The following is a 72,089-nucleotide window of genomic DNA, read 5'->3' on the forward strand; positions in this document are numbered from 1 at the left end:
CCAGCCATCTCATCCTCTGTCCCCTTCTCCTCCTGCCCCCAATCCCTCCCAGCATCAGAGTCTTTTCCAAAGAGTCAACTCTTCGCATGAGGTGGCCAAAGTACTGGAGTAGTAGATCTTGTTAAAAAAAAAAAAAAGAGTGCTCCAGTGTTTTTCAAAATGGTTCCTTTTCCCCTCCCCGTTTTGGAAGCACAAGGGAATTTTTCTCGAATATTTACTGTGAGAACCTGGTCGAGTTCCTGGAGGTAAAACTCATAAAATGTGGACACTCACTGCTGACGAGGTCCCCTGCAGTATCTTGTCTCTCAGACTTGCCCATACTGACCCTTCAGCAATTGTTGATTACAGTTCAGGTTTTCCTGCCTGAGCACCACTTTCCTCAGTGGTTTCTGCTCCAGTAAATTGTGGTTCTCTGTATTCCTCTGTCAGTCTCTTCTATTTGGGGGCAGCAGTTTGCCCTGTGACCTCACTAGTCTTATGAATCTAAGAAGAGTTATTGATTTTTAAGTTTGTAGCTTTTTACTTATTGTTAGATTGCATTGGTGACTTTCAAGTTTCTAACAGGTCAGACCAGAACTGGAAGTCTTTTTTTTTAATGAGCACATACACACACACACACACACATAGTGTGTGTGACATTATGCAGATGGTATGCTGCAGAGAAATAGATGTGCAAGAGAGGAGGGGGTACTTACAGGTCGAAACACTTCAGTAGGATGTTTCAATTGGAGAGATGCAAGCAAGTTACCTGGGCAATTCAATTGCTCCATGCAAGTTATGGGGCAGATAACACATTTAGCCTTATGTTGTGACCAGCAGTTACCCACATCTAACTCCACCAGGCCAAAACACAGTTATACTTTTGCTCACTTGAGGAACTGAACTAGCTCTTAGGTGGATTGTGTAGAACTATCAGCTAAAAAGATGCCTGTTGAGCTTCGCTTGTGGCTCAGTGGTAAAGAATCTGCCTGCCAATGCAGGAGACATGAGTTCAATCTCTGATCCGGGAAGATCCCACATACTTCAGAGCAACTAAGCCCATGCATCACAACTACTGAGCCTGTGCTCTAGAATCTCTGAGCTGCAACTGCTGAGACCAGGTGCCACAACTACGGAAGCCTATGCGCCCTATAGCCGGTGCTCCACAACAAGAGAATCCCATGCAGCACAACTGGAGAGTAGCCCCCACTTACCGCAAGCCCACACAGCAACGAAGACCCAGCACAGCCAAAAATAAATAAACGAATTTATTTTTTCCAAAAAGTTCCTATTGAGCAGCAGTGAAGATCAGGCACAGCAGGGGTGAGCAGCCGTCCTGATCAACTCTGGCACATTTGGGAACACACCCTAGGGACTCCCAGAAATATTTGGGGGGAATGGGGGCAGACCTGGAAAGGATTTGAGAGTCCCGCAAATGTGGGTGGCCAAGGGAGCTAGTGTCATTTGGGCAGTGATGTCAGTGTGACTTCATTTGTACCCAGAGATTGATGAGGTTCTGGTCAAGTACCCCTAGGTCAGTGCTTCTTAAACTTTAATATGCAAAACCTGAAAAACTAGTCAAAACACTGGACCCCACCCCCAGAGAGTGTGATTCCCGAAGTCTGGAGTAGAGCCTGAGATTCTGCATTTCTAACAAGCTCCCGGTGCTGCTGCTGCAGCCAGTCTTAATACAAGGCTGGCCTGGAAGCAGTGGGGCCACAAAGAAACACTGATCCTGTCTCCATGGTCGGGGAGGGGGCAGGAGTCAGGAGAAGCTTCGTAAGGAAAGCATGTGAGCTGCAAAGATGCGTTAAGTCAGGCACACCAAGAATAGAAGGAGAGGGAGGGCACTTCTGGTGGTGGTGTCGGGAGAAACTAAATAGGTCACGTGGCGATCGACATTGATTGTTAACACACCTGTAATGAACATATCCACTGTGCTGCCAAGCATTACAATGAAACACTGATTTTAGATAATGCAGTCTTCATGAGGTGTTAGCTTTACTAAATAAATATGGTAGGAAACTACTTGAATAACACTTGACCATTTCTAAACTGTGTATTTAGATTATGGGAAGCAATTCACTTATAAAAGAGGAAAAGAGGGGCGACACAAATGTGTTTCATTTCCTACCATAAACTATAATAAATTTTTAAGAAATACTTTAGGTAAATATCCACTGTCTCCCCTCCCCCACACCCGCAGAATACCGTTGCTTATCTAATAGCTGCAGGCTCTACCCATCTGATAAAAAGGGAATTTTTACTGTACCTCTCTGTAGATTGACATTCTTTAGTTCGCTTTAGTTTTGTTTTGTTTTTAAATTAAGCAAAGACCAACGGTTATTATCAGTCTCTCCCGAGGTTTACACAGATGAACAGTGTTCGCGTTCAAACGATCACAGTTGACCTGTAGTTATCTTGTTATAAATCAGAACACTGTGTGAAATTCCAGTTGAGTTTTAAATGCCTTTTAGTATTTCTTTAAAATATATTTCGTAAAGGAGGGATGCTGCATCATAAATCATGTACATATTTAAAATTTTGCCAAATTGCTCTCCAAAAATGTTGAGCTCACACTACCACTCAGTACAATGGTGTGTGAAAGTGTGCGGTTTCCCCATATTTTTGTTAATTACTAAGTGTTGTTAATCTTTAAAATGTTTGCCAATCTGATAGTTGAAAGTGGGATCTCATTTTAATCTCTATTTCCCTAATTACTAGGGAACTGAAACATCTGTTCTCTTTTGTTGGCTCTTGATGTTTCTTCCTCTTGTATTTGCTTCTTCATATCCTTTGTCAAGTTTTCTATTGACTTACTTGGCTTTTCTCAAAGATTTGTAGTTCTTTTTCTATTCTAAATTGTAGCCATTTGTGATAAGTGCTGCAAGAAGTTTCTCTCTGTCCTTGGTCTTGTAACTCTATGTTGGTTTTAGGTATGCAGGAGTTTTCTGTGTGTCAATGGAAAAATCTTTCCCTTTATACCTCCTGAGCTTTGTGGCATGCTTGAAAGACCTCCCCCATCTCAAATGATACTTGCTGTAATATATTTCCCCTATATACGTTTCTACATATTCTTTTTGTAGTTTAATAGTTTAATTTTTATGTTTCTATCTTTAACTCTTCTAGTATTTACTTTTCATAAAACATAAGAAACATTTGGAGCACAAGGAAGCTCAGTTTTCAACATAATGATGTTTGAAGTGCTTATTAGAGGAGAGGTCTGGGCTAGGGATGTAAATTTGTGTCAGTTCAGTTCAGTTCAGCCGCTCAGTCATGTCCGACTCTGCGACCCCATGGACTGCAGCATGCCAGGCTTCCCTGTCCATCAACAACTCCTGGAATTTACTCAAACTCATGTCCATCGAGTCAGTGATGCCATCCAACCATCTCATCCTCTGTTGTCCCCTCTCCTCCCACCTTCAATCTTTCCCAGCATCAGGGTCTTTTCCAATGAGTCAGCTCTTCGCATCAGGTGGCCAAAGTATTGGAGTTTCAGCTTCAGCATCAGTCCTTCCAATGAATATTCAGGACTGATTTCCTTTAGGATGGACTGATTTGATCTCCTTACAGTCCAAGGGACTCTCAAGAGTCTTTTCCAACACCACACTTCAAAAGCATCAATTCTTCTGTGCTCAGCTTTCTTTGTAGTCCAATTCTCACATCCATACATGATCACTGGAAAAACCATAGCCTTGACTAGACAGACCTTTGTTGGCAAAGCAATGTAATGTCATTGTTACATAGAAGATATTTATGACTCTGGAGGTGGGATTATCAAACAAGAGATTATAGAATCAAAGGAGAGAGCCCCAAACTAAGCAATCCAGTTGAACAAAGGAGATTGGGAAAAAAGAGGCAGTGAAGTCAGAGGAAAACAAGAAAGAGTGGTGCCATGGAAACCCAGAGGAGGATGTTTGAAGAACGCAAGTGATCAACCCTGCTAAACCCCTGTAAGAGATCAAGTAGGACAAGGACAGAGAGATGTCTCTGAATTTAGTAATGTTGAGATGATTGGTGACCTCAACAAGAGCAGATATGTTGGAGCAGTAAGAATGGACACCCCCCTGGACTGAGTTTAGGAGGGAAAGGAAAGGTAAGAAGTAGAGATAGTGACTAATCATGGACCACAAGTCTAAGAAATGTTGCTTTGAAGGAGAACAAAAGAATGGAAATGGAGATGGGTGCGGTGTTAAAAATGGGAGATACATGGGCATATCTGAATAATGATGGAAATGATCCAATAGAGATTGAGAAACTCAAGTGGGAGAGAAAGGGGATAACTGAACTTTAAGATAGGCCTCTAAGTTAATTTGTTTCCAAATGAGTAACCCGTTGTCTTGATACCGTCAACTGATTCATCCATTTGTTCCCTGCTGATTTGGAACCTTAAAAAATATGAAGTACTCCTTTGTATTCCATAGTCTGTCCTACTGTTCTTCCATGATTTGGCTTCCATACTAAGACCATTTTCAAGTTATGCCCATTGTGATTGACCTGTTTTACCTCAGCAGTTGTTCTTAGCAGACTAATTTTGTTCTAGCAATGCAGTATTCTCTTGGACATCTCTCAGGATGCAAGGTAGAATTTTTAAAACATTTTCCACATGAACTTTCCCCTCAGAAGTCAATTATTTTCTTGTTCATTCTAGTGTTTCTCCATTGTGCTGTTGGTTTTCCTGAAACGTCTACTTACAGGCATTCGTATGAAGGACTGAGATGGCTGCATTTTGGTAAGCTGATTTGTAGTCTTCAGCAGTTGTGAATCACTCTTCACCGGACAGGTTTTCTCTGGAAATGTGACAGATCTGTGCAGGTGAACAGTTAGGATGTGCCGACAGGAGGATTCCTGTTTATGAGGCATGCGTGGGGAACAGGTGGCAGTCAGAGGTGGGGAAAGTGTCTCAGTGGATGTATCATGGTTTAGAGGATTTAACTGCTATTCCAACATGTCCTTTGTTCTCTATAGCCTTATGGTGGTCTACAAATTAGCTGGACAATCCCCACTTATCTCTCCAACCACAGAGTCAATGCTGGGCTCCCTTTCTGTGCACAAGAAGGGCTTTATTTAGAAAGCTGCTCTCACTGGACATGGCCAGGGCTAAACACTACAGCAAGACACTGTGCAGAGTTGGAGAATGGCCCAGCCACTTTGGCAGACCTTTACCTATCTTCTCTACTTTCTGTTTCATGATTCACTCTAGCTCCTAAGCCCTGCGAATTCGGAGCTTTTCAGGGGCTCTATTTGGAAGCTTCATAATCATTTCTCCAATATCCTTCTTCCATTCCTGTGTGAGCAGGATGTGGGTTCCAGAGTATAATTTCCAGAAATTTCCTATTGTTTCTGAAAGGTCAGATAACAGTGGTTTAGTGTACAGTCCTATAGAATCGGAAGGCCTGGCTCCAACAAGCTCTTAACCTCTCTGTGGCTCTGTTTACTCGTTTTTAAGTTGGATAATAATAGTGCCAACCTTGCAGAATTATTTAAGTGGTTTAATACACATGAATTGTTTAGTGCGGTAGCTGGCCCACTGGAAGTGCTGAATGTATGTGTGTGTGCTGTGCTCAGTCCTGTCTCTTTGTGACCCCATGGACTGTCACCTGCCAGGTTCCTCTGTCTGTCGGATTTCCTAGGGAAGAATACTGGAGTGGGTTGCCATTTCCTTCCCCAAGGGATCTTCCTGACCCCCATCTCTTGTGTCTCCTGCCTTAGCAGGTGGATTCTTTACCACTGTGCTATTTGAATTTCACATTCCCTTGATTTACTTAGAGTAAGTATAGTTGTAAGAAATCCTAGAGATCATCTAATAGAGTACTCTCCTTTTAAAAATGGGCAAAGAAATGAGAAAGAACTTCTCCAAGGCTATAAGTCTATTTAGGGGAAGAACTTGTACAAAAGTCAAGATCTCTCACATCTTAGTCCAATTCTTCTCTTACTGAAAATAAGTAGATAAATACTTACCATAGGTACCAAAGTTATAAACTATGTATGTCTGGGACCATGCTATGTCCCTTTTCTCCTCTGAAAACAGGACAGTCCTTCCTTGTATTTAAAGCCCATCTTTCCACCTGGATTTTGATCCCATTCTCTCCTCCTGCTTTCTCTAATATTTTCTTATTATTAACAATACCTTCTTTTGTGGTAGATTCAATCTCTTGCTCTGAACTGGATCCTTTCCACTGGTCTTTAATCATGTTGAAATCTATCCCAAGTTATCCAAGCCCTGATGCTCCCACTCCTGGATTCTGCTCTATCTTTCCACTCTCTTTCACCTCCAAACTCCTGCAAACTCCTCTTCACATTGTGGGTACTTTCTTCTTCTCCCATCCCACTGGAGCCTGCCTCTGGCCTTATCACTCCAGCAAGCATCTCTCACTAAAATCACTTGTGACTTCCATGCTACTAAATCCAATTTTCAGGCATCAGATTCTCCCACATCTCAGCAGATGGGACCCAGGTGATGGGTTCCACCATCTTGAAACATGGTCCTCTTTGGGCTGTAGGGTCCCGACACTCGTGATGTTTATCCTCTCTCCTTTGCCATTCTTTCTCTGTAATGTCTGTTGGCTCGTCACTTCCACCTGACTGGTAAAGGTTGCGGTTACATGAACATGTCTTGCTTCTTTTATTTTCCCTTATTTTTTTTAGAGTGCTTTAGTTCTTTTCTGTGTTTGAGTCTCTACTCTCCCTGGGTGAGTTAGAGTCTAAGGCTTTAATGACGGTTTATATAACATTAGCTTCCATGTTTCTGTCCCCAACTCAGACCTATCTGCCTATGGACTACTGTCATCCTTTCTTAGACAGCTCAAAAATTCCTCAAAATCAACATGTTCAAATAGAAATCTTTGATTTCCTCTCCTAAAGAAGACACATTAGCGATATTTCATAGCTCTGAAAGGCACACTAATCAATGAAGTTATGCACCCTCCAAACCTAGGAGTTATCATCGTTGAGACCCTGTATCCAATCCAGTATCAAATTTGTTTCTAAATACATCTTGAATCCATCCACTTCTCTCTGCTTTCACCTCAACTCCCACATGCAGCTACCATCCTCTCTACCCTAGACCACAAAGTGATCTCTTCACGGCCACGTGCTCCCTCCATTCTTTCTTGATATTGCAGTCAGACCAAGGTTTTCAAAATGCGTGTCTGGGGACGTCCCTGGCAGTCTAGTGGTTAGGACTCTGTGCTTTCACTATCAGGGGCATGGGTTTGATTCACTTCTGACTCCCTCCCCTTCCCGATTTTCAACACACATCTCCATAAAACCATTTAATAGCTTCTTCTTCTTCTTGGGAAAGAGATAGAGTTATTCCATAGGGCTCAAAAAGCCCTGCTGGCTCTGGCCTCTGCTTTTCCAGCTCACCTTGCAAGGCACTCCCTGCCACTGTCTCCCTACCTTTTTCCCTGTGACTCATATTTGCCAGGCCCCTCCCACCACAGGGCTGCTGAACATACTGTTTCCTCTGCATGGACCAGTCATCTCTCCCTCTTCACGTAGTTAACTCCTTCTCAGCCTCTGGGATCTCAGCTCGAGCCTTATTTGCACAGGGAAGACGACTTGGCCTTCGCTGATGAATTCAGGCATCCTTATCACAGCCTCACCTGGCACCAGATACTGATTCATTACCTTTGCGGTCATCTATTTATTTGTGTGAATACCTGAATAATTTCTCTCCTCCCTCACTACTCACTCATTCACTTAGCAAATATTTACTGAAATCCTAGTAATACATATACCAGGCATGATTTTAGAAGGGGCGACCAACTATAAACAAAGAGCTCTGCAATATGACATCCAGAGGTGAAAAGTACCCTGAAGAAATAGGAAGTAGAAGAGGACAGAGAGTATGAGAGGCTGCTGGCTTGGATAGGATGGTGAGGGAGGGCTTCTCGGAGGCAGTGACGGAGCCCAGGTTTCATTGAAGAGGAGGGCAAGTCAGGAGGTGGTCTGGAGGATAAGCATCCCGGGTCAAGGACCAGTCAGCAGTGAGTGGGGCTGGAGTGAAGCAAGGTTGGGGCAAGGTCAGGAAAAAACCACCAATAGAAGCTTTTCAACAAGGAATGACTGTTTAATGCACATCCTCAAATGATCACTGTGGCTGTCTTGGGGTGAAGAATTAGAAAGGTGAAAGCTGGAAGTACTGAGTTCTGAAGCTGTGGTCCTGCAGAGAAATGATGGGGGTTTGCAGGAGAGTGAGCAGGGCCCAGGTGGTGACAAAGGACGGAGGTGACCAAGAAAAGGACGGGATTGGAATGTGTTTTGATGCTCTGTGTGTCAAGATTTGTTGATGGTTTCCTCCAACCTCTTCAGCGGTTTCCTTCTCACTTACAGGAAGAGTCCGCAGCCTAAGTATGGCCAAGGAGGCTTTCTGTGCTATGGCCCCATCTCTCCTCTCCCCTCCTCTCCAGCCATGCTGGCCTCCTCACCCTTCTGTGAACAGGTTGGGTGTGATCCCATCTTTTGTATTAGATGTTCCCCCAGATATCAGGCAAGCAGGTATTGACATGCTTCCCCCCACTACCTGGGGTTCTGATCAAATGTCACCTCATCAGAAAATTTTTTCGTGAACATTCTAGATAAATGAGACACTTCTATTCCCTGGCTGATTAATTTCTCTTTATAGTACTTACTGACACCTGACAAGTCCATATACTATAGGCAAACATAAAACATGTTACGTATTTATTATTCCCCAAAGGCAGGGATTTGGTCTGTTTTGTTCACTATGGAACAAAACTCCCAGAATGGTGCCTGGCATATAGTAAGTGTATAATAAATATGTGTTAAATTAATATGGTTGAAACAGAGAATGGGAGAAGCAAAGAACGGCTCCAGGCTTTGGGGTCTGAATGATGGTGCTATTGAAGATTTTTCAGAATGTGGACTGGGACTCCTTTGCTATGAGCCTGAAGCTGGAGTCCTGAACGGCTTCATCTATTGCAGGTTTGGAGAAGTCCTCGATCCCTCTGGGCCCATGGAAGCCTGAGAAAGTCCAGAATCCTAGAGGGCTGGGTCCCTTTCTCTTCCCATGGGAAGAGAGGAAGAAACTAGTGACCAGCCAAGCTTTCTCTCGGTTCCGGAGACTGAAAGTCCCATCTGTTGGATCCCAGCCCCAGCACTGATGCTGGAGACGCTACTACTCTGTGTGTGGTTTCCGGGCAAACAATTGGCTGCCCACTTTAAGAGACAATATCGCTAAGCACTTTTTTTTTAATGCAAAAAGAAAGAAATAAAAAAAGAACTACCTATTTTCCTCATTCCTGCAGGTGCCCAACCCGATTGACTTGTTGGAGTACATTTTCTGCATTCTTAATAGATAGCTAGCAGGAAATGCTTCGTATAGGCTCAGCTAGAGGGGTAGAAAGTTAGCGAGGGGAGGGCACAAGATCGCCAGGCCCTGCTCGGACCAGTACTGAGCTGCTCTAAAGCAGGCCAGGCAGCTCCGGCCAGCAAAACACACCTTCGCCCGGCCATAGCATCTTGCTGTGTCTCTGCGGCCGATGGTTGAGAAATAAGGTGAGAGAAGGTAGGAACTCTGGGGGAGGCAGGAGGGATGGGAATTCAACTGAGAAGGAACTGGGGCTGGGGGGGAGGTGGTGGTGGTAGGGGGCATCACATGCTTTGCTTAAGGAGATGCCTTCCAGTGCCTTTGAGGCTTTGTTCCAAGTGATCACTGTGACAACCTCTTAGACTCCCCATCCCAAGCCCAGGGGTGCTGGGTACCATTTCTCAGAAGGGTGGTAAGCATGTGCAGGTAGGCATCCTGGTAGAATGGAGACCAAACTGTTGCTCTTGCATTCCTCTTGGCCCAAAATATTTGGGCCGAAAACCAGGCAGTATTTCGGTATGCCTACTTGGTGTCTTAAATTTCTGAGCACTGGAGAATATTGTAATTACACTATTTGAACTACACAGCTGGCAAAGCTTGGCCAAGGCCAAGGGTTTTGTCTGCAAGAGGCTTTCACTACAAAGCCAGGCGCCAATACAGCAGCATCTTGGCCAGGAAAGTCCCATCCATGGTTCCAGGTTTGCGGCACCTAAGCCAGACCCACCCCACCAATTCACTTCCCGAAGAAAGAGACCCCTCAAGGAGGGTTCGTGTGGGGATGAAACCGCTCAAGTCACTGCAGAGGTCCAGTGGGATGCGATTCTATAAAGAGTTAAACCAGGTAACAGCTCACAGATTTGAATAGCCCTTGAATACAGACCCTCATCCCCTGAGGTCTGACTACAGCCAGGGAACTGCTCGTGAGATGTGATCCAGAGATGTACTCCAGGGCTTTCCTTTAGAGTATGTGTCTATGTGTTTGGCAAGGAAAAGAGGGGCATGCGTAGGACTTTAAGATTTATTGAGGATCCGCAGTTGTGTGAGGTCTGAGCTCCCCAGGTGAGGGGGACCGAGACGGTGTTTGCAGATCTGCTCAATTTCTATGGAACTAGCCTGTGGTCTTTGCCCAGGGAGGCTAGGAGCATGCTTCACAGCATTGATGTCTCCGGGGTCCGGCCAGCTGCTTCTCATGGCTTCAGGGAGACTTAGCAAGGAGAGGTGGCAGGCTGGGTCATACCTGAGCTAGAGCACGGCCACTGGCAAGAGGGTAAGAGGGCAAGACCCACAAAGGTGCTAAGCTGCCCTTGTAGGTGAAGGCTTCCAGGAGACGCCATGAGAATGCGCGGACAGACCGTCTGCCGGCCTGACTGGGAGCCAGAGGACTGGATCAGGATGAGGGTCCCATGGAGGGGAAGGGACTGTTTGCCCCGACAGGTAGAAAGGGATGGTGCGAAAAGGCCAGACACCGAAGCCAGGGAGATTTTGGGTTCAAACCTCAGCTCAGCCACCACCTAGCTGCATGGCCTGGGCCCTTGATTTCCTCTTTCTCTAAGCCCAGATTTGCTCATCTTTAAAATGGGGATAATAGCACCTAATTTGAGGGTTGTAAAGATTGGAGAAAGTATATTTGGAGCCTCTGGGACAGAATAGGTCTTCCGTGAACTGCAGCTTTAGCAAAAAGGCTGCGTCCATGCTTATCATTACTTGGTCATTCATAATACCATCGCTTTATTATTCATTTGATTTGCTATTTTTTGGAAATATATTTGATAGATAACATTGTAGATTTAACATGTACAACATGTTAACGTGATACATTTATATATTGTCGTACAATTACCACCGTGGCCATAATTAACACCTCTATCATGATGCATCATTACCCTTTCTTTTTATTGGTTCAAATAATTAAATTCTAGTCTTTTAGCAAGTTTGATGATTAGAATGCAGTATTGTCTAGATTCACTGCACTGTGTGGTAGATTTCTAGGGCTTGTTCACTGCTTGTTGCACATTTATTCCCTTAAACAACATTGGTTCTGTCCCCCCAGCCCTGGAAATGACCATTTTATTCTGTAGTTTGGCTCTTGAAAATTCCACAGATAGGTGAGATTATACTTTGACTTATGCCATAACACGCTCAAGGATTACACCTTTGTTTTATTGCTCAAAGTCCCAAATATCTGAAGATATCATGTGCTTTTTCACTGAGGATTAATTTGCCTTCAGTGAAACTTGCAGATCTGAACTGCACAGCCTGATGAGTTTTGACACATCTGCATCCATATGTAACCCTCACCCACTTCAGGATGTAAGACATTTCCAGCACCCCCTGTGAGTCCACGCTCACCCTATTCCAAGCTCTACCTCAAGGCAACTGCTGTCCTGATTTTTATCACCATAGATTATTTGTGCCTGTTTCACGTAAGTGAAGTCATACAATATGCAGTCTTTCGTGTCTGGCTTTTGTCACTCAGGTTAATGTTTTTGTGATTCATGTATGCTGTTGGGTGGATGTAGTTTGTGCCTTTTTATGGCTGAAGAACATTCCATTGTATGAAAATGTCACAGTTCGTTTATTTGTTCTCCTGGTGATGGACATTTGGGCTGTTTTCACTTTTATAAACAAAGCCACTACGAACACTCATGTAGAAGTCTTTGTGCACACATCTGTTTTCGTTTCTCTTGGTTATATGTGCCTAGAAGCGGGATTGCTGGGTCTTATGGTAAGCGTACAGTAAACTTTAGAAGACACTGCTGGATGGTTTTTCAGCATGGTGGTTCCCATGTTTTTTGAAATAAGGATACAGTGGGTTCATTTTTTTTAGGATAGTGCCTGGTGATGCTTAACGTGTCTATCACCCAGGGGGAGACAGATTGACGTGCTCAGTCAAAGGCTTCTAGAGACAACAGAATCCAGCTGTGACTGGGGCTAAGATTCTGAAAGGAGAACTTTTAAATAAGGGTCCTCTGCTTACTCCCAGATTCCCTCCTAATGTTCCCATGATAATCGACTGACACTTCTGGCAGAAAAATAAAATAGGCTGCAGAATTCACGTACCCCAACCTCTTCATTTTACCCTAGAGGAATCTGAAGGCCAGAGAGGCCCTGTGCTTTCCCCAAAGGCACACACCCAGTCAAGGGCAAGCCCAGGTCCTCTGAGCCCTAATTGGTGTGATTTCCTTGCATTGTGCTTTCTCTGCACGAAATGGCATTTCATCACTCAGCCTTTGTTTACTTAGTGTTAGGTGCTAGAGATAGAGAAAGGAATAAGAAATGGCCCCCATCCTCCTCGATCTCAGAGACTAGACCCGGAGAAGGGCTATTCAACTCTAGTCATTTGCATTATATGCATCAGAATGACTAGATTCAAAATGTCTTTAGCCAGAACTCTGGGCAAGTTGCATTGGATGGCCAGAGGTGACGAAGCACCCAAAACTATTATTTCCCTGGTAAAGGAAGGCCGCGGCTTCTCTCTGCAGTGCCGTCTGCGTGCCTGGTCCCTGCCTGGGTGCAAAAAAGGACAGCCTCTGCCCTCAAGGAGTTCACAGGTAGGACCCATTGAGACCAAGTTGAAGGCAATTCAGCAAATGACTGTTGGGGCATTTGCTCAATATTGAGCTAGGTGGCAGGCACTGCTCTAGGCGCACAGGAAGCCTGGTGAACAGAGTGCTCTTTCCCAACAGAGTATCAGTGTGAAAAATGTTAGCTGCATTGGGTGCCCAGTATATCTGTCTGGGGATTCCCTGGTGGCCTGGTAATTAGGATTCCAGGCTTTCACTGCCGTGGTCCGGGTTCAGTCCCTCACTGGGGAACTGAGGTCCGGCAAGCCACACTGTGCAGCCGAAAAAAAAAAAAAAACACCAGAATATGGACCTGGATTTAAAGCTCTGACATTTTCTAAGTGATTCTGGGCAGAGTATGTCTGTCTGGAGGCCTTGATTGTAATTGCTAATTCTAAGATGGGGTGGGGGTGGGTGCAGGACCCCATCCCACACGAATCACCATGTCAGGGAGAGCAGGAGAATTTGGTGTGTTTGGTGCTCCTGCACAGAAGTGGGCAAGGTAGAAATCAAGGCTTGCTAGGGAAACAAATTGTCAGTATCCACTGATTGCTCAGTCAAGGTCTACTGGAGTACTCGTGCCCTTGTTCAGAGGAATCTAGTGGGAGGCAGGCACTTCCCCAGCTGGCAAATTACTGCAGTCTTTGGCTTCAGTGTCCTTTTTCTTTCCCTTTTTTTCTTCCATTTCCTGATGCTCTTCTAATCATGTTCCCAGGCACTCTTTCGCATTTATAAGAGACGACCCCTTCAGCACTCTATCTTATTTCCTGATGACTGCTCAGCAGCTGCGCAGCTCCTGGGAGCCCCAGTGAGAGAACCTGAACCTTAGGCACAAACTGCTTGTCCTCAAGGAAGCCACTTCTGCCAACTTAGCCAAACCGCTTGGGAAAAGGGTGCCAGTAACATTTTGCATTTTGCTCTGCAGCCCTCCCCTGAGTCACCATGGAAGACGTGACGAAGACCACCGTCCACACACAGAGCCCTATTAAAACTGAATGGAATTCCCGCTGTGTCCTTTTCACCTATTTCCAAGGGGACATTAGCAGTGTGGTGGATGAACACTTCTCCAGAGCTCTGGGCAATGTCAAGAGCCCCCAGGGACAGAACCCTTCCAGCCCGAGTGGAGATGTGCTGCTGAGGAATGGTGAGCATGTCGGGAGGGAGGGGCTGGAATTCCCTATCGGGCTATCATCAAAGGACAGTTCTGATGTTCTGAGATGTGTGTATATTTGCTAAAGGCACATCATTCTGTTTAGTGAGAAGCCACACCCATTTCTCAGAAGTTTCGCTTGAAAATGGACACTGTTTATGGAATTCCCTAGTGGGCTAGTGGTTAAGACTCCATGCTTCCACAGCAGGGGGCACGGGTTCCATTCCTGGTTGGGGAACTAAGATTCCACAAGCCACATGGCGTGGGCAAAAAAAGGAAAAAAAAGGACACTTTAATCAAATTAATATATGGATTTCATTGTGTCCTCAATTATGTTAAATTCTGGGTTCACACTCAGTATGCGATGAGAGCACCATTATTATTATTATTGCTACCTTGGCCTGACAGGGGAAGAACACCAAAGGACTTGGACATATGTGTTCCCTGTAGAAACATCCAGCCTTCTCTCAGGTTACAGTGGGTAGGGTGGGGCCAGAGGGAGGCGGATAAAATGATTGTTTCTCCATATCCCTCTTCCCACCCTTAACAGTACTGGGGGTGTCTATTGCACACACTATTGGGTGATTTTTTTTTTAAAGCATTGTCTCATCCCAAAACACTTAGCTATGCCAAAAGGTGCCGAGCTTATGCGTTGAATGCCCTGCTCCCGTTGGAGGATGGACATGCCTCCCAGGACGGGGCCTCTGCCTTGTGGGTGAAGCGCTCACCAGTTTTCCGAAGCCATCACTCTGACTGGCCAGACTCTGGGTCTGGATAGGGAATTGGTGTATTAGCCTCTTTAGCCTTTGAGAATTTTCTTCTCTCTTAGAAATAACTTTTCCAGTCAGGTGAGATGGTTTTCTCAGAGACTCTTTGGAGTTCAGGAAACATGTGGAAGGGGGGGAGCATACTAGGAGCAGGTACTAAAGCTAACACTGGGGATCAGGGGCTGGGTGGAGAGCACGGAGGTGCTGTCTAAGGGTATGCTGAGTACTTCAGAGCAGCTGCAGGAATGGCTGCTGTTGAGTCGTTTGGAGAATTGATGTGTGGGTAAAAGCCCATCCATGTGGGCAATGGGATTCAGAGGCTCTATCTGGCTCCTAGGAAAGGTCAAAACCCTAGGCTCTTCATGCATAGCTAAGTCTGTCCACTTTGGCTATTTGACTCTGAGTTAATTCTAAACACATTGCGTTGAATATATGACAGTCTTTTCTTTGTCAGCACCAGCAATTCGTCATCCCTCATTTTCTCTCTCCTGCTTGCCTGGTAAATCCAACCTGCTGCTGCTGCTGCTGCTGCTGCTAAATCGCTTCAGTCGTGTCCAACTCTGTGCGACCCCACAGACGGGATATAACCAATTCTTGGTTGCTTATTGTCCCATTTCTTGGTTTCATTTCGCAGCCAGACTCCTAAGAGGTGTCCATGCATGCTCTTTCCTCTTCCTCTCCTGCTCTCGGATCTGCTCCACTCAGGCTGTCATCCTCATCACTCTTTGAAACCAGTCTTAGCCAGGCTCGTGGGAGACTTCCACTTTCCAAAGCAAGTGATCTTTCTCTGTCCTCATCTTAGCTGACTCATCAGCAGCATTTGCTGCAGATGATTGCTCCCTCCTCTTGGAAGTAACCTCCTTCACTTGGATTCCATAATATCACGCTCTCATGGTTTTCCACCTGTCTACCTGGTTACCCCTCCTTCTCAGTCTCCTTTGCTGAATGTCCTCTTCTCTTCAAGGCTTCATCTCTTAAACATTTGAGGGCCCTAGGACTTTGATCTCAATTTCTCTCTCTACATTCACGCCCTAGGGGATCAATTCTAGTCTCTTTGTCTTAAATACCATCTACATAAACACCACCTATGTGCTGATGAAATATCATATCTTTACCCAGACTGGATTTCAGACTTATCTACGCAGCTGCCTAGTTGATATCTTCACTTCACATAGCTACTAGGAATCTAAACCAAACAGGTCCCAAGCTGAATTTTTAAGATTTTTTTTGATGTGGACCAAAAATCTATTGAATGTGTTACAGTATTGCTTCTGTTTATGTTTTGGTTTTTTGACTGAGAAGCATGTGGGATCTGAGCTCCCCTTCCAGGGATCAAACCTGCACTCCCTGCACTGGAAGGCTAAGTGTTAACCACCGGACCACCAGGGATGTCCCCCAAGCTGAACTCTTGATCTTCCCCTCACCCTGCTCCGTCCACAGTCTCAATAAATGGCAGCTGCATCCTTCCAATTAATTGCAGTCATCTTTAACTCCTCTCTTTATCTCATACCCCGCATCCAACCCTTTGAACAATTCTGTAAGTTCTACCTTCAAAGTTTGTCTGAGCTCTGAACATATCTCTCCACCTCCACTCCTGTCCCCTTAGTCTGAAAAGCCATCCTCTCCCCACTGGATTTTTGCCTCCTCATCAGTCTCTCTGCTTCTTCCATTGCTCCCCTTCAGTCTGTTCTCAAAGTAGCAGTCAGAAAGTTGTACCATGTTACTTTTCTGTTCGAAATCCTCCAGTAACTTCTCATCTTACTTGGAATCAAATCCAAGGTCTTCCGGGAGCCCTCACTTGCCTGAGCCCCTGTCATCTTTCTGATCTCATTATCCTCTCAGTCCAGCATAGCCTCCTTGCTCTTCGTAGCTGTGACAGGTACAGTACTGCCTCAGGCCTTTTGTACTTCCTCTCTCCCCTCTTCCTGAAACGCTCTTTCCCAGGTAACTGCAAGACTTCCCCTTCATTGAAATCTCTGTTAGAATGTCGTCTTTCAGACAGGCCTTCCTGAACAATCTATTTAAAACATAGACGTCCCCACCCTGTCACTGTCTTACCCTGTTTTATTTCTCTTAGCATGCGTCACCATGGGGCATATTGTGTATTTTATGGGTTTCTTATCTCTTCCTACCCTCTAGACGCTGTCGGTCTGTTAAGTGCTGTTTTCCAAGTACCCACCCTAATGTCCAACGCATGGAACGTACTCAATAAATATTTAGTGAATGAATGAAATTGTGATTTGGACCACAGGGTGCTGATGTCTGTCGTTGATGGGGGTTGATGGGGTTACTGGAGAGACAGTATCGCTTGGTATATGGCTTTAGACCCAGGCACCCTGGGGCCGGGTCAGCTTTACTGTTGTTTAACCATGGGACCTCAGGGCATATCACTTCATCTCTCTGGGCCCGTTTCCTCATCTGTAAAACTGAGTATCATTGAACTAAAGGAGGAATCAGTGAGATTACTCATGTCAAGTGGCACGTAGTAAGTGCCATGTAGGTGGTAGTTAATATTTGTGGTGTGTAAAGGCTCGAGGCAGGTTTTTTGAATGTCTACAGTGGATGTGAGGGCCCACCTTCAAACCATCAGGATTGCAAGACAGCAGGACCCTCCCCTCAGCCTCCAAGTTGTCCACTGGCTTCTGGGTGGCCGCTGCCCTGTTTCTTAACTCTCCTGACTTCACTTTGTATTCTATGAAGCCCCTGCCCACCAAGGGAGCTTGGACGTGGTCTTTTATCTGGCCCAAGACAGCCTTCTCTGGCCAAACAGAGGCGGCTTTCTTCTCTACCTACCTTCTGTGTTGTCACATTTCCGTGTGATAGTCTCACAGATCCCCTGACTGTGACGAGATCTCCCTTGCAGCACGTGTTGTGGGTTAGGCTTCTGTTTGTCCAGCTGACTGAACAAATGAAGGAGAAAGCCTCTTTTCTTCAAGGCTTCTCTTATCACAGTTAGGAGTCAAATTTCTCATAAGCTCTGTTGCCTCCAGGGAGGGTCCCCTGAAAGAAGACGTGTCCCCAGTGGTTCTCACTGGAGGTGTTCTATGAGCTGCACGCAGCTTAGCTCTTCATCACCGACACTTAGCATCCTCTAAGCCCCTGCAGGCCTGCCCCAGGCTGCCTGGCCTCAGCGAGGCCCCGGCTAAGCTGAGAACAGGCTCCCATTCATGGGCTCCCATGGCGGGCTCACCCAGGGTGCTCTGACAGGCCCATGTGCCTAGGAAATGCCATTGAATTTCCTGGCTGCTTTTTTCAAATCCAAGTTGTTTTTTTTTTTTACTTGGGTATAATTTATACTGGCCCTATTGGTAGGAAAGAAAACACATGCTGAAAGTAGCTGAATTATTTCCCTTTTAAAAGGACATGGGTGATTTCAGAGTAGGTAACCTGGAGAAGCTTCATAAATGTCCATTTCTGGGGGCTTGTCTTGGTGCACAACCCACCCTGTATTCTTCCTGTCCCAGCCACGAGCCCAGCCGCAGGGCTGGCTCCCTTCACTCAAGGGCTGCTGAGAGAAGGTATTCGTACAGCCTGAGCCCTCTGAGGTCTTTTATAGCCAGTCTCTCCTCTCCTCCAGAATCCAGTGGGGTTGGGGAAGAAATGCTGGGTTTCTTTCTTTTGTATTTATTTTTTCAATTTTAAAAATTGAAGTATAGTTGATTTACAGTGTTGAGTTAGTTTCAGGTGTACAGCAAAATGATTCAGTTATACGTAAATATATAATATGTATCTATTCTTTTTAGATTCTTTTCCCTTCCAGATTCTTCCAAGATACTGAATATAGTTCCCTGTGAGAGTGTATCTGTTAATCCCAAACTCATAATTTATATTCCCTCTTTCCCCTTTGGTAACTATAACTTTGTTTTCTGTGTCTGTGAGTCTGTGTTTTATAAATAAGTTCTTTTTAGTTTCCACATATAAGCAATATCATAATGATATTTGTCTTTCTCTGGCTTACTTCACTCAGTAAGACAATCTCTAGGTCATCCACACTGTTGCCCATTAGCACTCTCACTAATAATGTTTCTAATGGCCAACATTTATTGAGTGCTTCCTATGTTCCAGGCCCTTTCCCAGGGGCTGGCACATGAATTATCTTAGTGAATCTTCACAGTAACCTTTTGGTTAACTCTCACCATGCCCATTTCCTGATAAGAAAACTGAAGCTCAGAGAATCAAGTGACTTGTTCAAGATCCCACAGCTCATAAGGGGCAGCTGTTTATAACCAGATCATTCGATTCTAGATACTGAGCTCTTACTGGGCTTTCCAGGTGGCTCAGTGGGAAAGAATCCACCACCTGCCAAGGCAGGAGATCTGGGTTCGGTCCCTGGGTCAGAAAGATCCCTTGGAGGGAGAAATGTCAACCCACTCCAGTATTCTTACCTGGAAAATCCCACGAACAGGGGAGCCTGGCGAGCTACATACAACCCAAAGAACTCTTAGCCATTTTCAAAATACAAGCACATGTTCTGTATTTCATCTCCATTTTTAGTTGGGAAAGGGAACCTGGCTAATCAGCAAAGGACCTAGACAGGTGGTTGTGAAGGAGGGAGTGAGACTGAATAGGAAACTCTCCCCCCCAACACACACACACGGGATGCCCTGAAACAGAGCTGTCCCCCACAAGCTGTCTCTCTGTGTCTAGTGTTATTTCAACCCCAGCTAATACAAATAATATTTTCTTTGTTTCTGGAGTACATCGGAGACAAGTGCCACCAGCCAAAATGGCAGAGAGGGGAATGTCAGTGTGTGCACATTGGTCAGGCCAAAGTTGGGAACTTCATGGGGCAAGATGTGTGTGTGTGTGTTAAGAGGGTTCTCGGCTTCCACTTCATCGTAAAGCAGCATTTATATTAAAGGTGGAGGCAGGGGACAAAGAAGGAAGGAAGGAAAGATAGATGGAAGGCAACCAGGCAGTTATGCACTGGCCTTTCACAGCTGTGACTCAGGTTCACTAAGTCAAGTGGGTTCTTAAGTTTTTACTTTAAAACTAATTTTTTCGGGGGGAAAAAAAGGAAACCTAACTTTTTCTAATCACAAAGATACTGTGTTAAGTTTTGAAACTTTACAAAACACAGAGAAGCATTCAGGACACAAAACCACATGCACATCTAGGCGCCCATACTAAGTTTTACAACCTAATGTCACTTGGCTTTTTAACGGGTAATAAACCATATATATCTTTACTGCCATTTCATATCCTACTAAGACATCATTTTATGCCTCAAGAGTATCCTTTTTTATAGCTGTTTCAAATCTGTTGAAATTTTTGGACATTTAGATTGTTGCCAATCTTTCACTATATATAAGTATCACATTGAATATCCTTGCAGCTCAACTTTTGCATGCATCATTGATTATATTCTTAAAATATATTGTTGTGGGTAGAATGACTACATCAAAAAGTCCGGTCAGATTTTAGGGTTTTGATATCTGCTGATAAATTGCTGCCAGAAATGTTATGCCCGTTATGCTCATCTGCCAACTTTCCAGCTGCGGGAGTAGGTGCATTCTGAAGATAATAGGAGGCAGAGCTGGCCAAGCATGAAGCTGAGACTCAGCCAGCTCTCCACCTGCTAGTTCTGTGGCCTTAGGCGAGTTACATTAACCACTTTGAGTCTCTATTTTCTCATCTGGACCCTTGTGAAGCTCACCTGAGATGCATCCAGAATGCTATAGTAAGTGCATAGTAAATGAAAGCTCCTCTAGATTTACAATCTTTCTTGCCCACCTTTGATGGATTATTTCTGGGAATTGACACATGGAGCAAAGGCTTCTGAAATCTCCCTTAATTTTTATTTTATTTGTTTGGCTCCACCAGGTCTTAGTTGACACACAGATCTTTGATCTTTGTTGCAGCAGGCAAGACCTTTAGTTGTGGCATGTGGGATCTAGTTCCCTGACCAGGGATGGAACCCTGGACCCCTGCATTGGGAACGCGGGTCTTAGCCACTGGACCACCAGGGAAATCCCGGAAATCTCTCTTTTATAGCCAGTATCTACTCCATCCTCCATATCAGCCCTGCAGCACCGCTGCTTCCCAGGCTCCTTGGCTCTGGCCCTTCCTCCTCTCCCTTCTGTGATGAGTGAGGGCAGAGAGACTTCCTCAGGCCCCCTGCGTTACCATTTGGCTTTTTCCTGGTTGATCCTGTAGAGTGTTGCAAGCCAGGAGAGAAACCCGTGAATGTGAGCCTACGCTGCATTTCTAAACTAAAATAATAATTAATAATATTAACCACAGCAGCAGCTCTCACTTCTTGAGTGCCTATAAGGTCCTGGGCACCATGCTAAACCTTTCACATGGATTGTCCCCTTCCATCCATGGGAAGGGACATGCTCGGTGTCATTGGCTGTTAAGGGGAAGCTTCTCTGAGGGGTTGACATTGAAGTTGGTGTGTCCAGAAGCCAGCCTGGAACAGGGTGTCAGGGCCACCATGCAAAGACAGAGTGTAGGGAGGATCCTCTGGGGTAGAAGCAAACTCCTTGATGCCTAGAAGTGCTTTCTAGAAGGTTCTGGGGCTCTCAAGCATCTATGGGTGGGCATGGGTGATGTCTCTGGGTTTGCTTAACAGGTGGGAGAGTAGCTTGACATTTTCATCCTAAAGGGATAGGGAGGAAATGGGGACTTGTGCTCTCTGAACAGGACCTGGTCTTAGAACCAGGGGTTTCGTGAATGCTAGAGGCATGGATGGAACTAAGAGGCAGGGGCTAGATGCTCAGAGTAGGAGTCCAGGGGTTGGAAGCCTTTTGTATTCCTACTGAAAGAAAGATCCAGCCTGGGGCGGGGAGGGGAGGAGCAAAATAGGGGAAGGGGATTAAGAAGTACAAGCTACTATGGACAGAAGTTACAAGGGTGTAATGTGTAGTTCAGGGACTATAGTTAATATTTTAGAATAACTATAAATGGAGTATAATCTCTAAAAATACTGAGTTACTCTGTTGTATACCTGAAACTAAAATAATATTGTAAGCCAATTATATTTCAATTTTAAAAAAGACTAAAGCTGCATCCACTGTAAGACATCATAAGATACGGGGTGGTTAATATTTCGTAAACACTGCCTAGTATGGACTCACATCTGAAGGAAAAAAATAGAATATGAAAAACCTAGCCTTCCCTAAATGTCCCCAAAGTGTTCCTTGCTTGCTCTCCATTCATTAATGTAGGCTGGGGTTTGAGAAGGCAGTGGAGTCTTGCCTGGGGCTCTAAGAGGGGGAACTCGGTTAAGGAAGTGTCACCAGGGCCACTTATTTTCACCGGTCACCATGAGCCAGTCCAGTGGTTCTCCGACTAGATGGGTGTGGTTACTGGAGCAGTTTGTCCAAGAAGCCTGAGAAAGAGACCACCAAAGTTCAGGGTGTCCATTCCATGGGACACCACACCCAAGCCTGCCCTGGAAAGGTGACTTTTCTGGGCCCCCCAAGGCCTACAGTTGGGTTACTGTGAATTCAGGATTGGGACTCTATGTCTTCCCACATACTCCCATCCAAACTGTGCTCTGGTGCACTCAGTGACCGACCAAGTGGGCCCTTGGACAGGCACATCCATCCACTCCCCTTAACCTTTCAGTCAGACAATTCTGGAAGGGAAGCAGTTAAAGAAAATATTCAAAACACGCTGGGGCCCTGCCTTCCACATTTCAAGCCTTCCAAACCTTGGTCCTATGTATGAGATCTGGAAGGCCAGTTCAGATGGAAACTGCCCAGTTGTCAGAGGCTAAACATTGTTTCTCATTTGTGCTTAGGACATGCAGTACCCTCATTCAATATGAAGCAGGAACAGTGATTAGCCTAAGTCAGCTTAATCATTCTATTTGTGCTACACAGTGGCCCTGAATTGCTACTACCCCACATAGATAACTGCCTCCAATTGCTACTACCCAGCAGATATCAGTTTTCAAAAGTAGCAGTCATCCTCAGGAACAAATCTTGCTAATTGTTTCATTGCCCTTGACCTCATTAAAAGAAGCCAACCGTTGCCCATCGCTCATGAACAATATGAGAAGTTGAGCAGAATATCTGTGCTATGTAGGTTAGGGCTTGTTTTGCCCTTACCATCTATATTACGTGAAAAGCTGTGCTGGTGGGTGAGACACTCCAGCATCACTGGGCAGACCTATCAGAAAAGATCTAGGCAAACTGAACATTCAGGAGTGCTGGGTGAGGTGCACGAGGAAGGGAAGGGGGCCAGACAGCCTCTCCAGCCCTCCAGTCTCCCTTTATCTCCACATCCAGGCCCCCTTCATTATCTTGGATAGATGAGAACCTCCAGGCTTTAAGCACCATCTGCCAGGGCTCTCTCCCGCCTCCCTTCTTGTCTGAGTGGGTGTTGAGAATGGGGAAAACATCCGTCCATGTCAAGCTGCCCAAGACTCTTTGAGAACTCCAATTCAGCTGCTGTTAGAGGCACAGTTTGAATAGTGTCTCTGAGACCACAGGAGACTCCATTCCCACTAGCTAGTCCACAAGAATTTTACAAGAAGAACCTGAGTCACCACTTGACCTTGAACATTTTGCTTTTATAGGAAGAATTCCAAGAAACTGGGCTTCCCTGGTGGCTCAGATGGTAAAGAATCAGCCTGCAATGTGGGAAACCTGGGTTCGATTCCTGGGTTGGGAAGATCCCCTGGAGGAGGGCATGGCAAACCACTCCAGTATTCTTGCCTGGAGAATCCCCATGGATAGAGGAGCCTGGTGGGCCACAGTCCACAGGGTCACAAAGACTCAGACATGACTGAGCACATGAAGCAACCACTTTCCTACCCATCACTGACCCCCTCCAGCTCCGATCTCTACTTGGCTAATCTGCTTTGCTAACTTGGTCCAGTCTCTTAACATCCCCATGGCACAGACCTTTCTTGAAAATGAGATTTCAACCCCATACTTGTATGATACCGGCAAACCAGTGTTTGGAATACATTGAAGAGGAAAGGCTTCACAAAACTTTATGGAGGGTTCTTCTCTTCAGTGTATTCAAAACACCAGCTATAAAATAAAAGTCAAACAATGGCAACAAACAACATAAATCACCTTTAATCAAGTAATTCTACTTCTAGAAAAGTTTCCTTGAGGGGCTAGTTGGACAAGTATATAGAGAGGTATATATGAAGATGCTTATCCCAATGTTGTTAATTGAAAAAATGGAATAACTGAGCTGCCCAACTCTTGTGTTTGGTAGTCATGTTACTACCTTCTGATGGCATGCCATGCAGTGATTTGAAAAGCTGCTGTTGGTTCTGTGTGTTGCTATAGCAGGAAGTTTGTGATATTTTAATAACATGAGAGCAAACAATGTGTACATATATAGAAACATCCTGGAAAGAAGTACACCTAAAGATAGACACTGATAGTCTCTGATATTATGCTTAGAGTGATTTTTTTAACCTTCTGTACATTTTTCACAGTAAAAAATACATTCAATTAACCATACATAGTAGGTATGTGCATGCTCAGTGGCTCAGTCATGTCTGACTCTTTGCAACCCTTTGGACTGTAAGTCCATGGGATTTTTCAGGCAAGAATACTGGAGTGGGTTGCCATTTCCTCCTTCAGGGGACTTCCCAACCCAGAGATCTATCAAACTGGCATCTCCTGAATCTCCTGCATTGGCAGATGGATTCTTTACAACTGAGCCACCTGGGAAGCCCCTGTGTTAACCATAAAAAAAGCTAATTCCATTTTGAAAACAATAAACAAATCTGTCTTCTAAATCTTTCCTTCCCAGATAGTGACATGCCTCCAAATCAGTGGCGTTTCTCTGCTCCGTGGACAAAGCCACAGCCGGAAGTATCTTTTGCAAATGGCGCCGCCAGCTGCAGCTTGAATGGATCTGGTCTCATGCCTATGGATCAATACCCACTGTCCCTGACTGGGGGCCCCTCCGTTCAGCCTGGCGAGCTGTGGCATTTCTCCTCCCTTGCCAGTCCCAGCTTCCCAGAGCCTGGCTACCCTCATGCTTTTTCCACTGGGCACTTGGTTCCAGAGCCCCAGCCTGAGGGGAAGTATGAGCCCCTCCTAAGTCTCCTCCAGCCAGAGAGATGCCTAACCCATCCTCAGGAATCTGCCTCGTGGGAGGATGGCAACTCTGCCGGAAGCACAGGATTGCTCTTCAACCTGCCTCCCAGCTCAGCCCACTGTAAGGAAATGCCTCCAAGTACGGTTGGAGGGGTTGCTTCTGATTGGTTGTGGTTGAGAGTGCGTTGGCATGAGATGGGATGGGAAGACTAATTGCTGCCTCTCCAGCTGTGGGGCTTCTGAGGGACAAAACATCTACCTTCACTAGGCTGTATCGATAGTCACTATTTAATGACTAAAGGGTTGCATAGATAGCCAGCCAGATGCAGTTGGCCCAGAATATTCACCCTGGTCTGCTGACTCGGACTTGGCCTAGAAAAATGATGGGCTGCTGCCTAAAATCTTAGGGTCTTGCATTCACCTCACTGTGAACTGCCAGATAACCCATGTGTAAAACAGAACTCAGTGATACACCTACAGGCTCAAAACTATCCTCCAAATAGGTTGGCAACTTGCAATAATGCCAGACTCCTGGGTAGAAACAAGGGCCGTCTATACCAACCATCTGCTCCACACATTAAAATTCAAAGCGACAGTGGAGGCCGCCCCCTTGCTGCCTGGAGACCGTCATGGTGCCTGGCTGTCTGGGGCTTTTGCTCCCTGACCCCTACTCCTCCCTGAAGCAAAAACCTCCTTAACGCTCATTCACTGTTTTATTCCATTTACTCACTCATCCGACATTTAATCAGCACCTACTAGATGCAAAATCTTGCCTGGAGAATCCCAGGGACGGGGGAGCCTGGTGGGCTGCTGTCTCTGGGGTCACACAGAGTCGAACACGACTGAAGCGACTTAGCAGCAGCAGATGCAAAATACTCATCGAGAAACAAGACTCCCTTCTTTGTAAAAGGATGGGAAAGGATTGGCCTAAAGTGTACTTTGACCAAAAAAACAAATGACTCTCCTGCAAGATTTGCCCTTCACATGAAATATTGGTAATAGTAGATGCTTCATAGTTTCTTGGGGCTGAGTCTCCATCTTTGGCTTTCTGCACCTTGGATGAGTTTTCTTTTACAGCTCCCTGGTCTGTGCCTGAAAGAAATTGCCAGAAGCTGCTTTTACTTCTGAACTAAGTATATTTATGTTACACCGAGGCCTAAAGTCAGATGCTGTGTTCCATGCTAATGTCAAAAACAAATTTTCTGTTAAAATACCATTCCATCATTTGCAGAGTTTGATTAGCAATATACTTAAAGAGTAAATCATAAAAATGTCAAGCTTGGGAAACCTATGAGAATTCCCATCCTTGTACTCCTTTTCAAAAGTCTGGTCCTGCTGGATTCAGAGGGGAAAATGAGGCCAACTGTGTGTATATGCTTGTGCACACACACAGCGGAACCCTGTCTCGATGGATGGTTAGAATACAGCTCAAATCATCGCGTCCCAAACAAAACAAGCCATGCAGTTCAAATCAAATTTAGCAAAGATTTAGCAAGCATCTAGTATATGCCAGGCACATCATAGCAAAGCCACAATGCAGGTGTTATCATAGTCCCGAAAGTTCTAGATGCATTTTCAAACAAATATTCATCACCAAAGTCTCAACTGTTGCCAACTCTTTACACTCCTATTAATGCTGATATCTACTGGATAAATCAGTGGCTGACAGTCCAGGATCTGTTGAGGAAGTTAGCAACCCTTGATCAGAAACAACTGCCCATAAATGGGAACAAAACCCCAAGGGCATACAAAACAGAAGTGTGTCTGTTTTTGTAGCATCTGATAAAAGAAAACATGTCAAATGTCAAAATTGAGGAGCACATGATTTGGGGTTCCTTGAGGGGGTACTGTGTGCACTTTCTAACCCAGTCCCTGATTTCATTCCCAATCATATTTTTTTCTTTCCTAGTTAAGAAAATCTATTTCCCCCCTGATGGTGGACCTGCCGGTGCCAGCTTTGCAGTTGAAAGTGAGTGTCTGCTTCTGTCTTTGATATCTTATCTCTGCATCCTGAGAACAAACTTATAGCAGAAAAATCAGGATTTCCAGCAATTGAAATGACCCTCATTTCTGTTATTTAGTGTTTTTACCCTTAGAATTGGTTACCTTTAAGTCTCAAAGAGCCCATGCACTTAGTATCTTGTAAAATGTTTTGCCCGTTTTCTAATTTGGCTGTAAAAGCAATTCTATTAAGTTCTTTTATCTGAGCTGGATTTAGCAAGGTAACCAAGGTGATGCAGGAAAATGAACAAATTCATGAAGGTTAGCCTGCTCTTTCCCGGATGTTCAGTTTTCAGCCTAGAACATAGGGCCACCCCAGGACTCTGCAGTCAGAAAATGCCACCTGATACCAAAGGCTAGGACTCTGGGCTCCACATTCAATTTGAAAGTGGTGTCAGTAAGAACCGCCCAATGAGGACAATCTCTGGTTTGACATGAGGACCTTCATGGCTCAGGTTTGAATCCACCTTCATTAGCTACTAGCTTCAGGAACTTTAACCACATTTGTTCACCTCTCCATACCTCAGTAGCTTTATTTATAAAAGGAGGATTAAAATAATGCCCACCTCATCAGATTTCTGATAAGGATTAATTTACATATATGTATTGACATGTAAATTCTAATGGAAATGAGACTCTAGTAAGTCAGCACCCAGTAAGGGAGCAAAAAGTGCCTTTAGGGAGGGCATCCGTGTGCCTGCAGCTGTTCTCACTCTGTGTGTCTGAGAGGCATCAAGGGAAGAGTTGCCACCGCAGCCTCCGATCTCTGGCACTGTACAGTTTGGTGTGGAATGGGGGTGAACAAAATATATAGACCTCCCTAAAATGTCCACTCCTTGAGGGCCAAGTCTTTGAGAGGTGTACTAACCCATCCTGGCACCTGTGGCAGTGCCTGGCATGGAGGTCAGAACATACATGTCTAATGAAAGAGTGAGCAAATGCTGGAAACAATAAAAGAACATCAGAAAAGGAAATGGTAAAAATCTATCTGCCGATAGAGTATAAATTAAATTTTTTTGATACTGTTGTGTGAAACAAGCAAGTCACAAATCACCCTCCGTGAGGAATTGGTTGTGCCCAAGTGACAAGATAGATTTAGGGCTGATCCAAGAGCCTTAGCAATTTCATCAGGCTTCATGGAAGTCTTCCTGAAGGGATGAGCTCTGCTCACTTTCTAATGTATGAAATCAGGATTATCAAGTCTCCTAAGTACTTGTTAGCTTATACATTTAAAAAATTGTAAGCCTCAGAATTACCAAAAGCCTGATGCTTTCAATTGCTCATAGGCCCAAATTAACAGCAACACCATGTATCGGTGGTGGCTATGAGCTCAGTCCCCACAATGACCTTATGATTCATGTATGAAGACATCTTAGGTGCCTTACATGAGGCATGCAGTAAATAGAGGTTGAATGAGTGAAGAAATGAATATACCCATTTTATAGATGAGTAAACTGAGTCTCAAACAGGTGAAAGGACTTGGCTTAAGATCAAATAGCAAGTGGCAGGGGTACAATTATTTCTCTGCTCTCACAGTGTCATAATCATCAATATCATAAATTACATTAAACATAAATCATCAAAAACAATTCCAACTTAAATCAAGTGTAGAGCAGTGAAGACTAGCAACCGGTATGATTGCTTCACTGTATATGGGCTCACTGTCCATCTGTGGACCAGGACAGTATCCTGAGTAAGATGAGGGGGTGCAGAAACTTGGAAAGCATGCAGAGGAGCAGTATTATCCTGAGAAAGGGCCATGTGGAGAATAGCTGACAGGAAGTGTGGAATGGGTACCTGGCTATGCCAACAGCCCCCTGTTGGCTATTCTGCCACTGTGGCTCTGGGCAGAGGGAGGCAGCAGGACACGGAGAGTGGGAAGAGGGTGACTTCCTATGTGAAAAAAGGACCAGGAACACCCCTCAAAGCCCACATTCTTAAGAGAGCACAGCACCCATTTCCCCATCTTGCCTGATGCTGAAACCAGAGGGGAGCTTGTGAAACGCCCAGATTCTGCGCCATCACTTCCTGGTTGAGTGGTTTTGGCGTGGAACTCAGTAGCCTCTTTTTATGTTTGATATATTTTATATTAACCTGATTTGGGATTTTTGTTTTGTTTTGGCCATGCCAAATGGCTTGCAGGATCTTAGTTCCCCAACCAGGGATTGAACCTGGGCCCTTGCAGGGAAAACGCTGAATCCTAACCATGGGGCCACCAGGGAGTTACCATATATTGACCTGATTTTGAAGTGAGCTAGATGAAACTGTCAGGAAGATTTTGGTAGTCTGAAAGATTTCCTCTGTTAGGCCCCAGATAAATATTTGTTGAAGGAAGACAGACCCCCTCCTGCGCCTCCGATATGGTCTAGTCCTCTCGAGTGGGTACCACACACCCACATGAGCCAGAGATCATGTGGAGAGAAGAGCAATCTGCTGGAAGCATAGTTGGAGGGACTCCCCAAAACTGGTGCCAAAATATTTAGTGAATTTGATTTTTTTGATCTGTAGAAATAGACAGTGGTTCATTGTACATTCCTTCAATGTCTACAGAAAATATTGCCAGACATGGTGCGCTTTTATATATATATATATAATAGTGTATAAAACTCTTGGTCCCTGCTCTCACAGTTATTAGTCTAGTGGGGAAGGTAGATTCCACCAAAAAAAAAAAAAAGGACAAAATAAAATGTTTGCAAGTTATGGTAAGTCTGAAGGAAGCATACCAAGTGTTGAAACAGAGCAAAACAGAGGTCAGCTTTGGATAAAGGGGGTCAAGGGTGGCTTCTATGCTGAAGTGATGTGTGAGCACGGACCCACATGGACTGAGGGATGCTGGGAGCTTTAGGAAGAGCTGGGATGGAGATGGGGGAGGCTGCCCTGCCCAGACCAGAAGTGAGTGAGGACCGGGAGAAACCTGAGTGTGGGCAGAGGGAGCCCTGGAAAGGTCAACTGGCCGGCTGACACAGCACCTTCTGGATCATGGTGGGGGTTGATTTTCTCTTCCAAGTGACTCAGTGAGGCATGGCAGGGTTTGAAGTGTGATCCGATTTGCATTTAATAAGGCCACAGAACCATTGTGCAGAGGATGCATTGGAGAAAGAACTGGTTAGGAGGCCAGAAGCACAAGATGGTGGCCCGAATCAGATGGCAGTCGTGGATGCTGGATGAAGTGAATGTGTTTGAGATCTATTAATATGTGGGGTGTTTAGGTTTTCATTTGCGTGCATGAGCAACTCTGTGGATACTGGTACATGTGTGGAAATGAGGCAGATTGTAGGAGAACACAACTTTGCCTTGGCCACATTCACTGTAGGTGATGATAAGACATGCAAGCGGATGGCCTTCTCCAACAGTTGTATGTAAGTGTGGAGTTCAGAAGCGAGGGGAGAGCCTGAGTAAAGTTTTGAGATTGTTCGGTATGAAAATGACACTGCAAGCCACTGAATGATCACCCAGGCAGAGAAAAGGGCAGAGGACAAAGTCCTGGAGTGCGCCAATATTTAGAAGTTGGGGGATGTGAGAACCGAGCAGACGATACAGAGAAGGAGCAGGCCCTGGGTGGGAGAAGCGCCAGAGAATGTGGTGTTACAGGAACTTAGAAGACAAAGTTTCCAAACACAGAGAGTGATCACCTGTGTCAAAGGCTTCCGAGAGATCAGATAAGAGAAGGCCAGAGAAATTGGATGTGGCATCAGAGATTTTGATTACGTAGTTAAGAGCAGTTTTCGTTAATAGCATGTGGACGAAAGCTGGATGGGGTGGGTTGAGGAGGGAATGGCAGCAGAGAAAGTGGAGATAGTAAATGGCAGTAGCTTCTTGGAGAAGTTTAGCCTTGAGGGAGGTGAATAAAAGTAAGCTAGTAGCTATAGAGATTAGTGGGGTGGAGAGGGTCATTTATTTATTTATTTATTTATTTTTAAATTTTTTAAAGAAGGCAAATATTAGAGCCTATACAGAAAAGTAATTAGCCTCCCCCCAAAAAAAAAAAAAAAACCAAACTCAGGTGACCAGAAAGAAAAAAAAAATAGAGCCTATACAGAGATGAAGAGATGGATGACAAGATGATGACAATAACTTCATGGCTGGAGACAATTGCAAGGTTGTGGGGAAGCATTGGCATTTTTTAGGAGGAGGGGACATTCTACCATTGAAAGCAGACAAAAGATGGGGAATAAGGACACAGATGCCACTAGATTTGCAGGCTTGTTTGTGGGGAGTTGGAAACATAGTAATCAAATGATTTTGAATCAGCTATAAAGGCTGACATCATGAGTTTAAGTGGAAACAGTTGGCTGACTTGTGTGATTTTTTTTTTTTTTTTCCACCAGGGCTGTTGGGTTAATGTAATGCACAGAGAAGCCAAACTCTGGCTCATCCAGGGTTGAGATTTTGACAAGTGATCATGATGAATGAGGGACCATAACACAGGATCATGGTATCTAAGCTGCTCAGAGAAGGAAATGGAGGCAGATGGAAGGTGCCGGGTAGTAGAGGTTGATGGATTGGAGGATGAGATTATGTAAAAATGTGGTGATAAGACTGCTTAAGCCGATGACATCAGGAGATGGTGGTTTGAAACTGAGATGGTGGGGTGACAGCTGTGTACGTGATGACAAGGTCTAGTGTGTGACCATGGTGAATGGCTGACTGAGGCGCCGTGAGCCAAAGGTGCAGGGAATGGCAAGAACCACAGAAATGAGGTAAAAGAAGAACCCATAGCTCGCTACCCCACGGGTGCGGTTTTATCATCATTCACAGATGGGAACATGGAGTTTTAGGGAGGTTAAGTAACTTACCCAGAGTCAAGGTAAGTGCCAGGGTCAGTTTCCTGTCCTTAGTCTTACCCAGTAAGCTAGCTGCACCGTGACCACACGATAATTCTACTCTACTCCATATAAGGACACTACCTCTTGAACAAATATTCCTGAGCCTATCTGTGCCAGGCACTGTTCTAAGGGCTTTACATGTGTTTAACTCATGTAGGCAATAGATATCATTAGTCTTCCCATTTACCAGATGAGGAAAGGGGAACTCAGATAGGCTAGGTAACTTGCCTGAGGTCACACAGCTAAGAGTGGTGAGGTCAAGACTCAAACCTGGGTTCCTTGGGCACCAAGCCAGCTGCTACCTCATCAAGCTTATTCTATTTTTCAGGAAGCCAGTCTCCAGAGAGAAGAAGAGATCTGTTCTTTTACTGAACGTGGGTTTAAAGAAGAGAATTCCTTTTTCCGAACCTGCTTCTGGTTTTCTGCTGTGAATCCAGAGGGTCTGGAGACATCACCGTCCTTTTTTCTTGTTGCCACCAAAGAGCACTGGGTTCAAAGCAAGTTTCTGCTCTCCCTGAAATTCTATACTTTTTCTTGGCACCTATGCCCCGCAGCAGGTTTTTGTTTTTTTTTTTTAACTTGTTAAGTGAATCTCGAGCATATAAGATGGTTAAGATGGTTAAAAGAGCTGTTTAGTGGTGGGGAGCAACCCTGTAGATTGTCCCCAATAAAATGACAAATTTCACCCTCTGTGTTCACTGCCCTCCTTCTTAGCAATTGGCCAACTTGCCCTCCATCAGCACGGTTGCCCGCATCAACACTGACCACATGGTACCCAATGGGGTTGTCCCACTCTGCCAACTGAATAGAGAGATTCCAGAAACAGCCTGACACTTTCTAGCCTTAACCAGATGATGCCCAGCTTCCCTGTTAATGGCATTGGCAAGACCCACAGAGAGTGGCTGGGAGGCAGGACAGTTCCTGCATCCCTGAAGTTTGAAGGGAAGCTGAAGAGGTCTCAGGCTGGCCTTGATGAATGAGATACTGTCACTTGGAAAATATGATCACTTAATTCCAAAAAAGTGATTCTAATCACTGAGCAATCTGACAAATAACTCGCAAATTAGTAAGCAAACTGTCCCATCCCAAGCCAGGCCTAGAGTAAGTTCTGTATCCAGAGCATTCTTAGATGAGCTCCATGACTTCTTGGCTGCCCTCCCTCCGAGGAGGACCTTGGGTCTCCACACCCCACGTGTGCTTGTCTGCACCTTACAACCTTGCACAGGGGCCCGCCTGACTGCCATCACCACAGGATCTTTCCTGTAGCTCTTCCCCTGTCAGTGACATCGAGAAAACAGTAACTTTCTTTTCAGCAGAGAACCACTGGAGCTACCTGGGTGGATACCCACATGGGTCCAAGACCAGTCAGTGGGACCTCCTTGCTGATTGTTCTGGATGAAATGACCAATTTCTCCAAATTCTTCCATCTCTCCAATCTGGTAGACAGCTCACAGTCCAGCATGAGCTTGGTACTTAGCTCTGACAATCCCGGTATCCCTGCCCTCAGCATTCCGCACACATACACCCCCTGTTCCCATAGCTCAAAGGGTTAATAATAAAGGGACAATTCTGGATTAAGCTATTCTTAATTCTAAATTCTTTCACATCCATGATCTCATGCAAACTTGACAGCAACTCTGCTATTGACATGATTACCTTTACGTAATACATGTGGGTACCAAGGCTCAGAGTTGGCCAATGACCTGCCCAAGGTCACGTAGCCCAGGCTGGATCCCAGGTCTGATCTCAGGGCTCTTTTCTCTCCATAATACTTATCAAGGGTTACCATCAAGGTGGCTCTTAGATATTTAGTTCTCTCATCTGCCATGTAAATAAAGACCACAGCTTTTACATGAGTGAATCGGTAACCTTGGTAGTAATAGAGTAATTCTCTTGTCTCAATCAGTTTTTCCAATGTGTTACATGTGTTTCTGAGATTTACTAAGAGAAAAAAAAAAAGCCAGTACATTTTCCTTCAAAGTTATTTTCCTTCGAAAGTGCTGTTCTTTTTTAGGTGATGGTTGGGAAAATTCTGGGTGGAGGCTGACTAGCACTTGTGATGCATCATTATACAAGGGTGTTTATCTTGGCTCACTGTAGAAAGATTCGTCTGTGTTAGAAGGTAACATGTACCATCAGAATTGAACTCTTAATTATGCTATTTAGGGGAAAAAAATGATTCCAAGAGGGCTGGCATTTGGTGTAAGCTGGGTAATCTGATGTTTTTTCCCAAAAAATCCCTCAGCTTGGAAGTTCTCTCGTATAAAGCTGAACGCAGTAGTCAATTTTCCCATATTGACAAAGAGGAAAGAAAAGGCCTCCTGTCTCTGAAAGACCCCAGCTCTTCTGATACAAGTAAATCCCTGCCCAGATCATCTGTCTAGAACCATCCTTTCTTAGTTTCCCCCTCACTTCCAAAAAGCTAACTTGAAAAGCATTTCTTTGACTACCTTTGGCATTTCACTCTTGCTGACTGCACACACATAGACAAGCCGGCCCCGTGTATTATCTGTGGGGCTTAATCTACACTCCCAATTGGTAATCTTATGAGATGCTAGCTAGCTGGGGAAGGGGTGGAATCAGGTGGATCAAGGTTTGAAACTGGAAAGTTGGGCCCAGTAGGGCTAGAGCCCATAAACACATTTTTCTCTCCAGTTTTGAGAAACTGACAAGTGGCTTGATCCACTCTGACTCCCTGGCTGTGACCCCTCCCCCACAAACACACCCATTCCTGAACTTTATGATCTGAAAGAATGGGAATTGTTTCCAATGGGCTGGAAACTCACTTGAATGATACCTGGGTTAAAAAGGCAACAAAAGGTAACAATTTCCTTTTTTCAGGAAGCAAAAACTCTTTCAAGAATTCCAAATAAGGATGTTTGCCAAGCCAGTTGAGACTTGTGTAGAAGCAGTTTACCATTATAAAAATCAAGTGTAACACAGAAAACAAAGTAACCCCTCCAGAGATAAAACTAAGTAACTATCTTTGGGTCACATCTTTCTCCCATATAAACAATAATCTCTGCCATTTCCATAACTGTTTCTCTGCTGCTACTGCTGCTAAGTCACTTCAGTCGTGTCCGACTCTGTGCGACCCCATAGACTGCAGCCCACCAGGCTCCCCCGTCCCTGGGATTCTCCAGGCAAAAACACTGGAGTGGGTTGCCATTTCCTTCTCTAATGGATGAAAGTGAAAGTGAAGTCCCTTAGTCGTGTCCGACTCAGCGACCCCATGGACTGCAGCCTACCAGGCTCCTCTGCCCATGGGATTTTCCAGGGAAGAGTACTGGAGTGGGGTGCCACTGTTTCTCTAGCTTGACATAATTGAAAATAATTTTGTAACCCATTTGTTTTTTCAAAATGTGAAGATCCCCTGGAGTAGGAAATGGCAACCCACTCCAGTATTCTTGCCTGGAGAATCCCATGGACAGAGGAGCCTGGCGGGCTACAGTCCATGGGGTCGCAAGGAGTCGGACACAACTGAGCACTCACGTACAGGTCGCTTAACAGAAACTTATTTCTCACAGCTGGGAAGTCCAAGATCAAGGTACAGGTAGATTTGGTGTCTGGTGGGAACCTGCTTCGTGGTTCAGTTCAGTTCAGTTGCTCAGTCGTGTCCAACTCTTTGCGACCCCATGAATCGCAGCATGCCAGGCCTCCCTGTCCATCACCAACTTCCGGAGTTCACTCAAACTCATGTCCATCGAGTCAGTGATGCCATCTAGCATCTCAACTGTCGTCCCCTTCTCCTCCTGCCCCCAATCCCTCCCAGCATCAGGGTCTTTTCCAATGAGTCAACTCTTTGCATGAGGTGGCCAAAGTACTGGAGTTACAGCTTTAGCATCAGTCCTTGCAAAGAAATCCCAGGGCTGATCTCCTTCAGAATGGACTGGTTGGATCTCCTTGCAGTCCAAGGGACTCTCAAGAGTCTTCTCCAACACCACAGTTCAAAAGCATCAATTCTTCGGCGCTCAGCCTTCTTCACAGTCCAACTCTCACATCCATGCATGACCACTGGAAAAACCATAGCCTTGACTAGACGGACCTTTGTTGGCAAAGTAATGTCTCTGCTTTTCAATATGCTATCTAGGTTGGTCATAACTTTCCTTCCAAGGAGTAAGCGTCTTTTAATTTCATGGCTGCAGTCACCATCTGCAGTGATTTTGGAGCCCCCCAAAATAAAGTCTGACACTGTTTCCACTATTTCCCCATCTATTTCCCATGAAGTCATGGGACCAGATGCCATGATCTTAGTTTTCTGAATGTTGAGCTTTAAAGCCAACTTTTTCACTCTCCTCTTTCACTTTCATCAAGAGGCTTTTTAGTTCCTCTTCACTTTCTGCCATAAGGGTGGTGTCATCTGCATATCTGAGGTTATTGATATTTCTCCCGGCAATCTTGATTCCAGCTCGTGCTTCTTCCAGCCCAGCGTTTCTCATGATGTGCTCTGCATTGAACAGTCATCTTTTTGGTGTGTTGTCAGGTAAGGGAAGGGGTGAGGGTGTTTTCTGGGGTCTCTTACATAAGGGCACTGATCTCATTCATGGGTGGACCTCATGACCTCCTAATCTCTCAAAGGCTTCACCTCCTAATACCACATTGGGGGTTAGGTCAAAACATATAAATTTGGGGCTACACATTCAGTCTGTAGTAGTCACACGGCCTGAAATTCTTCAGAGCTGGAATTCCAAACCAGCTCTCCCCTTTCTAAACAAAATATTCTATTAGCCCAGGGGGATCTCTGCAACTTTTCCCTTGGTTATTGCTTAGTGGCTAAGTTATGTCCAACTCTTTTGTGACCCCATGGACTGTAACTCACCAGGCTCCTCTGTCTATGGGATTTCCCAGGCAAGAATACTGGGGTGGGTTGCCATTTCAATTTTTTAAAAAAGAATTAATTTTAACTTTTTATTTTTACAAAACCCCTGCATTTCAAGGTCTCAAAACTTCTGCTCCTAGCCCTTGTGGGCAATGATGGTGGGAAACAGAACTCAGCTCTGAGATCTGAGTTAACAAAAGATAAAACATCACTACTTCAGAATCTTTCTTTTGTTCCCAAGTAGTGGGCAGGGAGAGGGAGAGAACAGTTTCTGCAACAATTATTCCCTTTAGTGAGAACACTGACCCATAAAGGATTGGTGATTGTCCCTTGATAAAACCTGTTAGAGATGGGAGAAGAAATGGGGAGTTGTTTAATGGATACAATTTCAGTTTTGCAAGATAGAAAGTTCTGGAGATATGCATTACAACATTGTGACTATACTTAACACTACTGAACTGTACACTTAGAACAGTTAAGATGATAAATTACATGTGATGTGCTTTCTATCACATTTTAAAGTCTAAAAAATATTTTTCTTAGTCGTGGGAACTTTTAAACGATGTCCCAGAAAGAAGAAGGAGAGAACTGATGCTCTAACAGGGCACACTTGTTGCTGTCTCCCCAACCCCAAAGTCAATGCAGATCTGGAATCTTCAGATTGCAGATCCGAATCTGTACTTCTCCAGGTAAGATGAAAATCAAGCCACAGAGCTCATCATAATATCAGAATGCAGGAGCTGACCATTTCCTTGCACCTAAAATCTCTCTATGAAACAATCTACAATGACCTGCACCCACAGAGATTTTCTTAAAGAATCATTCACTTAGAATATATTTATAGGGCATTCCCTGGTGGTCCAGTGGTTAGAACTCAAGCTTTCATTGCTGGGGCCCTGTGTTTGATCCCTGGTCAGGGAAGTAAGATCCTGCAAGATGGTACAAAAACCTAGTTTTTTGGTTATGATTTGGTCATGTTGTGAAGGCAACAGCAGAGGATTTCATTGGAAATACTCTGAATATATTCTTTGTGAAGTTGGAAAGTGAAATACATCGAAATAACATAGGCCAAAATAGCATGACACTCTCATTTTCTGTTAGTTTGCATCCAACTTACTAATGATAGAAAAGGGACTTTGAAGAAGATAATTGAGATACATTTTTCAGAATTTCCCAACCCTTTTGCTAAGATTTTGTATCCCCAAACCTGACTGCAATGGTAATCTGTCCACTCTAACTGACTTAATGTCAGTAACTTCTAGAATTATTGAAATTAGAAGCATTTCCAATTCTAGGTCAGATGAGTTTGGTACCCTGAGAGTATATTGCCTTGTTTACCAAAAAGAGAAATACTTTGGAATTCCAAAAGAAGTAGCAAGATTCCATTTATATACAGTTAAAAAATTTATATACTCAGGTAGAACAAACCTATGGTGCAAAATGTCATGGTTCTAAATGGAATAAAACTAGAATTTAAAAAATGGAAGCCAAAACCAAAACACAAACCTCAGTGCTAACATATCTGCTTTAATATCACTGACGCTGAGTTTGATTTCAACCTCAAAGGCAAAGGTCAGTGTTCAAGACTCCAATAGTTAATATCACAACCTATAACTGTGCAGGAAGTTCCAGAAATTCAGGTGCACTTTCCTGCTCACAAAATAACACATTTTGTGATGCAAAAAGAACAAATAATCAACAGATGTTTTAACCAGGCAGAAATCCAACCAATGAATTTTTCAGACTTATTGTTACCTGTTTCTTGAAGGTGAGGGAGTTGATAATTCTGAATAAACTGAAAAGCACCATGCCACCTACTTCCTAATGGAAAGTGCCAATTTTCAGAAGGGCAATACCCAGGCCTGAGTAATCTCTGTATTTTATCGTGCCTAGCACAGTGCCTGGCACAGGGACCTCATTCAGTAAATGTTTGGTCAAAAAATGAATGCAAATAGCACTGTGTCACTGGCCAGTTGATGTTGCCCTTGGCCGCACCCTCACCTCCACCTAAGTCTGGATTAGTTGTCCTCCTCTGAGCTCCCATGGCTCCCTGGGAGCCATCACAGCACTGGCCACCCCATGTTTATCCCAGGTGACTATCCCCTGTCTTTCTTCCCCACTAGACAGTGAACTGGGTCTGTCCTGATCATCACTGTATCCCTGGTGCCATATTTATGAATGACTGGATGCCTTGAATATTAATTATACTCTATGTTCCAGAACTACAGGGCCAAGGCTAAGGAACAAGGGATTTCCCACTCTTTCTCCAGGTCTCCTTGCTCAGCCAACTGTGTGACTTTAGGCAAATAACTTGGCTTCCTGGGAGTCAGCCTCAATTAGAGCCATGGGCTCCAGGATGGATGTCCAAGGGGACTCAGGGCAGCCCCTTACACCAGGGCTCTGAGACATCTCAGGCTGGAGGGAAGAGTTGATTGCCATTCCAGAAGAAAGTTGACATGGAAAACTTAGTTCTAGCCTCAGACAGACAGGACTTAAGGTCCATCTCTAGCAGTTTCTGACCAACTTTGGGGGCATTACCTCATTCCTCTGAACCTCATTACTTTATGAGGGTTTGATTTGAGCATTTTATCATGGCCACTGACTATCCTCAAGGTGAATTCATAATTGTGTATGGATGTGTTTTAGCATTCTTACAATATTTGAGTAATATCAAGGGCTATGATTTACTGAGCACTCATCGGTCCCTGCTCCGGGCTAAGTGCTTTAGCTGCATCATCTCATTGAATCTTTACAATAACCCTTCCAGGCAGGAATTAGTGTTGCCATTTTACAGATAAGGAAATTAAAGCTCATAGCGGTAGCCTAAGTGGCCCAGCCCAGGCAGCTGTTAGAGCCAGGATTCAAGCCCGGTTTTGTCTGACTCCAAAGCCCATTACTCTTAACCCCTTCACTCAACTGCTATAGAGTAATTAAGGGGTATTAAAATGGGACCCTGTAAAAGCTAGAGAATAAGGTAAATAAATAGAAAGCTTTTGCCTTTTCTTGAAAGGCCATTAGTCCCAGCAGCCTTTTGGTGTCAAATGGAAAAAATAATAAGGCTGGCCCATCAATTGGTAGAAGCAGGCCACTTTACCAGTATGCTGGGCTCTTCTTTCCATTGCTAGCTAAAATAATTACCATCCATTCAACCACTTTAAGTGACTCCCAATGCGGACTTATGAGCCTTTCTATTAACTATAGAACATCAAAATAATATGTAGATGGCAGCTCTCTCTAAGGGACTTTGAATACACTATTAAAAAGCCAAACCAAAACAGAAGTTTCCAGTTCTCAGTCTTCAAAAGCCAGGAACTCTTTCCAAATTTGATAATACCTTTTGTCAAACGCATGGAGCTCTGTGGCAAGGAAGCAGGCAGCACCGCTGTCTCTCCGCGGAGAGTTTCAGAGCTCATGGATGCGGTGGCTTAGCGAACGTTGGGGATGGCCGTGGTGACTAAAACGACTCCTGTTGCCCTAGTTTCAGGCCGAAATTCGCAAACTGCTAAAGGGTCGGAAAACATTTTAGTCAAACGGAGCGCAATTTCCACCCCTTGGTTCAGTTCAGTCCAGTCGCTCAGTCGCGTCCGACTCTTTGCGACCCCATGGACTGCAGCACACCAGGCCTCCCTAGAGAGAGGCTAAATTTCAAGCAAGGTCCGAGATGCACGGATTCCTGGCGGCTTACCAGGGCTTGAGACGGTCTGGGCTTCGGAAGGGTCTCTGCTGCCCTCTGCTGGCCACAGGTTGGTGCTGTAGCCGCCCAGAAAGTGACTCCTTCAAAGTGCTGCTGTTAGGGCCTCTCCTCCTCTTGCCGCTCCCACTGTTACCCCCACAAACTAATACCATGTCCTAGGCTTCTCTCAGGGCCAGGGACTGAGCCAGGTGCTGTGGAGACAGAGTTGAAAAGTCCCGAACAAGTCTCGGACAGTTTCCCAAGCAGAGTTACAATAAAATGCAGATCGTGTCGCCACAGCATGGACCGGGATCTCTGCGATCCCCTCATCAGCGGTGCTGGGCTCCTACTCTGCGTCCACTGCCGAGTGAGGTTCTGCGAAAATAACAGAATCACCTGCTCGCGTTTGCAGAGAGCTTTGTCGTTTTAAGCCTTCGTTTAGAATACATCTCATTTGATCATCCCAACAAACGGGTGAGGTTCGCAGAGCGAGTATTCATATCCTGGTATAGATTAGAAAACCGAGGCTCAGAGAGGGTGCGTAAGTTGCCAAATGTAGCACAGCCAGCTGTTAGGATACAGAGCTTGGACTTAACCAGCTGACTTCAAATTCACTCACTTTACTCCTGCACGGCGCTGCTTCGTGCTCCTGCTTCCTGAGAGGCAGGTGTGTGTGTGTGTGTGTGTGTGTGTGTGTGTGTGCGCGTGCGCACGCGTGTGTGTGTGCACACACGCACACTCAGTTGTGTCACACTTTGTGACCCTATGGGCTGTAACCCGCCAGAGTCCTCTGCTCATGGGATTTTCCAGGCAAGAATACTGGAGTGGGTTGCCATTTCCTACTCCAGGGGTCTTCCCAACCCAGGGATCGAACCTGCATCTCCTGCATTGATACAGATACCACTGAGCCACCAGGGAAGCCCCTCCTGAGAGGCGGTAGATCACAGTTAAGGCCAAGTGCTGCCAGTCTTACTAGGCTCTAGCTAGACAGCCGCAGGCAAGTCACTTTACTTCTCTTTGCCTTGTTTCCCCTATCTTTGAAATGGGAAGGATAACCCTATTTATAAGGTTATTTTTCAACACTAAATGATGGAGCGATAAGAAAGCCTTCCTCAGCGATCAATGCAAAGAAATAGAGGAAAACAACAGAATGGGAAAGACTAGCGATCTCTTCAAGAAAATTAGAGATACCAAGGGAACATTTCATGCAAAGATGGGCTCGATAAAGGACAGAACTGATATGGACCTAACAGAAGCAGAAGATATTAAGAAGAGATGACAAGAATACACAGAAGAACTGTACAAAAAAGAGCTTCACGACCCAGATAATCACGATGGTGTGATCACTGACCTAGAGCCAGACATCCTGGAATGTGAAGTCAAGTGAACCTTAGAAAGCATCACTACGAACAAAGCTAGTGGAGGTGATGGAATTCCAGCTGAGCTATTTCAAATCCTGAAAGATGATGCTGTGAAAGTGCTGCACTCAATATGCCAGCAAATTTGGAAAACTCAGCAGTGGCCACAGGACTGGAAGAGGTCAGTTTTCATTCCAATTCCAAAGAAAGGCAATGCCAAAGAATGCTCAAACTACTGCACAATTGCACTCATCTCACATGCTAGTAAAGTAATGCTCAAAATTCTCCAAGCCAGGCTTCAGCAATATGTGAACTCTGAACTTCCAGATGTCCAAGCTGGTTTTAGAAAAGGCAGAGGAACCAGAGATCAAATTTCCAAAATCCGCTGGATCATGGAAAAAGCAAGAGAGTTCCAGAAAAACATCTATTTCTGCTTTATTGACTATGCCAAAGCCTTTGACTGTGTGGATCACAATAAACTGTGGAAAATTCTGAAAGAGATGAGAATACCAGACCACCTGACCTGCCTCTTGAGAAACCTGTATGCAGGTCAGGAAGCAACAGTTAGAACTGGACATGGAACGACAGACTGGTTCCAAATAGGAAAAGGAGTACGTCAAGGCTGTATATTGTCACCCTGCTTATTTAACTTATATGCAGAGTACATCATGAGATACGCTGGGCTGGAAGAAGCACAAGCTGGAATCAAGATTGCCGGGAGAAATATCAATAACCTCAGATATGTAGATGACACCACCCTTATGGCAGAAAGTGAAGAGGAACTAAAAAGCCTCTTGATGAAAGTGAAAGAGGAGAGTGAAAAAGTTGGCTTAAAGCTCAACATTCAGAAAACTAAGATCATGGCATCTGGTCCCATCACTTCATGGGAAATAGATGGGGAAACAGTGGAAACAGTGTCAGACTTTATTTTTTTAGGGTCCAGAATCACTGAAGATGGTGACTGCAGCCATGAAATTAAAAGACGCTTACTCCTTGGAAGGAAAGTTATGACCAACCTAGACAGCATATTAAAAAGCAGAGACATACTTTGCCAACAAAGGTCTGTCTAGTCAAGGCTATGGTTTTTCCAGTGGTCATGTATGGATGTGAGAGTTGGACTGTGAAGAAAGCTGAGCACCAAAGAATTGATGCTTTTGAACTGTGCTGTTGGAGAAGAATCCTGAGAGTCCCTTGGACTGCAAGAAGGTCCAACCAGTCCATCCTAAAGGAGATCAGTCCTGGGTGTTCATTGGAAGGACTGATGCTGAAGCTGAAACTCCAATACTTTGGCCACCTGATGCGAAGAGTTGACTCATTGGAAAAGACCCTGATGCTGGGAGGGATTGGGGGCAGGAGGAGAAGGGGTCGACAGAGGATGAGATGTCTGGATGGCATTGCCGACTCGATGTATATGAGTTTGGGTGAACTCCAGGAGTTGGTGATGGACAGGGAGGCCTGGTGTGCTGCAATTCATGGGGTCACAAAGAGTCGGACATGACTGAGCGACTGAACTGTGATGATTAAAGGCTTATGCCAGCCATAGAGTTAGCACTTAATAAATGTCAACGTTCAATATCACTGTCAAAACGTGAGTCAGGCAACTTAGGGCATGTGTGCCGAGTCCACAGTGACAGCTCACTTTTCAGTTTTCTGGGGACCACGCCTCTTCCTCTTATTTCCAAGATGATCTACAGGAATAACAGGGCTGCTGAGTGTGGAGGAACTAATTCTGCCCTCGAGAGGTGATCTCTGCCTTTCTAGGGGCAGGGGCAGCAGGGAAACTGTCCCAGAGACTGGGACTTGTAAAAGAGAAACTTATAATGTTCTTGTTAAAAACAATCTCATGTGCAAGTGATGTGTTGATAAGCCTCTGGAGTCACACCACTCATATCAGTGACCAGACATTTGGCTTATACATTAGCAGTTTAATTAAATCACGTTTTGAGAGACTAAGATGCTTATTTGTTGTGTATTTTTTAAAAATTGTTACTGAGGTTTAGTTAAGTTACAATACAATGTTAGTTTCAGGTGTAGAACATAGTGATTCAAAATTTTTATACATTTTACTCCACTTAAAGTTATTATATTCTAGACCACCAAAACTACCATTTAATAGAAAAATCTGTAATCACTTTTTCAAATCCAGATGTGTATCAGAATTATCTTGTAATATAAGATAAAATATAAATGCCCAAGTATGTCTTTTTTTCTTCAAAGCTCCACATATGTTTCTAATCAGCAGCCATGTTTAAAAACAACTGGACTATATGAGGATCTTTTACTTTTATCTAGTTTATCTCACTGTTTCTATTTCATATTCAGTGCTTCCATTTCATTTACTTATGTTTTCCAGTTTCACTTTTTTTGATGTTCTTTCTAAGTGTAGTAGAAAAGCCTTTGTATACACATATATAAAAAGTACGTATAATATGCATTTTAGAAAACTTATGAATTTTTACCTAGCTAAAACATTTATGATGTTTTGATTCCAGTTGTTTGACTTGGTATGAAAAGAAGTTAGATTTCTAATTAAAAAAATTGATATGCAACAAACAACAAAGATTACTCTATAGCACAGGGAACTATAGTCAGTATCTTGTTAATAACCTATGAAAGTGAAAGTGAAAGTGAAAGTGAAGTCCCTCAGTCACGTCCGACTCTTTGCGACCCCATGGACTGTAGCCTATCAGGGTCCTCTGTCTATGGGATTCTCCAGGCAAGAATACTGGAGTGGGGTGCCATTTCCTTCTCCAGGGAATCTTCCCAACACAGGGATCAAACCCAGGTCTCTCACATTGTGGGTGGACGCTTTACCATCTGAGCCACCAGGGAAGATCTCCTTAATAATAATAACCTATAATGGAAAATAATCTGAAAAATAATGTATGTGTATATGTATAACTGAATCACCTTGCTGTGCACCTGAAACATTGTAAGTAAACTATACTTCAATAAAATATATATATTAAGAAAAATAAAGTTATTATAAATATTGGCTGTATTTCCTGTGGTGTACAATATATCTTTGTGGCTTATTTATTGGTATACATTTTAATAATTAGAAATGTCTCTTATTAGCAGGACAGTTATCCAAAAAGGACGTTATAATATGTACCATATATGTAATAGGAGAACACAGGCAGAACTCTATTTGTTGGGCTTCACTTTATTGTGCTTTGAAGATACTGGGTTTTTTACAAATTGAAAGTTTGTGACCAGCCTGCATTGAATAAGTCTATCGGCACCATTTTCCCAACAGCATTTGCTCACATCATGTCTCAGTGTCACATTTCGTTAATTCTTGAACTATTTCAAACTTTTTAATTGTTATTCTATTTGTTATGGTGAACTGTGATCAGTGGTCTCTGATCAGTTAATTCTCTGACTCACTGAAGGCTCAGATGATGGTTAGCAATTTTTAGCAACAAGGTACTTTAAAATTAAGGCATATACATTGTTTTTTCAGACATACAGTTATTGAACACTTAATAGACTATGGTAGAGTGTAAATATAAATTTTATATCTTCCAGGAAACCAAGAAATTCACGTGACCCATTTTATTGTGAGATTTGATTTATTATCATGGTCTGCAGTCAAACCCACAATATATCCAAGGTCTGCCTGTAAATGCATTTTGTAGCAAAGGGTTGGGGGGGGGATTAAAAAATGTTCCTGTTGGAAAAAATTCTCTTGTTAAAGGGAACTTTTTAATTACAGAGAATTGATCATTGCACGAAATTCATCTTACCCATACAGGCAAAGCAGGGTTGGTATAGAATGGTACTAAGAATGTGGGCAAAGACTTAATTATATAATAGTATTTAAATTGGATCTTTTACGTTAATGCCCTGGGATCTCATGACAATCCCTCCTCCCACTTGGCTGCTTCTCCTCAAATCTTCCTTAGGCTCTTCTTTTGGCTCCTGCATGAACTCTTCTTTCTCTACTATCCCCTAAATGTCAGTATTCTCTAGGGATTTTTCCTTGGCCCAGAGCCCTCACACACTACACTTTCTTCCTAAGTGATGGCATCCTTTCCCATAACATCAGTGACCATTGATGACCAAGTTGATGACTCCAAGTCACCATCTCCTACCAAGACTTCTCCTAGGAGCCTGAGGCACACCACCTTCCTGGCTACTGGACATAAGTACCCGGAGGTCCCATAGGCACCAGTCCCTCTTAAATGTGTTCTGCCACCTGTTTTCTCTGCATCATTCAATGACGCTGGTATTCATTAGTAGTCACTCTCCATGCCCTCTGCCATTTTACTACCCCACCAGCAATGTGTGATGTATTTATTTGGCACACATGATCTTTGATCTTTGGTGTGGCACACGGGATCTTTTTTTAGTTGGGGCATGTGGGATCTAGACCACCAGGGAAGTCCCTCTTTGGGAATCATTCTTGGTCCCTCCCTCTCCTTCAGTTCACACATCTAAACACTTAACACCCCAGCCATACTAATCTGTGCATGGTCTCCAGTAGAAACATGCTTTTCCTTCTCTGTCTCCTCTGCCTAGAATGTATTTCCCAGCTCTTTTCATCTAGGGAGCACTTAGTCATTCTTTAAGATTCAGTACCTCTAAGAACTCTTTCTGTATCATGCCCCTCCTGTTCTGTGAGCTTTCTGAGCCCTGTTGGAATTGTCTTCCCCCTAAAAGGCTGGGACACACCCCATCCCCATCCCCAACCCCCGCTTAGCTCACTAAGTCCTCTCTCACCAGCGCTTGAAATTTATCAGGCACTCTATCAAGAGTTGTTAGGTGAGAGAAAGTGAAAGTTGCTCAGTTGTGTCCGACTCTTTGTGACCCCATGGGCTATACAGTTCATGGAGTTCTCCAGGCCAGAATACTGGAGTGGGTAGCCTTTCCCTTCTCCAGGGGATCTTCCCAACCCAGGGATCGAACCCAGGTCTCTCGCATTGCAGGTGGATTCTTTTATCAGCTGAGCCACAAGGGAAGCCCGACAATACTGGAGTGGGTAGCCTATCCCTTCTCCAGTGGATCTTCCTGACCCAGGAATCGAACTGGGGTCTCCTGCACTGCAGGTGGATTCTTTACCAACTGAGCTATCAGGGAAGCCCTTGCTGCTGCTGCTGCGAAGTCGCTTCAGTAGTGTCCGACTCTGTGCGACCCCAGAGACGGCAGCCCACCAGGCTCCGCCGTCCCTTGGATTCTCCAGGCAAGAACACTGGAGTGGGTTGCCATTTCCTTCTCCAATGCATGAAAGTGAAAAGTCAAAGGGAAGTCGCTCAGTCGTGTCCGACTCTTAGCAACCCCATGGACTGCAGCCCACCAGACTTCTCCATCCATGGGATTTTCAAGGCAAGAGTACTGGAGTGGGGTGCCATTGCCTTCTCCAGGGAAGCCCTTGAATGTCCTCAAATGAGCTGCAGTACAATGTTTATTGGGTGCCATCTTCACGAGCAGACCCTGAAGGCTACAAGGACTTCAGCCATGGAGGAATGGCCTGGTGTACCAGTCCCATTACTGCAGCACACAGCTGTCCTAGCCAGGAAAGTCTTAGGCACCTCAAAAGTTTGTCCTCCATCTGACAGGTGGCTCTTGACTCAAACACGTTGAACATGAAACTAACTCAGACCTACCAGGAAGCAGATGCCTTAGCAGATCCCCTCAAACTCTAAAACCCCCACCAAAGAGGAGGGTGGTTACTGCCTGCGCCTAAATCAAGAACTCTATAGCGTGGGGCAGAATGAAGCTCCTTTCCTCTCTGATGCTGTTCCAGTGCACCACCCCATCTCGGGGGGCCTCCATAGGTTTTTGTTTCTCTTTTGTTTTTGGCCATACCACACAGCATGTGGAATCTTAGTTCCCCGACCAGGGATGGAACCTGCACCCCCTGCATTGGAAGTGCAGAGTCTTAACCACTGGACCCCCAGGGAAGTCCGGGGGCTTCCATATTTAATGCCTCTCCATGCTGTTTCCTCGGAATCCCAGATCCGCCTGCATGTCTGGTTCTCGGATCTCTGCTCCACCTTGATCACTTGGTAGCAACTGATTGGCCAACTACACCGAGTGCCAAGCCCATGAGTTCACAGGGGCCCATCTCTCTGAGGAGGGCATCAGCTTTGCCAGCCTACTGTCTGCTCAAAGTCAGTCCCCATACTTGGCCCCTTGATTAGGTATTCAGTTTACATGTATCTCAATGCTAATATGAGGCAACAACGCTAATCGCACATGTTGCATGCCAACCATAAGAGAAAATACAGACTCTGAACATATTAGAATACTTGATTATTTTAGCTATGCTTTATTGCTATTTAATTCTTGATTTTCAATCTTGACCGCACCTTGAAATCACCTGTCTCCTGCATTGGCAGGTGGATTCTTTATCACTGAGCCACCAGGGAAGCCAACCTAGGGAGGTTTTGGTTGTTAAAAATACTAATACCTATAAATAAGTGAAACAATCAATCAACAGTAACTTAATATTAATTAATTAATTAACTTAAAAAAACTGATTCCTGAATCTTCCTCCCAGAAAATCTGATTTAATTCATTCACAGTGCAGCCTGGACACCAAGAGTTTTTAAAGCCCTCCAAGCAATTCTAACACAAAAGCAGCGTTGAGATCACTTTCCTTCCGTTTACTTCCTAGACTACAAGTCCCCTCCCTTTGACTTGGTTCTGGGCAGTGGACATCAGCAATGTGATAATTTGGTCTTACAATGACTTTAATTCCCCCACCCCGTGGTATCCAAACTGAAAACCCAAAGTGAGAGAAACCCACGCTACAGAGTGACTCGCTGGGGTTTGGTGCCAAATCTTACAACACCCACTCTCCAGTCCAGGGTGACTAAATTATGAAGTAGCGCCGCCCCAGCCCCCGCCTTTTCAGTCCCTCACAGCGCCTGCTCTCGCCTATTTTATAATTAGTAGTTGATTAACATGAAAAAGATCTTCCTTCCTGAATGAGGCCTAACAATTGTGTTTTTCAACTTCTGACCCAAATTGCTGCACCGCTTGGGGTTTTTGTTTGTTTGCTTGCTTGCTTGCCTCTTATAGCCACTCACTGAACTCTTTTTTTTTTGTATTTCACAATGATTTATTGTGCGCATAAGAAACACTTGAGAACTGGGACACTCACTGAACTCTTGAAACTCCTTTTTTTGTTTTTTTCTTTAATTTTTATTGGAATATAGTTGATTTACAAAGTTGTGTTAGGTTCAGGTGTACAGCAAAGTGAATCAGTTAGATGTACACATATACTTACTTAAGTCTATTCCCATATAGGACGTTACAGAGTATTGAGTAGAGTTCCCTGTGCTATACAGTGGGTCTTTATTAGTTATTTATTTTTATATATAGTCATGTGTGTATGTTAATCTCAGTCTCCCAATTTATCCCCCTCCCCTTACACCCTGGAAGGATAAGTTAGTTTTCTACATCTGCAACTCTATTTCTGTTTTGTAAATAAGTCTGTTTGTATCATTTTTTTTTAGATTCCACATATAAGCAATATCCTGGGATATGTGTCTTTCTCTGAGTTACTTCACTCAGTGTGATAATCTTTAGGTCCATCCATATGGCTGCAAATGACATTTATCTTGTTCTTTTTTGTGGCTGAGTAATATTCCATTGTATAGATGTACCCCATCTCCTTCATCCTTCCTCTGTCTCTGGACATTTAGGTTACTTCTACTGAAAATCCTTTTGAACAAAGCAGCTTGGAAGCTGATTTAGGCCGTTTCTGCACACCAATGGTAAGGAAAAAAAAAAAAACCTACTTTTTATTTTTGCAGGAAAGGATAAAGATCAACAGCCATAGGGGACCAAGACTCAAGTTTCATTTAGAGGAAACCAGATTCAATTTTCCACGTGACACAGAGAGTTTGTATTCCGAGATCAGGATTTACCTAATCAAGACTCTCGTTTCCAGGGAAAATGTGAATTCTACATGTTGAGTTTTAGGGTGCACATAATGGGTGGTTTTGAAACATTTCCCCAGCAGTTTATTACTGGGGTACAAGACAGAGGTACCACTGAGCTCTCTCCCTGAGAAGGTTCCTCCCACAAAGCTTCTCATTTCCTTTTCAAAATTTACTTATTTCACTCATCAGTAAGAACATGAAATGTCTTTTTCTCTTCTCTATGATCATCTCCCTAACTCAGCAACTTCATGCACCTCCGTCACTTTGATTTATGCAAATGATGCGAAATGTCAACCTATTGAAGATATGTAAGGACCGTGGGTAGTGTCACCCACTGCCCTGAAAAGCCAACGGATTTCAACTCTCTGAACGGATGTCAGAGAGGGGCAAAGCTGAGCCCGCGGGATGTCTTCCTGCCTTGCTTCTCAAAGGAGTGAGCCAAGGTGACTTGGGCACCTGGTTGGGGAAGCCACATCTCCTACAACTCTGAATGGCACCATTTTGGCAAAAAAAGAATAGTTCCTGAGAGACTTTTTCCCCCAACTGTGAATTCTTAGAGAGCCATGACATCATTCTGACACATAATGAAGCAGAAACTTTTGATCCAAACCACAGTCTGATGTCACTGGATTGGCAATAGCCCCAGTATGCTGACAATTTAGATGAGGGTGCCCCCAGTTGAGGTCTTTACATGAGGCCTTATGAATTAGTCTGTGAGGATGGCCTTATACTGTGCTTGGCACATAGGTAGAAAGCATCCATTGTGTGTGAGGTATTGCTTTGATTATTTAAAGTTCTTTTCCAGAACATTCCACTAGCGCCTGAAAAGTAGGCCTACCATGACTGGGATTTGGTCTCAAATACATTGTGACTATTCTGTAGTTCTATCTTGTTGGTGGGGCTTGCCAGGTAGTGCTAGAGGTAAAGAACCTGCCTGCCAATGCAGGGGACATGGGTTCGATCCCTGGATTGGGAAGATCCCCTGGAGAAGGAGATGGCAATCCACTCCAGTATTCTTGCCTAGGAGATCCCACAGACAGAGGAGCCTGGAAGGCTACAGTCCATGGAGTCGAAAGAGTTGGCCATGACTGAGCACGAACACACACATACACACACACACACACACACCCTGTTGGTAGCTGGTCTGGTGCTCTAGGATAGTCAAAACCATTCCAAGAAACCTCACAGGAAGGCCTGAATTCTTCCATTGGGTTGGGATTCAACGAATTCTAATGGGTCTTGAAATAATTGGATCAGTGTCTGAGGCTTGGAAAGGCAAGAATTTTCTTCTGCTGTAAGGGATTTGGTGTGAAGTTGGCATTAATATCAAACCTGCACTATTTTGCTTGCTTCCCTAGGAAGAAAGTGGGTGCTTGCCCCTCAAGTCCAGGGTAAGGTGCTTAGCAGAGCTTTTTTCAGTTTCTCAGCAGGGAGTGACGCATGAGCTTGGTGGCTAGGAAGTTGGCTGTGAGGTGTTATACAGCTGTGAGGTGTCAGGGGTTTGAGCTGAAAATAATCAAGGCCCCAAATATTCAAAACCTCCTCTCTAAGTGCCTAAAAGAATTTACTCAGAGACCTGGTTCCAGAATAGAGCTATTAGCAGAGACATCTGCAGAGAATATGGGCCAGGGGTGGAAGGCAGAACAGGGCCTAGAGATCAGAGTCCACGCTGTGTCCCCTTGGACAGGGCCCAGCTAACATTTCTTTACCAAACATTTGCTTGACCATCTCTAGTTCGGTTGCCTTCCCACCCCTTTTGAAATCCCAAACCACTACCCCCAACATCCTCTTTTGTTTTTAACTGAAGATGGTATTTAAGGTGAGGGTTTTATACGTTTGGGGCATTACTGATTTTGCCTAGGTCTCTCCCATGTATATGTCTTATTCAACTTTTGTGTGATTTTCTGATATTCATCAGTTTCATGTCAGTTGAATTCTTAGGCCAGCCAGAAGAACCAAGCAGGGTAGAGGAAAATCTCTTCCTCTCCAACACCTTTGTGGTAAAACAGCACAACTGAGCTCAGAGGAGACACTCACCCATGTTCACTGGAGACAGCCCGGCAAATCCATACGTCTCCCTCCTAGAAAAGAAGTAAGAGGGAGCTTGGTTGTGCTGGTATGAGCTCCTGCTGGCTCAGGAGAGTGGATAAATGTTCAGAAATTTAGAAAACTGATTACTCAACACACTGCTATTAAAAATTAAATTATATAGGGACTTCCCTGGTGATCCAGTGGCTAAGACTCTGAGGGGGGTCAGGGTTCAATCCCTGGTCAGGGAACTAGATCCCACATGCCACAACTGATAATTCAGATGCCACAACTAAAGACCCCGCATGCAGCAACTAAGACCCAGCACAACCAAATAAACAAATAAAAGTTAAAAATAAAAATTAGTTTATATAAACTAATAATTAAATCAAATATACTTAGTTAAGACAGGCAATAAGTACTCAAAGTATATTACTTCCTCATCATTTTTTTTTGATTATGCTTTTTACCAAGTCAATGTTGAGTGACCTCACACTGATGGCTTGAAATTGACCATGGTAGAAGTATTTACACTATGGAAATCAGCAATCACTATAACTAGGAAATTTTTTTTTCAGAAAACCAGTTATTAAACATTGACCAGCATAACCACTGGAGCTAGACTAGCAAATCCATGGTTTCAGTAACTCTAGGAAGCCACATGGCTACAGGATTTCAGTCTAGGGTGGGGAGTATGAGGAGAAGAGCTTAAACAAAAGCCGTGAAGGAAAATTAGGAGTGAAGACTCAGAAGCAAGAAAGGGCAGATTTTTTTTTTTCCTTTGGCCATGCTGCAAGGCTTGTGGGATCTTAGTTCCCTGACCAGGAATTGAACCCGGGCCCTCAGCAGTAAGAGTACGACATTGGACAGCCAGGGAATTCCCAGGGCAGAAATGATTGACCAGAAAAGATGTGTTCTTTGCCTTCAGGGGATCTCAGTCTAGTGGGAGACATGAGGAAACAGGCAGAAGGGAGTATATGCTTAAGTGCTCAGCTCAGACCCACCAGGACAGCTTTCGAAGCACAGACGAAGACACCTTCTTGGTGAGGGTGAAGGAAGGCTTCCTGGAGGAGATGATGTGGCATCTTGAGCTGAGATCAAAAGATCATTAGGAGCAGCCATGTCTCTTGGAAACTGAGGCAGAAAAGTAATGTCTTCTTATATTTTAAAATATGTTGCCAAGATATTCTGCAAAAGTGTGAAGAATAATAATTATTTTTAAAAGGAGTTCTCAAGAAGTGTCAAACTTTTTTGAACTTATGTAATTCTTAAAAAGTTGCCTTGTGGGTGTAAGGTGGCCTCATTTTCTAGGACGGACTTCCACCCAGTACAGAGCTTTGCTTGACCATAGACCAGCCTTAGGTCTTCCAATTTTTGCCTGAATGTTATAGGGGTTTATCCAGGTGGAGAAGGAAATTGGGTGCGTTTATTAAATTCTGAACTAAATGGGAGCAAATGTCTCATTTGGGGGAGTAATTCCTAAGTCGTATATTTAGAAGTCTGGCATTTGCTAAGTCCTTGGGTTTCCTGAGCAAAGCTTAAACCACACCATTCTTTCCTCAATGATCTACATTCATATAAACATCACAACCTAACTTTTCCAAGAAAAAATGGCTTTGGGATAAGGATGGATCACATTCTGGCATATGTGTGGGGAGCAGGAACCTTGAACAGCAAATGGGTCTCTAATGACAGAGACTCTAAGAAATAGATGTGGTCTCACTTTGTTAACAACACCGGGGGAAAATACCTACTCTTTGTGTTCGGTGCTTTAAAAAAAAAAAAAAATCTAAAGGTCAGATTAGCAAGCTAAAAACGAAACTAGAATGGAGGTGAGGAAAGAAGGAGTAGTTTAACACTTTACTCCACCCCTGAGAAGAGGAAATAGATCTAGTTCATCCAAGCCCCTGGGAAAGAAATGTGCGCCCTTCATGTTACAAATGGAAGGAATCCCTTTGCAAAAAACCTGGGCTAAGCTTTGAGTTTTCATTGATTCCTTTGTATTCTATTCAAGTTTCTTGTTGGCAAGGCACAGAAGTTCATCAAGCTAGTTCAGATCAAGGATGGAGGGGAAACTGGATTAACTCAGAAATGTTTACTGAGCATGCACTATGTGCCAGGTGGTGAGCTAGGAGTCCCAGAAGCAGTGGCCAAATTGGACACAGGCTCTGTCCTCACAGAGTGTACAGTCTAGCAGGAAAAAAACCACACTAAACACTCACAAGTACGTGATTTGTTACTTAATTCTAAGTGTGATGAGCACTCTGAAAGAAAGGAACAAGACACTGTGAGATCTACTGGGGAGGAAAAAATTTTCCTCTATCCTTCTAGGTTCTTCTGGCTGGTCTAAGAAATAAACTGACATTAGGCACATTAACAGGAGAAAATCAAGCCAAGTTTAAGAACATATATACATGGTAGAGACCCAGGAAAACTAACTCCCCAAATGATTGAAACTCTCACCTTAAATACTAACTTCAGCTATAGACAAAAGAGGATATTCAGGGTAGTGGTTTGGGGCTTCAAAGGGGAGAAAGGCAACTGATACGGAGCTGGAAAAGCAAATATTTGGTAAACACATGTTTGCTGCTTTATGTGGAGATAATAGGATACAAAGAGGAATTATAAGAGACTTTGCTGGGTTCTGCCCTGTGGGCACGCTTAGTTCTCACTATAGTTACCAATGATGGCAGCTCCCAGGCTGCAACTGGTCCTCAAGCTACACTCTTTAGGCAGTTATGGGGAGCTTCTTCCTGAGTCATTTTGGGCCTTGATTGTTTTCATCTTGAAATAATCCTCATTACAAAGAGATATCTTGGGGTGGCAAATTTTGCTCTCCTACAGATTCCATAGGGCCCCAACCTAATGGAGCTGGAGAAAAGGTCAGAGAAAACTTCCTAAAGAAATGGTATCGAAAACACTCAGGAGTATGCCATTAGCTGGGATGAGCGAGGCATATCTGGTAACTTTGCTTTTCTTCCTAATTCTCTTATCAAGCAATGCATCCCCAAATCTGCAAGGAAATTGAAAAAGTGAAACTCATAAACAAGGCAGAAGAATAATCCTCCAAATTTATTTTATGTTGGCAGGATCCTTCAACTAGATGTTCCTGGATCTTCCATTCACCCAGGGGTTTATTTCTTGACTGCACCAGACAAAATGCTCTCTAGTGTGACATGTCAAATGTGTGTCTCTATAGTGCTATACCCAGAAGGCACCCCAGAAAGGAATTTCCATTGGTAAAAGCATTGCCTTAGTCACGGGAATGGTGTGACTAAAAGGTGGTGGGAGTGCTGAGTGAATTAAAGCTTTAATTGTTGTCTGGCCTGAGAAAGTAACTGACCTCAGATTTGTGCAACACTCAGCACTTTCCATTTTGTAGAAACTTTTTTTTCAGTTATAATTGCATAAAAGAGCCTTTCCTCTTTAGATTTCACTTTGAACTCTACCTCTGGCTGAACCTAAATATCAGAATGAAACTCAGTCAAAACCACAGTGTAGACCCCAAATAAGTACAGGTTTGCTTGGAGCCTGAAGATATTCTCAAAAGTTTTTGAGAGGGTGCAGAATGAAAGAACCAGCCTCACTCGGAATTACAATAACGAGTGACACCTAAAACCATGGGTTCTGGGCCTTGGCCTCCACAAGAGGTGGGTGGTGAAGTGATAATCATGATGATGATAGTACTTACTACAACTACTCCTGTGTATTGGGCTTCCCTGTGGTTCAGATGGTAAAGAATCTGCCTGCAATGCCTGGGTTCAATCCCTGGGTCGGGAACATCCCCTGGAGAAGGGAACGGCTACCTACTCCAGTATTCTCTTCTGGAGAATTCCATGGACAGAGGAGCCTGGTGAGCTACAGTCCATAGGGTCACAAAGAGTTGGACACGACTGAGTGACTAACGCTTTCACTTTATGTGTCAGGAGGTGTCATGATGACCAAGTTTTCAAAATCTCATTGACCGTCTGGGTTAGTTGTGATTAAGACCTCATTGTATAGATGAGGAAACCAGGGTGATAGGGTTCAACACAAATTGTTCACATTCTCACAACCTGTAAGTGTCAGAGCTGGGACAGAAACATACATTATTTACCTCATGTCAGTGCCCATGTTCTTAACCTAGGCCAGTAAAGTGGGAAATATTTGAATTAATAATAAGCTGGTTTCCAAAGCAAGGGAACAGAGTGTCTTTATTATGTCTAAATTACTATAAATTAATGACAAACCACACTTGTTATATTTAATACATATATAATTATATAAAGCTGAAGATGCTGGTGCTCTTGTTAACTCTTATTCTTACTAGACATGAAGCTCACCCTTATTGAAGTGCTTCTTATTGTGTTAATAAAAATAAGTTTCATTGTCCAATAAGAAATCTTGCTGTCTTGAATCAAGGAAGGACTAGAAGGAGGCAGAGTGGTAGAGGACTGTATGCCTTAGCTAGGTTAACAAAAAGATTTTGATTTTCCCTGGAGCGACCATGATGGGCAAAGCTGCTTACCTCGGTGATACTCTTTGGGGCTGTTGTGCATGTGTGCAAAGTCGCTTCGCTTGTGTCTGACTCTTGGCGGCCCCGTGGACCATAGTTCACCAGGCTCCTCCATCCATGGAATTCTCCAGGCAAGAATACTGGAGTGGGTTGTCATGCCCTCCTGGAGATCTTCCCGGCCCAGGGATTGAACCCGTGTCTCCTATGTCTCCTGCACTGGCAGGTGGGTTCTTTACCACTAGCACCACCTAGGAAACCCTCTTTGAGGCGGTTATACATGGAGAAAAGTTGGGACCAGGAAGGTAGATGAGTAATAACAGCACTAATAATGGGCATGCATGCTCAAAGGGGAAAGAATCTGCCTGCGATGCAGGAGACCTGGATTCAATCCCTGGGTTGGGAAGATCCCCTGGAGGAGGGCATGGCAACCCGCTCCAGTACTCTTGCCTGGAGAATCCCATGGACAGAGGAGTCTGGCAGGCTATAGTCCATGGGGTCTCAAAGAGTCGGACATGACTGAGCCACTAAGGAAGCACAGTGCAGCACATGCAGCCTTTCTCAGTTGAATGAGGATTTCATATATGGAGATTTTCGCTTGGTCTGCAAATGTTTTTTTAAATAATGCTTTATGTTGAAATAATTAAAATGGGTCAAGGGATGCAGTGGTAAAGAATCCGCTTGCCAATGCAGGAGACGTAAGAGAGTCGGGTTCTGTCTCTGGGTCAGGAAGATCTCCGAGAATAGAAAATGGCACCTCACTCCAGTATTCTTATCTGGAAAATTCCATGGACAGAGGAGCCTGGTGGGCTACAGTGCAGGGAGTCACAAAGAATCTACACGACTGAGTACAGTCAATTATAAATTCATAGGAAGTTGCAAAGAAATACACAGGGAAGATATGAGCAGCCTATCCTGCAGTTCAGTTCAGTTCAGTCGTTCAATCGTGTCCAACTTTTTGTGACCCCATGAACCACAGCATGCTAGGCCTCCCTGTCCATCACCAACTGCTGGAGTCTACCCAAACCCATGTCCACTGAGTCGGTGACGCCATCCAACCATCTCATCTTCTGTCATCCCCTTCTCCTCCTGTCCTCAATCGTTCCCAGCCTCAGGGTCTTTTCAAATGAGTCAGCTCTTCGCATCAGGTGGCCAAAGTGTTGGAATTTCAGCTCCAGCATCAGTCCTTCCTATGAACACCCAGGACTGATCTCCTTTAGGATGGACTGGTTGGATCTCCTTGCAATCCAAGAGCCTCTCAAGAGTCTTCTCCAATACCACAGGTCAAAAGCATCGATTCTTTGGTGCTCAGTTTTCTTTATAGTCCAACTCTCACATCCAGACATGACTACTGGAAAAACCATAACCTTGACTAGACGGACCTTTGTTGGCAAAGTATGTCTCTGCTTTTTAATATGCTGTCTAGGTTGGTCATAACTTTCCTTCCAAGGAGTAAGCGTCTTTTAATTTCATGGCTGCAATCACCATCTGCAGTGCTTTTGGAGCCCCCAAAAATAAAGTCTGACACTGTTTCCACTGTTTCTCCATCTATTTGCCATGAAGTGATGGGACCAGATGCCATGATCTTCGTTTTCTGAATGTTGAGCTTTAAGCCAACTTTTTCACTCTCCTCTTTCACTTTCATCAAGAGGCTTTTTAGTTCCTCTTCACTTTCTGCCATAAGGGTGGTGTCATCTGCATATCTGAGGTTATTGATATTTCTCCTGGCAATCTTGATTCCAGCTTGTGCTTCTTCCAGCCCAGCATTTCTCATGATGTACTCTACATATAAGTTAAATAAGCAGGGTGACAATATACAGCCTTGACGTACTCCTTTTCCTATTTGGAACCAGTCTGTTGTTCCATGTCCAGTTCTAACTGTTGCTTCCTGACCTGCATACAGGTTTCTCAAGAGGCAGGTCAGGTGGTCTGGTATTCCCATCTCCTTCAGAATTTTCCACAGTTTATTGTGATCCACACAGTCAAAGGCTTTGGCATAGTCAATAAATCAGAAATGGATGTTTTTCTGGAACTCTCTTGTTTTTTCAATGATCCAGTGGATGTTGGCAATTTGATCTCTGGTTCCTCTGCCTTTTCTAAAACCAGCTTGAACATCTGGAAGTTCATAGTTCACATATTGCTGAAGCCTGGCTTGGAGAGTTTTGAGCATTACTTTACTAGCGTGTGAGATGAGTGCAATTGTGTGGTAATATTTTACAACTATAGCACAATAGGGAAGTCAAGAAATTGGTACAGCTAAAATCTAGGAATCATATTCAAATTCTATCAGTTATATACATATAGTTGTGTATGCGTGTGTGTATAACTCCATGAAATTTTATCACATGTGGAGATTTATATAACCACCACCACAATCAAAATGGTTGACCATGAAGCCACCACAAAACTCTTGTGTTATGCCTTTATAGCCACACCCAGCCTCTCCCCTCTAGTCTCCTCATCCCTGGGAACCACAAGTCTGCTCTCTTACCATTACAGTTTTGCCATTCTGAGAATGTTATATAATACTTATACAGCATTTATTCTTTTAGGATCAGCTTTCGCCTCCTCAGCACAATTCCCTTAAGACTCGTCCAAGTTGTTGCCATGTGTCAGTGGTACACTCCTCTGTTTTGCTGAGCTGTATTCCACAGTATCAGCAGCAGCAGCATGCCACAGTAAGGATGTACTACAATTTGTTTAACCAGTCACCTACTGAAAGACATTTGGGTAGTTTCCAGTTTGGGGCTATTATAAATAGCCACTATGAGTATTTGTGTACAAGTTCCTGCAAATTTAGGACTGTAGAGAGGTTTGTAGTATTCCCTTATTATCCTTTATGGGCTTTCCAGGTGGCTCAGTGGTAAAGAATGCCCCTGCCAATGCAGGAGACACAGGTTAGATTCCTAGGTCAGGAAGGTCCCCTGGAGGAGGAAATGGCAACCCACTCCAGTACTCTTGCCTGGGAAATCCCACGGAGAGAGGAACCTGGAGCGCTGCAGTCCATGGGGTTGCAAAGAGTCGGACACGACTGAGCAACTGAACTGAACTGGTAGTTGCTTCACAATGTTGTTAGTTTCTTGCTGTACAGCAAAGTGAATCAGTCATACGTATACACATATCCTCTTTTTTTGGATTTCCTTCTCATTTAGGTTACCACAGAACACCGAGTAGAGTTCCCTGTGCCATACACTAAGTTCTCATTAGTTATCTATTTTATACATAATAGTGTATATATGTCAGTCCCAGACTCCTGATTCATCCCACCCCTCTTCCTCCTTTTGGTAACCATAAGTTTTTTCTCTACATCTGTGTCTCTATTTCTGCCTTGCATCATCTCCACCATTTTTCTGGATTCCACATGTAAGCGATATTATATGATATAATTTTTTCTCTTTCTGACTTCTTTCACTCTGTATGACAATCTCTAGGACCACCCACATCTCTCTGAATCAACCTGGCCTCTTAAACCTCAAATATCACTTCTCCAATCACAGCAAACTACCTGTGGTTCTCTCCATTAGTCATTCTTTTGTTCACCTCTGAGCCTTTGCATGCACCAGTCTCACCTCCGCCTCATCCAGAATCCATCCTTGCTCATCTGGCAGATTCCTATCATCTTTTCAAAAATCAACCATGGGGCTAGCTCTTCCAGGAGGGCTTCCTCTCTAGACAGAGGTCAGCATGTGTGATTCTGGGTTCCCATGTTCACACCTTCACTAAACCATAGACAGCTATCCTGCACTAGACACCAAGATCCTGGAGGACAGGGACCAATGCTTACTCACTCCGTAGCCCTACACTTAGCTGGGTGTCAGTCACAGAACATGCCTTCAAGAGTGGATTAAAAAAAATCACTGCCCTGGGAAAGATGGATTCCAATGTAAAGAATAAACTTCCCATTTCAGGAATAAAATGAATAGGGTTCAACCTCTAGATGGCTGATGATCTAGAAAAAAGATATGTAGGGATGGGAAATTAGCTGACCTCCAAGTACTCTTCCATATCTGAGAATCTCAGGTTCCATGAAAGCATGACCTTTGTCTTTTCTTTATTTTGACTGGAATAGTGCTTCTGAACTGGAGGGCATCTCCCCTCTGAATTGGCTGAGTAGGCCAGGGTTAGAAAAGGTACTTTCCAGAAGTTTACCATCCCAGGCAGACTCACAGTGCCTGGCTTCGCCTTCTCAGCACCTCTGACTTCCCATCTGAAAACTGACTAATACTTGCTAATTGTACGTTCTGAGATCCTTTGATGAAAATGCCATAGTGTGTAAGTATCAAGTATTGTTATGAATAATAAAAATGGATGAAGTTTCTGTTGCTTACTCCTTGAGAGACATTATAGAAAATGGATGTCTTTTACCAAATTGCAAGTCTGCATTGTAGAAAAGAAACCGGTAAAACACATTCAGACCCTCAGCCCTTTGCATTCAACGTAGCAATGTATTTATTTTTCCACGACTCTCCTTAATCTGTTCTGGATGCTATAAAAAAAATTAGCATAGACTGGGTGGCTTATAAACAACAGAAATTTATTTCTTACACTTCTGGAGGCTGGAAGCCCAAGATCAAGGCACCAGCAAATTTGATGTCTGGTGAGAGCCCACTTCCTGATTTATAGATGGCATCTTCTTGCTGTGTCCTCACGTGGTTGAAGGGGGCAAGGGATCTCTCTGAGATCTCTTTATAAGGGCACTAATCCCATTTATGAGGCCTTCACATTCTTGACCTCATCACCTTCCAAAGGCCCTACCTCCTAATGCCATCACATTGAGCATCAGGATTTCAACATATGAATTTTGATGGGGACACATTCAGTCTATAGCATCCCCTGAATACAAAAATGTCATAGAGTCTTTTGGTGTTATTGTGGACTGTACTCATCAGTCTCCCATCAAAGACACTGAAGCTTCACTCAGTGGCTGTCTAGTGTTTTGTCTAGAGCAGCACTCCCCTTCTGGAAAAATGCTCTTTTCTCCACTCCCACCATGTGATGAAGGAACACTGCTATGTTCTTGCCAAACTCTGTTGCCTGGATACAGTGATTGGTAGAGATGTGGGCACCTGATCCAAGCTAGGCCAATCAAAATCTCTCCTGAGACTTCTAATACATTCAGGAAAAACTGGTAGAAATTCCTCTCTGACAGTAACTCTGGGAGATATGAGTACAGATCTGGCCAGCTTCTATGTATCTAGCTGTGTGTCAAGAAATTATTCTGAGAGTGTGAGGCTGACACTCAGACAGGCAGAGATGGGAGTCTGAAAAAGAAAGGGAGAAGAAAGGAAGAAAGAAAGAGAATCCTGCCAGTTATCACAGGCTTTTGTTTCAGTTGGCCTCGACTTTCCCATGGCTTGGTTACATTAACCAAGAAGTCTCCCATTTTGGCATAAGCAAAATTCCAGCTAGGTTTAAGTCTCTGGCAGCCATAAGAATCCTAATACACACAGGAAACATGCTATTTGCTCTAAAAATGAAGAACCTTATAGTCCATGTACTTTCAACTCAAGACAGAGTATTTTCTTTTTTTTCCCCAAACCACTTTGTTGAGGTCTGTTTGACAAAAAGCTGTGCATTAAACATCAGCATACACAACTTGATGAGTTTGGGGTAAGTATACACCTGTGAAACCATCATCACAACTTTTTCCATAACCATATCCATCACCTCCAAACTTTCTTCCCACTTCTTTTACTATTATTATTATTTTGTGATAAGAACACTTAAACATAAGATTTACTCTCTTAGCAAACTTTCCAGTGTGTAATAGAGTATTGTTAACTACAGGCACTATTCCACACAATAGATTTCTAGGACTTATTCATCTTTTGTATCGCAGTATAGTTGATTTACAATGTTGTGTTAATTCCTGCTGTACAGCAAAGTGATTCAGTTATTTTTGTTGTTCTTCAGTTGCTAAGTCACGTCCGACTCTTTGTGACCCCATGGATGTAGCACACCAGGCTTCCTTGTCCTTCACTATCTCCCAGAGTTTGCTCAAATTCATGTCCCTTGAGCTGCTGATACTACCTAACCATCTCAACCTCTGCCACCCTTTTCTCCTGTTGCTTTCAATCTTTCCCAGCATCAGGTCTTTTCCAATGAGTCAGTTCTTCACATCAGGTGGCCAAAATATTGCAGCTTCAGCTTCAGCATTGGTCCAGTTATAGATCAGATTCAGTTATACATATATACATTCTATTTTATATTCCTTTCCATTATGGTTTATATCAGGGTATTGAATACAGTTCCCTATTAGGACTCATTCATCTTATAACTGAAATTTCGTACCCTTTGACTAATATTTCCTGCTTTCCCCATTCCTCTAGCCCCTGGCAGATACCCTTTCATTCTCTGCCTCTATGAGTTTGTCTGTTTTCGATTCCTCACGAAAAGTGAAAAGTGAGAGTGAAGTCGCTCAGTTGTGTCCGACTCTTTGCGACCCCATGGACTGTAGCCTACCAGGCTCCATCCATGGGATTTTCCAGGCAAGAATACTGGAGTGGGTTGCCATTTCCTTCTGCAGGAGATCTTCCCAACCCAGGGATTGAACCCAGGTCTCCCGCATTATAGGCAGACGCTTTACCATCTGAGCCACCAGGGAAGTCCATTCCTTGTAGACGTCCTATTAAGCGGTGTTTGTCCTTCTGTGACTGCCTAAGTTCACTGCGTAATGTCCTCCAGGTTCATTAGGTGGGATATTTTCTCTCAAAGGGATTTTTCCCAAGAAAGTCCACTCTTCCTCCTGAGGTAATGACCTGGGGAGTAGAAGGAAAGAAAATGGGCTGACTTGGACATGAAAAGGACTTTATAGGTCACAAGGTCAAACCTTCATTGTACAGAAGGGGAAACGGAATTCCAGAGAGTGGAAGGAAAATCAGACACTAAGTTAGCAACTAGACAAGAACTAGACTATTTTTCTTCTCTCTAGTTTTCCACAGGCCACCAATCTGAAATTACACAAATAAAATTGCAATACATTCTTTTAAACACCAAACTTAATTTTCTTCATGAAATACACGCCAACTCCTACCCCCATTCATTCTATTCCTTCAGGTTCATGAATATATAAAATGTCAAGAATTTCAGCTTATATATCTAAGTGTCTGCCTACAATGTGGGAGACCTGGGTTCAATCCCTGGGTTGGGAAGATCTCCTGGAGAAGGAAATGGCAACCCACTCCAGTATTCTTGCCTGGAAAATCCCATGGATGGAGAAGCCTGGTAGGCTACAGTCCATTGGGTCGCAAAGAGTTGGACATGACTGAGCGACTTCACTTTACTATCTACTGGAGAGTTACGGCCATGACACTTAAGATTTTAGTTCTACAAACTACTTTGATTCATATCCATTTCTCAACTTCGGCATGAAGGACTAATGAAGAATCAGATCTCCAGGCTTTTCATTTTCCCTCGTGTAAAGAAGGTACTGCTATATGTAACCTTAAAATAATGATGTGATCAGCTTTCCTTTTGTCAATTGTATCCTCAAGACTTTCACAAACTGATGACATTGTCATTGCTGTGAGGTCATCCTGCAGCCATTGTGGACGTCCTGCAGCCAAATATAACACATATCTTGGAAAGCATGATAAGATTCACATCACTTCAGGCCCAGAAACATTTCTTCAGAAGGAAATGGGTGTAAGAGATCATTGCTGTTTATCAACCAGTCTGTTACCAATCAAGCAGCCAATCACTGAATGCTCAGTGAGTATCTAGCACTATTTTAATTGTTTGGGGAACCAAAGAATTATAAGGCCCCTGAGACACTTAAAATATATTACTGTAGATATATTTTCCATTTTAAACCTGGAGCAGCTTCCTTAAGGCAGTTACTCTAGTTATGACAGGAAGCTATGTGGCACAATGGAAAGAACACAGGCTATGGAACTGGGCTGTGTTGTAAATGAATGCCCACTATCAATTGTGCAAACCTGGAGAACTTACAGCCCACTATTGCCCCCCACTTCTCATCTGTAAAGTTATTATAACAAACAATATATTTATTCATAATATTATGAATGAATAGTATCTATCTTAACTCATAGCACACAGTGCATATCAATTCATAATCAATATTAATGTTAATCAATGTTAATATTATTAATCAACATTGTTAACAATGAATGTTAACACTAACAAATATTACCATTAATGTTGATATTAATTAATGTTGATGCTACTGATATTGATATTAATACTGATTACAATAAGTAGTTATTATTTTATTATAGCAATAATACCATCTTTCAGGGGTCTGATAATGAAATGATATTTACCTGGCATACAGTAGGTGCTCAATAAATGTTAACTAGTATGATGAACGGAGAAGGCGATGGCAACCCACTCCAGTACTCTTGCCTGGAAAATCCCATGGATGGAGGAGCCTGGTGGGCTGCAATCCATGGGGTCTCGAAGAGTCGGACACGACTGAGCGACTTCACTTTCACTTTTCACTTTTCACTTTCATGCATTGGAGAAGGAAATGGCAACCCACTCCAGTGTTCTTGCCTGGAGAATCCCAGGGATGGGGGAGCCTGGTGGGCTGCCATCTATGGGGTCACACAGAGTCGGACACGACTAAAGTGACGCAGCAGCAGCAGCAGCACTATGATGAATGGAGAAGGCAATGGCACCCCACTCCAGTACTCTTGTCTGGAGAATCTCAGGGACAGGGGAGCCTGGTGGGCTGCTGTCTATGGGGTTGCACAGAGTCGGACATGACTGAAACGACTTAGCAGCAGCAGCAGCAGTATGATAAATGATACATATATGTTTCAGTTCAGTTGTTTAAGAAAATGTGGTTACTTAGGAAGTTTAGCAGGTATTTTAGGCAACAATAAAGTGTAGGAAATAGACCCTCAGAGGGCACAACAGAACCCTGTGCACCAGGATCCAGGAGAAAGGAACAATGACCCCACAGGAGACTTGCCTGTGGATGTCCAGGAGTCTCTGGCAAAGGCATGGGTCGATGGTGGCCTGCTGCAGGGTTGGGGGCACGGGCTGCAGCAGTACATGCATGGGATCTTTTGAGGGAGGTCACCATTATCTTCATTACCTCCACCATAGTTTGGCCCCAGGTAAATAGCAGGGGGTGAACACAGCTGCACTCATCAACAGAAAATTGGATTAAAGATGCATGGCCCTGCCCATCAGAACAAGACCCACTTTCCCCCATAGTCAGTCTCTCCCATCAGGAAGCTTTCATAAGCCTCTTATCCTTCTCCATCAGAGGGCAGACAGAATGAAAACCACAATCACAGAAAACCAACCAATCTAATCACATGGACCACAGCCTTGTCTAACTCAGTGAAACTATGAGCCATGCCGTGTAGGGCCACCCAAAATAGATAGGTCATGGTGGAGAGTTCTGACAAAACGTGGTCCACTGGAGAAGGGAATGGCAAACCACTTCAGTATTCCTGCCTTGAGAACCCCATGAACAGTATGAAAAGGCAAAAAGATAGGACACTGAAAGAGGAACTCCCCAGGTTGGTAGGTGCCCAATATGCTACTGGAGATCAGTGGGGAAATAACTCCAGAAAGAATGAAGAGACAGAGCCAAAGCAAAAACAACGCCCAGTTGTGGATGTGACTGGTGATGGAAGCAAGGTCTGATGCTGTAAAGAGCAATATTGCATAGGAACCTGGAATGTCAGGTCCATGAATCAAGGCAAATTGGAAGTGATCAAACAGGAGATGGCAAGCGTGAACGTCGACATTTTAGGAATAAGTGAACTAAAATGGACTGGAATGGGTGAATTTAACTCAGATGACCATTGTATCTACTACTGTGGGCAAGAATCCCTTAGAAGAAATGGAGTGGCCATCATGGTCAGCAAAAGAGTCTGAAATGCAGTACTTGGATGCAGTCTCAAAAATGACAGAATGATCTCTGTTAGTTTCCAAAGCAAACCATTCAATATCACAGTAATCCAAGTCTATGTCCTGACCAGTAATGCTGAAGAAACTGAAGTTGAACTGTTCTATGAAGACCTACAAGACCTTCTAGAATAACACCCAAAAAAGATGCCCCTTTCATTATAGGGGACTGGAATCCAAGGTAGGAAGTCAAGAAACACCTGGAGTAACAGGCAAATTTGGCCTTGGAATACAAAATGAAGCAGGGAAAAGGCTAATACTTTTGCCAAGAGAATGCACTAGTCATACCAAACACCCTCTTCCGACAACACAAGAGAAGACTCTACACATGGACATCACCAGATGGTCAACATCGAAATCAGATTGATTATATTCTTTGCAACCAAAAATGGAGGAGCTTTACACAGTCAGCAAAAACAAGACTGGGAGCTGACTGTGCCTCAGATCATGAACTCCTTATTGCCAAGTTCAGACTTAAATTGAAGAAAGTAGGGAAAACCACTAGACCATTCAGGTAAGACATAAGTCAAATCCCTAATGATTATACAATGGAACTGAGAAATAGATTTAAGGGACTAGATCTGATAGAGTGCCTATCAGATAGAACTATGGATGGAGGTTCATGATATTGTACAGGAGACAGGGAGCAAGACCATCTCCAAGAAAAAGAAATGCAAAAAAGCAAAATGGCTGTCTGAGGAGGTCTTACAAATAGCTGTGAAAAGAAGAGAAGCAAAAAGCAAAGGAGAAAAGGAAAGATATACCCATCTGAATGCAGAGTTCCAAAGAATAGCAAGGAGAGGTAAGAAAGCCTTCCTCAGTGATCAGTGCAAAGAAATAGAGGAAAACAACAGAATGGGAAAGACTAGAGATCTCTTCAAGAAAACTAGAGCTTCCAAGGGAACATTTCATGCAAAGATGGGCTCAAGAAAGGACAGAATGGTATGGACCTAACAGAAGCAGAAGATATTAAGAAGAGATGGCAAGAATATACAGAATATATGGCAAGACTATACAGAAGAACTGTACAAAAAAGATCTTCAAGACCCAGATAATCACGATGCGTGATCACTCACCTAGAGCCAGACATCCTGGAATGTGAAGTCAAGTGGGCCTTAGGAAGCATCACTATGAACAAAGCTAGTGGAGGTGATGGAATTCCAGCTGAGCTATTTCAAATCCTGAAAGATGATGCTGTGAAAGTGCTGCACTCAATATGCCAGCAAAGTTGGAAAACTCAGCAGTGGCCACAGGACTGGAAAAGGTCAGTTTTCATTCCAATCCCAAAGAAAGGCAATGCCAAAGAATGCTCAAACTACTGCACAATTGCACTCATCTCACATGCTAGTAAAGTAATGCTCAAAAGTCTCCAAGCCAGGCTTCAGCAATACGTGAACCGTGAACTTTCAGATTTGAAGCTGGATTTAGAAAAGGCAGAGGAACCAGAGATCAAATTTCCAAAATCCGCTGGATCATCGAAAAAGCAAGAGAGTTTCAGAAAAACATCCATTTCTGATTTATTGACTATGTCAAAGCCTTTGACTGTGTGGATCACAATAAACTGTGGAAAATTCTGAAGGAGATGGGAATACCAGACCACCTGACCTGCCTCTTGAGAAACCTGTATGCAGGTCAGGAAGCAACAGTTAGAACTGGACATGGAACAACAGACTGGTTCCAAACAGGAAAAGAAGTGTGTCAAGGCTGTATATTGTCACCCTGCTTATTTAACTTATATGCAGAGTACATCATGAGAAACGCTGGGCTGGAAGAAGTACAAGCTGAAATCAAGATTGCTGGGAGAAATATCAATAACCTCAGATATGCAGATGACACCACCCTTAGGGCAGAAAGTGAAGAAGAACTGAAGAGTATCTTGATGAAAGTGAAAGAGGAGAGTGAAAAAGTTGGCTTAAAGCTCAACATTCAGAAAGTAAAGTTCATGGCATCTGGTTCCATTACTTCATGGCAAATAGATGGAGAAACAGTGGAAACAGTGACAGACTTTATTTTGGGGGGCTCCAAAATCACTGCAGATGTTGATTGCAGCCATGAAATAAAAAGACACTTACTCCTTGGAAGAAAAGTTATGACCAACCTTGACAGCATATTAAAAAGTAGAGATGTTACTTTGCCAACAAAGGTCCATCTAGTCAAGGCTACAGTTTTTGCAGTAGTCATGTATAGATGTGAGAGTTGGGCTCTAAAGAACGCTGTGCACCGAAGAAGTGATGCTTTTGAACTGTGGTGTTGGAGAAGACTCTTGAGAGTCTCTTGGACTGCAAGGAGATCCAACCAGTCCATCCTCAAGGAAATCAGTCCTGAATGTTCATTGGAAGGACTGTTGCTGAAGCTGAAACTCCAATACTTTGGCCACCTGATGCGAAGAGCTGACTCATTTGAAAAGACCCTGATGCTGGGAAAGATTGAAAGCAGGAGGAGAAAAGAATGGCAGAGGATGAGATGGCTGGATGGCATCACTGACTCAGTGGACGTGAGTTTGAGTAAACTCGGGGAGTTGGTGATGGACAGGGAGGCCTGGTGTGCTGCAGTCCATCACGTCGCAAAGAGTCGGACATGACTTAGCAACTGAACTGAAAGTGTAGGAATTAAGAACCTGGGCTCCCAAGTATGACAGAACTTGGGTCCAGTCTCAGCTGTAGCACTTTAACTAGCTGTGTGACCTGGGACAGATCACTGACCGTCTCAAGTTTCAGTGTACCCATCCCTCAAATGGGGATAACAGAACCCACCATTTAGGGTTGTTGGCACTACTTGCTGAGATAATGACTGGGAGGAATTTATGATAGTGCATTTGCTCACATGTGATGTTATTAGGACCTGTGCTGTAGAAACACTATGGCCATGTCATAAATTACTGTTAAAGTGAAAAGTGAAGTCGCTCAGTCATGTCCGACTCTTTGGGACCCCATGGACTGTAGCCTACCAGGCTCCTCCGTCCATAGGATTTTCCAGGCAAGAACACTCGAGTGGGTTGCCATTTCCTTCTCTGGGAGATCCTCCTGACCCAGGGATTGAACCGGGGTCTCCCACATTGTGGGCAGACGCTTTACCCTCTGAGCCACCAGGAAGTAAATTACTGTTACTTAGGCATAGTTTTTCTTTCCAATATTCACAGGTAGAAACAATTGAGTCACTCCTTATATTCATCTGCTTTTGTCATAGGTGTCTGAAAATAGCATTAAGAAAAAAAACAGAGATTTAAGGACTACCTAGAAAAACTTAAAGATTTTAAGATGATGCATTGAATTTCAAGTCTCTAATATTTTTTGGAGCCAGAGATATAGGCATTCAGTGGTAACTTTTCTGGATACTAATGTACTAAGCAATCTACTGTTTGGAGGACTTATCAAGAGGAGGCACATTGTAAATATTATTAAAATGTCTATAATGAAATAAAATTAATCCTGTAAGTACTATGAGGTTGTATACAGCTAATATTTTATCATGAGAACACAACTGCTAATATAGTTCTAAAGGAAAGAAAGCAAAAGTGTTAGTCGCTCAGTGGTGTCTGATCTTTGTGACCCCATGGATGGTAGCCACCAGGCCCCTCTGTCCATGGGATTCTCCAGGCAAGAATACTGGAGTGGGTTGAAAATACAAGGTCAAAAGATTGCATTGTTTCAAACACATTTTGTAAAAAATAAAATGGTCAATTTACAAATTATTACTCTGTTAAAATTATATTTGTTACAATAAATACGTTTGTTAAATCAAGAAAAAAAAAAAGATTACACTGGACAAAGCGTCAAGGAGGAAGCAGAACGAGCTGACATTCACTGACTTTCAGCCACATTATGTAATCTCATTTAAACATCACAATAACTCCATGAGGTGGATGCTCGTGTTAACCCCATGTAACAGAGGAGAAGACAGGCCCAGAGAGATCAGGTAACTTGTCCAAGAGCACACAGGAAATTAGTGATTCAAACATGGGTCTAACAGGGAATAGACTTGCGGTTGTCACAGGGGAGGGGAGGTAGGGGAGGGAAGGATTTCGAATTAGGGATTAGCAGATGCAAAGTGTGTATATAGAGGATGGATAAACAACAAGGTCCTACTGTATGGAACAGGGAGCTATATTCAGTATCTTGGGGTAAACCATAATGGCAAAGAATTTAAAAAATATGTATATATAACTGAACTACTTTTCCGTACAGCAGAAACTAACATAACATTGCAAATCAACTATACTTCAATAAAAAATATTTAATAAAAGAACCAAAAAATATGGGTTTATTTAATTCCAAACTCCATATTCATTCCAGATCTAGTCTTTCCACTGATGCCAATGACCTGAGCGCTCTTGGTCATGTCACTTTGTTTATTTGTGTCTTGTATCAATTTCCTAGAGGAAATCAACCCTGAATATTCTTTCGAAGAACTGATGCTGAAGCTGAAGTTCAAATACTTGGGCCACCTGATGAGAAAAGCCGACTTATTTTAAAAGACACTGATGTTGGAAAAGATTGAAGGCGAAAGGAGAAGGGGACAACAGAGGAGGAGATGGTTGGATGGTCTCACTGACTTAATTGACATGAATCTGAGCAAACTCTGGGAGATGATGAAGGACAGGGAAACCTGGAGTGTTATAGTCCATGCGGTCAAAAAAAGTCAGACACGACTGAACTACTGAACAACAAAAACAATCAATTAGGTTGCTTTGGGCTTCAAGTATTAGAGTAACTAACACTGGTTTAAATGACAAATACATTTCATTTTCTCACATATTAAAAAGTTTGAAAACAGTTCCAGTGAAAAGACCACAGCTTTAGCCCCTCCCTACCTCTCTTTCTCTATATCCTTGCACACTGCTACCTTCAGTGGGTAAAGACAGTTTAGTGGTGTATTCAGTAACTACGCAATCAGTGGCCTGAAAACTTCCCAAAGCAGAAAGTGGGTGTAGGGCAGATACTTTCTCTCTCTCTACCTCTCTCCTTGATCAATGAGGAAAAAATTTCCCAGAGACCTCCCAGTGAACTTCTCCTTTGTCTTACTGACCCAAAGTAGGCAACCCAAAGATGTCACCTATCACACGATAAGAGAAATGGGTTTGCTGTGCTTGGCTTGAACCACTAATGACAGTGGCTGGGGACATCTTCCCTGAGATCAAGGGCTCTTGGCTTGAAGGTCGGACACGATCAGGGTCCCGCTATCAAGACACACATGCAGGTGGGAAGGCCATTGAGCAGGCATCCAACAGTATCTGACTTGGGCCTGTTTCCTTGTCAACAAATGAGCAGGTGGCTCAGGGCCAACTCTTGGTGAGATGGAAGAGGAGGCTCTAACTGCAGTCAAAAGACAAAACAAAATAAAATCCCATTCAATCACAAAAATACACAAAAAAAACAACCAGCATATGCACAGTCAACTCAAGCTCCTTCCTCATCCCTGACACTACACTGACCTTGACATTCCTTTTAAACTAAGTTGTATGGATGATGGTTCTAGGGGTGGGAGAGGATATGTAGGGCCTGTCCTTCCCTGGGCTCCCTCTTGCCCCCTGCTCCGTTGGAACATCTAATCTCAATCAATCTGGGTTTGGGAAGTAGTCCTATCTATCCCATGTTACTCATAGAAGGAAATAAGATAACAGTGGAAATAGTCCACGGCAGTAGCATAACAGATCCAGAACAGATTTGTTTCTGTTAGATTTCTAAGTGAATTATATTTGACCTTAAGTCCATCTCAAGCGGAAATTTTTTTAACCACATTTTGTATTGCTCCAGAAAAAAATCAACAGTTGTCATATTTTCTTTAAAAGCAGCTGTCAGATGACTCTTTTAACAGTTTAATAATATAAAACACTCGCCGCTCCAAACTGAATTAGGGATCTGTGCTGTGGCAGGACTTCTCATCTATTATTTTGCATTCAATATTTTACCATTAGCCTCTTACCCCAGGAAATGTAGAGACTGAATGCTTGTCAAAATATTTTATAACATTTCTAAAATTGAAGTACTGTGAAAATTGTATTTAAACTGTACTCAGATACTTGATAGCATTATGCTTTTTTTCCATGTGTGGAAGATTTATTTTCCTATCTTCATAAGAAATGTGTTTCTTTTCCCCCCACAGCTTTTCCAAAAGACTTATGGCAGACCATCTTACTTTTTCCAATGCAGTGATTCAATTGCTATTTCAAACTATTCCTCCTTTTATTTATTGATTAAAAATTAATTTTTCTTTTTACTTTTTGGCCATGTGGGATCTTAGTTCCCCAACCAGGGATGGAACCTGTACCCCCTGCATTGGAAACTCAGAGTCTTAACCATTGGG

The 72,089-nt window shown here is 43.7% G+C and overlaps 1 protein-coding gene across 1 annotated transcript; it reads left to right on the top strand.

The window, feature by feature from the left end:
* Positions 1–9,325: 9,325 nt before the first annotated feature.
* VGLL1 (vestigial like family member 1) lies at positions 9,326–32,321 on the top strand. Its single transcript, XM_061408471.1, has 5 exons — positions 9,326–9,501; positions 13,802–14,020; positions 24,520–24,930; positions 26,719–26,778; positions 31,965–32,321. Exons 2-5 carry the CDS (start codon positions 13,819–13,821, stop codon positions 32,006–32,008), a joined length of 717 nt encoding a protein of 238 aa, XP_061264455.1. The 5' UTR covers positions 9,326–9,501; positions 13,802–13,818; the 3' UTR covers positions 32,009–32,321.
* Positions 32,322–72,089: the final 39,768 nt, after the last annotated feature.

The sequence above is a fragment of the Bos javanicus genome, chromosome X (genome assembly GCF_032452875.1).
Source record: "Bos javanicus breed banteng chromosome X, ARS-OSU_banteng_1.0, whole genome shotgun sequence".
Lineage (NCBI taxonomy): Eukaryota > Metazoa > Chordata > Mammalia > Artiodactyla > Bovidae > Bos > Bos javanicus.

Coding starts and splice junctions, on each gene's coding strand:
- VGLL1 (XM_061408471.1), top strand. CDS start 13,819: ATGGAAGACGTGACGAAGACCACCGTCCACACACAGAGCCCTATTAAA. Junction 14,021..24,519: donor AGATGTGCTGCTGAGGAATG/GTGAGCATGTCG, acceptor TTTCCTTCCCAG/ATAGTGACATGCCTCCAAAT. Junction 24,931..26,718: donor GCCTCCCAGCTCAGCCCACT/GTAAGGAAATGC, acceptor TTTCTTTCCTAG/TTAAGAAAATCTATTTCCCC.